General features: G+C 33.9%; 3 protein-coding genes across 3 annotated transcripts; 1 reads left to right on the plus strand and 2 right to left on the minus strand.

The window, feature by feature from the left end:
* Positions 1-8,360: 8,360 nt before the first annotated feature.
* On the minus strand, positions 8,361-8,783 carry LOC140874294 (uncharacterized). Its single transcript, XM_073277566.1, has one exon. It carries the CDS (start codon positions 8,781-8,783, stop codon positions 8,361-8,363), a length of 423 nt encoding a protein of 140 aa, XP_073133667.1.
* Positions 8,784-31,417: 22,634 nt separating this feature from the next.
* Positions 31,418-35,050, plus strand: LOC140883161 (exocyst complex component EXO84A). The gene is made up of 7 exons (XM_073289525.1): positions 31,418-31,747; positions 31,817-31,914; positions 32,041-33,088; positions 33,181-33,681; positions 33,788-33,976; positions 34,066-34,202; positions 34,652-35,050. Exons 1-7 carry the CDS (start codon positions 31,595-31,597, stop codon positions 34,812-34,814), a joined length of 2,289 nt encoding a protein of 762 aa, XP_073145626.1. The 5' UTR covers positions 31,418-31,594; the 3' UTR covers positions 34,815-35,050.
* Positions 35,051-35,165: 115 nt separating this feature from the next.
* Positions 35,166-38,304, minus strand: LOC140883168 (uncharacterized). Its single transcript, XM_073289534.1, has 9 exons — positions 37,739-38,304; positions 37,445-37,528; positions 36,951-37,334; positions 36,620-36,755; positions 36,311-36,473; positions 35,971-36,099; positions 35,632-35,826; positions 35,433-35,555; positions 35,166-35,341 (listed from the first exon to the last, which is right to left on the minus strand). The coding sequence occupies exons 1-9, from the start codon at positions 37,905-37,907 to the stop codon at positions 35,246-35,248; spliced, it is 1,479 nt and encodes a 492-aa protein (XP_073145635.1). The 5' UTR covers positions 37,908-38,304; the 3' UTR covers positions 35,166-35,245.
* Between the last annotated feature and the right edge of the window lie 33,785 nt (positions 38,305-72,089).

Consider the following 72,089-nt stretch of genomic DNA (forward strand, 5'->3'; position numbering starts at 1 on the left):
ATCCAATCAATTAATTACTTATTTTCTTATTATATAAATCGATATAGTCGGCGTGCATTAATATTATAAGCCATATTATAAAACAAAAGGTTTTAACATGATAGACATTCGTCTCTAATTTTTTTTTATTAAAAAACTCTTATGAAATAATTTCGTACGTTGATTTTGTGAATTTTGTTAGATGGATTTTCAGAACGACTCAACTCGTGAGAAAATATTAGTTTTTATGTCTAAAAAATTATTTTTTACTGCAGAAATAAATTAGACAGACCAATCTCACAGATAGAAATTCGTAAGATCATCTCATGACATATTTCATCTTAAATCTTAATTGCGATCTCAATGAAACAATAGATCAAATTCATTATTTTTTTTAAAAATAATATATACGTTTAAAAAAGTTATACCCTATATTATAAAATTAGGCGAAAATGATTTTTTTGTCCATTAACTTGTCCATTTTTCTTTGTTTTGGGTTATTAACTTTTCAAAGTTTGAATTTGGTAGACTGAGTTTTACTTTTTTGGCTATTTTAGTCCAATGACTAACGTGACAACTTGACATGTCAGTATATTTTGTGTCGCATCATCATTTTTCGGTGTCACATAAGCATTTTTTGATGTCACGTCAGCAATCGGATCAAAATAATCGAAAACTAAAAGTTAACTTATCAAAGCTTAACTTTGAAAAGTTAATATTATCGCTATCGGACAAAAACCAAAAATAGACAAATTAACGGAAAAAAACTATTTTTTATAAAATTAATATAAATTAATCGACACTTAAATCTACTTACTTAAAAAAAATAAATTCATTCAGTCATCATATTTTCAGAATTTTTTTCTCAAAACATAACCCATTAATATCCTCTATTAACATATAGAAAACATCAATATAATAAATTCTGGTAATTGCATAATATAATTATCAGTGAGATGAGATTGGTAAAGGCAAAAACAAGAAGATTAGAAAACATACGGCCGTATGTCGCATGATTACATCAATTGATTTTTTTTTTCTTTTTTTATCTATAATTTTTTTTTCCCCACTTAAGTTTGGCATCCCTAGACACCCATTGACGGCGGTTTGGGTTATGCATTTCTTTACGAAAAATGTTTGCTAAATATTTATAATTATATTTTACTAAATTTTTTTTATTATAGATTGAAAAAATTATACTCTCAGGGGGTCAAATATGCATTTTTAATATTTTATATGGGTATTTAGTGCAAAAAAATATCAAAATTTTTGTTCAGTCGCATGAAGGACGCGTGCGCAACAATTACTCATCTGAATGAGCGAATGTGCTAATTTTATAAAAGATCAAGATTAAAGATGTCTATTAAAATTTCACATTAGAGAAATGCATTTTCAATATTTCACATGAGTATTTGGTGCAAATAACTCTATTTATGAGACATTAACATCATGTACGGTGTACCTAACTTAAGAACAAAGGACAAAAGTCCTTACAATCTTGAGAATTATTTATGAAAAACCCATGAGAAGCTAAGAAGTGGGCAGTATTGTTTGCTGATCTCCGGCAGTGACGAATTGTCCAATTCTTAGCTAGGTTGCATTGATTAGTTAAATTAAAAAGATACGATCGGAGCCACATCAGCAAAAGTCGACGGATTTGTGATAGCCGAAACCACAACTAAGACATCGGATTCAAAAATAACATTAGACCATATTGAGATTGTATTGCCAGCAAGATACCTTCGCGAACTGCCAAAAGCTCCCCAACAATTTATTACCTCTAGCTCGCGTAATACAAGCACATGACTACGTGCTAGTCAATAATGTACGTGATGAAGCATTGATCATATCGAATGTATATATTTTTACGTTGAGAGTGTTATTTATATTTTAAAAAGTGTTAAACAGTTAATCACACTTCAAATTATATATTTTTATTTTATTAGTGTCTAGTTGACAAAATTACTTTTATTTATGACTTTCTAAATACATATAAAATCTTTATCGACCTTCCAAACATATATTTTGCATTTTTATTATAAAAATTTATATCTTTAAATCATTCATATTTTTATTTTAGATATAATCAAATAATAAAATTTTAACAATTCATGTGCAAAAATATTTATATATTTTATATTTTATCTCTAATTTTAAAAAATATTATTAAATTTTGATTAAATCAAATTAAATATTAACTATTATCTAAATTCGTATATACTTTGATTTGGTTATATTATGATTATCTTGATTATTAATTTTAAGAATATATATTATCTTATTTCAATCATTAAATATTTGAAAATTTGACCAGAAAATAAATTGAAGTTCTGGAAGATATTTTTTATTTTTATTTTTTTAAAAAAAGTATTCAAATGCCTTTACATCACGTTAGTTCTAGTACTGAAAGAATATATATATATATATATATATATATATATATATAATTAAAAGGGGCAAAATCCCGGTTTAGTCCTAAATGTTTGGACACATTCCCGGTTCAGTCCTAAATATTTGGACATTATCGGTTTCATCCCAAATGTTTCCCAAAAATTTCCGGTCCAGTCCTAAATGTTTTTACGTTCCCGGTTTGGTCCCAAATATTTTTCAAAAGTTCTCGGTTCAGTCCTAAATATTTTTACATTACCGATTTCGTCCCAGATATTTCCCAAAAGTTTCCGGTTTGATCCTTCCATGTACATCGTGTGTTAAAACTAACATCGCGTAATGTTTATCATTTATGATTGAGTTTTATATTATTTATTATATATTTAACATTAAACAACTTGTAAATAAAATAAAATTTTATTAGAGTTTTTATCCAAATTTAAATCAATTTTACACAATGTTCAAAATGATAATATTAAATTCATGATGCTACAAAATAAAAACTTAAATAAAATAAACGGAACTTGAGGAATTAAAATTTAATGATGTTATTTCACATTTCTATTAATTTTGTTATATTTTCATTCATGATGCTTGCACATTTAAGGAAAAATTTGGAGGTTGGAAAAAAATATCTTTTTAAAACTCTTTTTAAAAATTAAAAAATTAGGATATGAGAAAAATTTACTATTAAATAAAACTTAATTTCATCTCACTACTTCAACGGTGGTCAAATAATTCATTATATTTTATCAATTGTTAACCATAAGTATTTCTTCTCTTGAAAAGTTTGTTGAAAATTTTAAATATTTTGTGCAATAAGTAGTACTAATTATTTGCTAAAACATTTGTTTACTTCTTTGTGATTGATAATATTTTTAACTATAAGATTGCACGGTTCAATTATTGTTTTATTCTATAATTTTATTTTTCATAATTTAGATTATATTTTCATTTGAAAGACATTCTTGTTCATTATTATTATTATTATTATTATTATTATTATTATTATTATTATTATTATTATTATTATTATTATTATTATTATTATTATTATTATTATTATTATTATTATTATTATTATTATTATTATTATTATCAGCTTCTATTTTATTTAAATTTGTCTTTTTTTTGTAAGTTTTTTTTTTATCACGCTTTGTTTGTAGATGAAAGAGCCAAATCGAGAACTTTTGAAAAATATTTGGGACGAAATCTGGAACGTAAAACATTTAGGACTGAACTGGAAATTTTTTGAAAACATTTAGGACCAAACCGAGAACATAAAAACATTTGGGACCAAATCGAGAATTTTTGGGAAACATTTAGGATGAAACCGTTCCCGTCCAAACATTTAGGACTGAACCGGAAATGTGTCCAAATATTTAGGACTGAACCGGGATTTTTCCCCAATTAAAAGTGTAAATAATGATCAATTTACTAGACTAGAAGCGCAATCAGAAAAATTATAGGGTTGAAAATAAAAATGGAGTAAATTAGACGATCAAAATTTTAATTTGACAATATTCATTACTGAAATTTTTGAAAATAATATAACTAGTCATCATTAAAACATTTCTTTGATTATTTTTGTATTATCTTGCAATTGAATAGAAACAATTAACAATAACAACATGCAACCAACTAGCTCAACTAGAAACCAGTAGCATCCACACATGTAATGCGTATGTTGTTAAAACATGATTATTAATTTATTGTTATTGTTTTTGTTATATTTTTATTTCTAACATATTTAAATTAAAAATTTAAATAGAGGCACAAAAAATGAAGAAAATTATGGATACAATAAGTTTAAAATAGAAATAGATATTTTTTTTGTTACTTTATGTTTGTTTTTAATTTGAATAGTATTTTAGATATTTTGTTTTCGGCTTCACAAAATCAATTCTAATTCGGTTATTAAATGATGTTATGCTTTAATAATATAGTAATAAGATGTATCAAATCAAGTAGGGAAAATTGCTTTTTTCATCTAATAAGTTTTTTTTCGCGATTTTGGTCCTTTTTGTGGCTCTGATGTGGTACCTTTACAGCGCTGATGTGGAGCCAGGGGCGGAGCCATCCTTGGGCTAGGGTGGGCTCCAGCCCCACCCATTTAAAAAAAATAGTAGTTTAAAATTTTAAAAAAAAGTTCAACCCCATGTAAAAAAAATTAAAAATAGAACACTATATTACATTTTTTTGGTTGATTTACTGTCGTAGGTGTTGAAATTATGCGATTTTAAGATAAATTTGATAACTCTAAAATTTTATCGAATATTAATTAGTTGCGATAATATTGATTTAGGATACATATGACTTTTTATGTTTGAATTTTTCCCCTAAATACTATTGTTGCGATATTTAATTGGGAAAAATAATCAATTGGTTAAAAATTAAAATATTTGATCGAATTATTGACTTTGCAATTATTAATGAGCTTGTATTGCGATTTTTCTAGTTAGAATAGCTGAAAATTCAATAATTATGATATTTGAAAAATGACCGACGTTTGTTGTAAATTTTTGGAATGATTGAAATTTTCTAGTTAGTTATTCAAAAAATAAAGAAAATAAAATTTTAAAAGTTATTTTTAAACTGAAAGAGCATATATATCGACATATCAGGGGGCATACATCAATTACAGTCTAGAGTGAGCAGAAAATATCAATTTCAATCGAAATAACTTACCAAGTTGAATTCATGATCTGAAAAATCGGTTCAATTTATTCAGAAGTTAATTTTAAAAATATTGGTTAGGTCGCTTTGCTTTCGAATTTAATTAACATAATAGTTTTGTTTACTGAACATATAAAAAAAATTAATATTATTAAATTTCATATAAAATTTTATTGGACAATAGAACTAGACTTGAAAATATAGTTTTTAATAAATAATTTAAATTTATAGAATTCAGTTTTTAACTAAATTTTTGAACTAGAACTTGATTTTTTTTAAAAAAAATCTAAAAGATCGAGAATATAGTATAATTTGATTACTGATTAAAATAATAGATTCTTTTTTGTTTGATTTTTTTGGTCTTTATAGTAAAGTTCGATTGGTTCATTTTATTGAAAAAAAGTTAGGAAAAATTGTAAATTTAGTCTTGTATGTTTGTCACTTTGCGATGTTGGTCCTCTATGTTATCACATTTCAGTTTTAGTCCTGCATGTTCTGTTTTTTTGCAATTTCGGTCCTTTTTATTCGAAAATGCTTACGTGGCACTGTACACGTCAGCTCCACATCAGCACCGAATTGGTGCCACGTCAGCGCCACATCGGAAAAAGGACTAAAATTGACAAAAAAATAAAGATAGCGGACTAAAACTGAAATCTAAAAATATAAAGAACTGAAATCGCAAAGTGGCAAACATACAAGACCAAATTAAAAAAGCAATTTTCCTAAAAGTTAATTCGATTTTAGAAAATTTGGTTCGATTTTAACTGACTTTTCGTACATATATATTGTTTAACATGCATGGGACAGAGCCAGCCCCATATACTTTTCAATCGTGGCTCCGCCCCCGTGTGGAGCTGACGTGCATAGTATCACATCATCATTTTCGATTTAAAAAGACTAAAATTGTCAAATATCAAAACATATAGGGCTAAAATTAAAATGTAAAAATATAAAGAACCAAAATGATCACAAAATTATCAAACAAAAATTGCATTTTTCCCGATCAAATTACAAAAATACAAAAAATAACGTGATTGTGCCAAAATCGGCGCCAACCCGTAGCCCATGGCACATCACTCTTCCCACATTCAATGCCAGAATCCACAGTGAAGTCTCGTATATAAACAGGCATCTCCAACTAAATTAACCATATACCTCAAGCACTATAGAGACTTGCGAATATTTGAAATTCATAATAGTTATATATTGCATGATGTTGTTGACATTAAATTCATATGAATTTTACCTTTTTGTGTCTGTTTTTTTTTTTTTTTAGCAAACATGAATTTTACTCATCTAAACAAGACAAAAATTTTTAAAATTAATATATTTAAAATTCATCTAACTCAAATCAAATAATCATAAATATTAATTAATTAGTTCCGTTCACAATACGTTATAACTGTTTCGGCAACTTTTAACATACTAAGGACGGATTAGGATCGATCCCTAGTACTGTTGAGTCCTCCACAGACCACATGAGTAGGGTGCTGTCGAGTAAAAACGGTCCTTCCCCGTTTCTTTTCTTTATTTCTTTTTAATTTTTTTCCCGTTTAACTCAACAATACAGCCAGGTTTCTTCTTTTTTCTTTTTATAAAAAATTTGGCATAAAAAATGGTGAAAATTGGACAGGCAAAAGATCAAAAAAATCAAACCTTATATATTCGAACCACCCCCTCTATTGTAAATTTTATAAAACTTGAATTTAAAAAAAAAAAAAAAACAGACATGCATGTAGATATAGGGAGGAAAAAAGAAAGTGAGTAAAAATGAAACATAAAAAATATTTTACTCCTACAACAAAATATACAATTTTTTATATTTAGAAAAATCTGAAAAAAAAAATTTTAAGCGAAAAATTCGTGTATGTTAACTGAATTTTTTTTAAATTTTAATTATGAAAGATTAGTTATACAAAGCAAATCATATTTATTAAAAAAATTAAAGAATAAATTTATTTATGAAATTGTATTTTTTTCCGTTTATTAAAATGACCAAGATAGTTATAAACGAATAAACTATAAGAAGAAGAAAAATAATGGATGAAAAATTGAAAAGAGTACACAATCTTTTCTAAAAAGAAATAAAATTGAAAAAAATAGAAAATAAAAAAATCCAAAAACTTAAAAAAACCAAAAAAAAAAAAGAAAAAAAAAAAGAAGGGAAATGTGTTGGCATTAATACGAGACCGTTACTCCATAGGACCCCTACTGTGGAAGACTAAACAGTAGGGGATCCTAGTCCAATAAATGCAGTTTGGTACGCAAGATAAAATAGTCAAAAGATAGACATATTTTATATATAATATATATATAAATATATAATTTGAAATCAGGGTCAATCCTAATAATTTTTGGACCGATTCCATCTTAAAAAAAGGTCCTAATTCATAATGCATGTTAATATATATTTTAGTTACATAACAATTTTTCGAATTAAATTAATATATTAAAGACAATATAAAAAAATTAAACACGCGATATTCAAAATATTTCTATTGTAATTAAATAATAAGATCAAATATGTCCAAAATGATCACTAAAAATAAATTACTTATTGATATTCTCGGCATGACTTTGAATTAATTCTTCAATTTTTAGCTTTCTTTTTCTTCTTTTAAAACCCAGTCATGTACTTGAGAGACACGATTGACCTAAAATTCAACATTTTGACTTAAAATTAATTCTCCAAATAACATTATTAGATTTAACATTTGCCCCCTAATGATCTGTGTAGGTAAACTAAATGAAAATACTAAAAATAAGATAAGTAAAAATTACAAGCAAAAAATTCGGTAAAACCCAAATTAAGTTTGGAAATTGTAAGATACTTTTTTTTTTTTTACTAGTCATAATCGAGGTCTTGAGTTTAGTTTGAATAAGCATCACAAAAAAAAAAAGTTGAATAAATGCGTAAAGTTATCACCTATAGAATGACATCTAATAATGGAATCGACCACTAGAATGTAAAAATTAGCAAATCAAGAATGATAAAGAATAGTCAAATGATTATGAACTATTCTCATCCTATGAAATCAAAATCGACAAAATTTTACCTTGGCTATTACAATAATCAACAAACTCAATAGACAATAGAGACAAAACAAATACATGAAAATCACAATTAAAAAAATTCAAAACCATGAAGATAGCCAATACAACTCACGTGAATAACAAAAAAGTCATTAAAAAAATCATTATATCCATATCTATATACATGCACTGAGAGAAAAAGTAAATGCTTCAAAACAAATTTGTTTTTTTTGAAGGCAAACATCAATCACATAAAACACTGCAATAAGTCTGTAGTTACAACATCAGTAAACCAAGTTGGAAAAAGGACCTTCCAACCAAACAACTTTAGAAGTTAAAGACAGACCCATCCTAGCTAACAAATGAGCTACACCATTTGCATTTCTACTCATGTGGATCAAAGAGACAAAGTTTGTCGAAATGAGTAACGAGCAAATTTCCATCACCAAAGAGCCCAGAACACCAAGATTCTCATCCAGGTTGTTTACTGATCGAACTGCCTGTAGAGAATCCGAAAATATACAAATATTCAAGTACCCATTACGAATGCAAAAATCCATACCAGAACGAATAGCTATAAGTTCTGCTCCTAACACCGACCCAGGATTTCTAATTGATTCTGCCATAGCACCCAAAACTACACCTTGAGAATTTCGCACTACTACACCAACACTGGCTTTGTTCCTTCCCTCGTTCGTATCCGGCATCAACATCCAATCTTAACTGAAGTGATCCCGGAGGTTTCCAAACTCTGTCAGAGGTCGTGCTTTTCACTGAGCAAGAGAGGATTTCTAATTGATTCTGCCATAGCACCCAAAACGATAGATGTCCAACATAGATAAAGCCCACTGAATTTTAATGTCCGACCCAACTCTAGCAGCCGCATGAGTCTGTTTACATACTTCAATCCAAACTGCCCATATCATCATTGAAAAACATTTCAAACTACTCTTTCGAGATTCTCTTGACTAATGATAATCCACAATCTAGAAAGGTTGCCATCCGAAGCTTACAAAGTAAAAACCAGAATTTTGTATTTTTTCATACACCCCGAATTGCCGGACTAAAAAACAAGCAGTGGCTAGTGGTTGCAAGCTGAAATTTACACAAGGGACAGCAACCATTTATAGGAACATGTTTCCATTTAAGATTAGCCGCAGTAGGAATAATATCTTTGGATGCTCGCCACAAAAATATACGAACTTTAGGAGGTACCTTAAGACTCCAAATATGCTTCCACTGTTAGAATTTTGGGACACTTATATAATTAAGTGAATGTGTATGGTCATCAATTATAATAAGTTAAAATTATGTGATCTATTTTTGAAACAAGAAATTTGACTTAAGGACATAACTATCATGAATATTTATTATGGATACCATATGCAGAATTCTTAATTTGATGAGGGACCAAATTAGAAATAGGCAAAAGTTATTATAACTGTCTTTGTCAGTTATAAGGGGTTATGGTCCCCACATGTAGAGACACAACTTTTCACTGTATCCCCATCAACAGAGATTATCAAGAAATCTAAAAGAAACTCTACAGTGGAAGATCAAAACCATCATCAATATCACAACTATGGCCAAAGATCTGGGTACGCTTCCGCAATCCTTTGATTTAGAATCAGTTTTCTGAAAATTGAATAGGCTATTAAGTTTTTACCAACAATGGTATCAGAACACCTATTCAAATTTTAGAGAATTCGGAATTTTTTTTTTCCCTTCGGTTTCTTCTTCTATATATATTCAGTTTATTATGTGACTGTGATTCACAAATAAGATTCGGTCATATATATATATTTAATTGTCATGATTTTGTTTTGTTTTTTAAATGCGATTAATATTCAATTTTACTGAACCATTTTTCAATCGCAAATTTTGGTTGTCGTGGTGTGCTGGTATGGATTTCTTGTTTGCGGTAATCTATGGGCCATTCTGTGGTGGATATTATTATTATATTTTTTAATCGCATAAGAAATAAATTTTGGTTCTTGGCAGGGCCGTACAGCTTTCATGTTTGCATTAATCTATGGGTCTGTACATGAAAGGTTTTACTCATATAAGTTTATGATATTGTGGGTTGAAATCTTTGATACAATTATTTGTTTTACATGGTAAATTGATATTTTTTCCTTAAATAATTTATATCACCGTGAGGTTTCAATTTTAATTCAATGAATTGGCATACTATATAATAAAGTTATTATAGTTCATCATTCCGACTGAATAAATTGAAATAAGAAGTCGCCAAAGTGATCACTCTTATGTAGATTGTTCATGAAGAATTTTGAATGTTTGTAAGTGTGTATGTTCATGCAATTATTAATCGGCTCAAAAGAAGGTTAATATTTGGCCGAACTACATAATTACTTGTGATAGTAAACATGTATGTAACGATTGTCAAGATTTTACATACAAATAATGAATCAATCCAAAGAGAGGTTTGTTATTTGTCATGCATGATTGTTAGTGTTTGATTATTGCAACAAGAGTATCACTTGCAGTTAATTTTAATGTCCAAAGACTTGAAATTAATAGTGCGCTAGGTATCTTGAGATGGGATTGCCAGTTATTTTGAATTTTATTGATAATTATGATTGTGAGCATGATATTTATATTTCAGTTGTGTTTGTTTGTTTTTTTTTTTTTTTTCAGTGAATGTTGCAACTATTTCTGCTAACCTAAATTCTGTGCCGGTCCTTAATGGTACCAACTTTAAGGACTGGAAGGAGAACATTCTGATAGTTCTTGGGTGCATGGACATGGACCTTGCGATTCGGACAGAGAAACCCACTGTTCCTTCGGCAACTAGCTCCTCGGAAGAGAGAGCTATATTTGAGAAGTGGGATCGCTCCAACCGCATGAGTCTAATGATTATCAAGCGCGCCATTCCGGAGGTTTTTAGGGGTGCGGTGTCCGGGGACACCACCAATGCCAAGGAGTACCTTGCTGAGATCGAGAAGCGCTTTGCCAAAAGCGATAAGGCTGAAACAAGCACTATTCTGAAGAGCTTGATTTCAATGAAGTATAAAGGCAAGGGAAACATAAGGGAGTACATCATGGAGATGTCTCATCTTGCTTCGAAGTTGAAGGCACTCAAGCTTGATTTGCATGAGGATCTACTTGTGCATCTCATTCTGATTTCTCTTTCGGTTCAATTCAACCACTTTAAGGTCAGTTTTAACTGTCAGAAGGAAACGTGGAGTTTGAATGAATTGATTTCTCACTGTGTTCAAGAGGAAGAGAGATTGAAGCAAGAAAAGACAGAAAGTGCTCATTTGGCAAGCACCTCTAAGGACAAGGGAAAGAAAAGAAAGAATGAGGATGCTGCGGGTTCACGTGAGAAGAAACAAAATAAGGGTGGTGACCTTTGTTTCTTTTGCAAATGGCCCGAACACATAAAGAAGGACTGTGCCAAGTATCGCGCATGGCGTGAAAAGAAAGGTACATTTCTTAATTTGGTTTGTTCTGAAGTAAATTTAGCTTCAGTGCCTATAAATACTTGGTGGTTAGATTCTGGTGCTACTACTAACATCAGTATTTCAATGAAGGGTTGCCTGAGCTATCGAAAGACAAATGATGCTGAAAGACGTATCTACGTGGGCGATGGAAAGTCGGTAGATGTAGAAGCAATAGGGCACTTTAGGTTGTTATTAAGTACTGGTTTTTACTTGGATTTAAAGGATACTTTTATTGTACCGTCGTTTAGACGGAATTTGGTTTCTGTTTGTTATTTGGACAAATTTGGTTATACTTGTTCCTTTGAAAACAATCAGTTTATGTTATCTATTAATTCTAGTATTGTTGGAACTGGTTCGCTTATGCAATATGACAATCTATATTTGCTTGACATAAATGCTTCATATAATGAAACCCTAAATGTTGAATCAAAAGGTACAAAACGAAAGCTAAATAATGCTAATTCGGGTGCATTATGGCACAAGCGCTTAGGTCACATCTCTAGAAATAGAGTAGAACGACTTGTGTCGGATGGAATTCTAAATTCCATTGATTTTACGGATTTTAATGTCTATATTGAATGCATTAAAGGAAAACAAACCAAAGGGAAGAGATTAGGTGCATATAGAGCTACGAAAGTCTTAGAGTTGATACATACGGATGTCTGTGGGCCGTTTCCAACATCTTCTTGGAATGGTCAACGCTACTTTGTATCATTCATAGACGATTTTTCAAGATATGCATACATATTTCTTATTCATGAAAAGGCTCAAACATTGGACGTGTTCAAGTCATTTAAGGTTGAAGTTGAAAATCAACTCGACAAAAGGATAAAGAAAATACGATCCGATCGTGGTGGTGAATACTACGGTCGGAACGATGGTTCGGGTGAACAACGTCCAGGGCCTTTTGCCAAGTACCTAGAGGAGACAGGTATCGTCCCACAATACACCATGCCGGGATCTCCGAGCATGAATGGTGTAGCGGAAAGACGAAATCGGACTCTTAAGGATATGGTAAGGAGCATGATTAATCATTCATCATTACCAGAATTACTCTGGGGTGAGGCACTAAAGACGGCAGCATACATTCTGAATAGGGTGCCGACAAAAGCAGTTGCTAAAACACCTTTTGAGCTTTGGACCGGGCGAAAACCCAGTCTAAAGCATTTTCATGTTTGGGGATATCCAGCTGAGGCAAGGCCTTATAGGCCACATGAGAATAAATTGGACCCCAAGACTGTGAGCAGCTACTTTATTGGCTATTCCGAGCGATCAAGGGGCTATAAATTTTATGATCCCAAATCAAGATCAATTTTTGAGACGGGTACAGCTACATTCTTCGAGGATATTGAGTTTGGGGGGAAGAATAAAATAAAGGACTTTGTCTTTGAGGAAGAATCAACTTCTACTACGATTAATGAGGAGTTGATTCCTATTCCGATTGTTTTAGACAATGATCAAGATTCCACTCTAGTCATTGATCATATCGGAATTCCAGAAAATCAAGACATCGTTGCTCTCCTAGAGGTACAAACTCAACAACCTCTTGAAGAAGTAATTGAGGTACAAGTGCCATTGCGGAGGTCCATGAGAGAAAAGAGAAGTACTATTTCGGATGACTATGTAGTATTTCTCCAGGAACATGAGGATAATGTTGGCATGATGGAAGATGATCCTATCACCTTTCAGAAATCCATAGAAGGTTCGAATTCGGGAAAGTGGATCAAAGCAATGAATGAAGAGTATAAGTCAATGCAAGACAATAAAGTTTGGGAACTTGTCCCATTACCGGAAGGTGCAAAACCTGTTGGTTGTAAATGGATTTTTAAGACCAAAAGGGATTCAAACGGTAATGTAGAGAAGTATAAAGCTCGTCTTGTAGCAAAAGGCTTTACTCAAAAATACGGAATTGACTATAAAGAGACTTTTTCTCCGGTTTCAACTAAAGACTCTTTTAGGACAATCATGGCACTTGTCGCGCATTTCGATATGGAGCTACATCAGATGGATGTAAAGATTGCATTTCTCAATGGCGACATTGATGAAACAATATATATGGTGCAGCCAGAAAACTTTGTGTCGAGAGACCCAAAGAATATGGTTTGCAAATTAAAGAAATCCATCTATGGGCTTAAGCAAGCGTCTCGTCAGTGGTACCATAAATTTCATGAAATAATTCTCTCCTTTGGTTTTGAGGTGAATTTAGTCGATGATTGTGTGTATCTCAAGTTCAATGGGAGTAAGCACATATTTTTGGTTTTATATGTGGACGACATTTTGCTTGCCACAAACGATATAGGCTTATTGCACCAAACCAAGAGTTTTTTGTCAAGACATTTCGAGATGAAAGATCTTGGTGAAGCCTCATTTGTATTAGGAATCCAGATACATCGAGATCGTTCTCGAGGTATTCTTGGATTGTCGCAGAGGAGCTATATCGATAAAGTACTCAAGAGATTTGGCATGCAAGATTGTAAACCAGGAAACACCCCAGTCGCTAAAGGAGATAACTTTAGTCTCAAACAGTGCCCTAAAGGAAAGCTTGAAATTCAAGAAATGCAAAAGATTCCCTATGCTTCGGCGGTAGGAAGTCTTATGTATGCTCAAGTATGTACGCGTCCGGATATTGCATACATAGTAGGTGTGTTGGGCAGATATCTAAGCAACCCAGAAATGGATCACTGGAAAGCAGTCAAAAGAGTAATGAGATACCTGAAGAGAACTAAGAATTACATGCTCACGTATAAGAGGTCAGACAGTCTTGAGATCATTGGGTTTTCTGACTCCGATTTTGCGGGATGCCAAGACAATATGAGATCCACTTCGGGCTACATTTTTTTGCTAGCTGGTGGAGCCGTTTCTTGGAGAAGTGCCAAACAGACACTTACAGCTTCATCCACTATGGCGGCGGAATTTGTGGCTTGTTACGAGGCATCAAATCATGCAATATGGCTGAAGAACCTTGTCACTGGGATGCGTATTCTGGAAGGTATTGAAAGACCCCTTGGGTTATTTTGTGACAACAAATCAGCTGTATTGTATTCCAACAACAATAGGAGCTCGACGAAGTCAAAGCATATAGACATCAAGTTCCTTGTTGTGAAAGAAAGGGTACAAAATGGGCATATTTCTATAGAACACATAGGTACAAACTCCATGGTAGCAGATCCCTTGACAAAGGGTTTGCCTCCTAGTGTCTTTCATGAGCATACCGTATGGGTGTTGTAGAGATCGATGATTTCTAGTTTGAGTGGGAGTTTGTAGTTTGGTTATCTTTCAGTTTGATTGTTTTATAGACATTTATGTATTTTTTTATTATTCTGATCAGAAATAAAGTATTATTCAGTTCATTACACTTGTACAATTATGTTTAAAGTTTGATCTCACTAAAGTTAAGTAGGACCAGTTGAAAATTGACATGAACAGATCACCTTGCATGTAATTTTCATGCCACTAATTCATGATTGATCTATGTCATTTAGTTATTGTGGGGACCTCAGGTTGCTAATCTCATCTTAGGGCAATAAACGATTAATAAACAATTAATCATAGACTAAAATAATATTCAAACCAAGAGCTACAAATTTTTTTTTTTTTTTTTAAAAAAAGCCCCTCGCTCGATCGGTTAAACTTACCCGATCGAGCGAGCCAAAAATATCCTGCTCTCGGGTCTGAACATATTTGGCCTCGCTCGATCGGTAAACTTCACCCGATCGAGCGAGCCCAAAAGCTCGTTTCTCTGTTTTGATCAAACACAGGCCGCGCTCGATCCGTAGAATTTTCCCGATCGAGCGGGCTCCAAAATTATGGAAATTCTGCTGCAACATATAGCTGTCAATTGAGGAATAAAAAGACATATAGGCTTATACAAGCTACCAAATAAGATACATGCATTGACAAATAAATCCTAACTCATAAATACATCAATTCATGAATATAAACTAGGATTTACCAAATAACAACATGTACAAGATTCCTTGTTTTCTAACATGTTTGCATACAATATATTTCATCTGCTTAAAACCCGAGTCCTCACATGCTAAAACTCTTCTTGATGCTATCCAAGCCAACTCTAGCTTGATCATGCCCCCAACCTGATTCAATGCACACATACAAACAAAGCAACAGCCGGATAGCTCCAATGAGAATAAATCTCAGTATGAATAACATGCATATACATCATTTAAACATATAAACTAATTCACATCTTGAATATTATATACGAACAGAACATGCTAGTATTTATAAATGCATAATCTAAACCATAGAAGTCTCTAGGTTAATGCATAAATGCAATGCATGTGCCAAAGAATAGACTAGCAAAGCTGATATCAATAAAGCTTGGTTCTTTGGGATCCCGAGGAATAAAATAACTATCAAACCACCGACCCTCCCAATCGAGGCGGCATCCAGTATTTTAGTCCTCTGACTTTAGTGCAATTATAGAGAGTCTTCTGGCTCTGAAAGCGAAGGCTGCAATCCATGCCACTCAACTATAATTCACCAAACGTCATATGCACTCTAGGCTTTTAACCCTCTGTGCTTTTAAGGCTGGAGTTCAAGATGAATGCAACATAAGCTGTATGCATTAAAAGCTGCAAAACACCTTGAACACTTACTCAAATAAACCAACTAAGCAAAGCAAAGCATCTAATCACATAAGTATATCGATAAATCTGTAAGCATCTCATAACACATGTAAAACATATTCAATACAGAAAATACTACAAATAAACTTAAACAGGTAAACATTTACATAAATGTTCTGGGACTTCAAGAAAATAGCTATCTTGAATAATCTATCCCATTTATGTAAACGTAAACCATAACATATATAAAAATAGGCAAGTATGTGATTTTAGGAAACTCGATAAGCAAAACAATCTCGAGTTATTCTGCCCATCTTATTAATGTCTATTCATACCTGCATTTCTGATTCACATGGCTAACACTCTGTCAATTCTTGATCAACTACAAACTGTCCAAATCTGTCATCAAATTCTGCTTATTTCAATCAGTGCTACTTGAAGGTATTCTTGATTCAACTTCAAACACTTCAAGTCATTCGAACTCGAACTCGTCGATTCAATTTCGATAATCTTCAATTCAAATCTGAAATATATTATAACATATCTAAACATCAATTTCCAATCTGAATCGATGTTTTTTTAAAACTGATACAGTTCAAATCTAACTAACACAATCGGAATTCAAACTGACGTCACAACTATTCGAGTTCGATAAATCTTTCGATTCAAATATCATTATACCTTCATTCTAAATATAACCACATATTCAATTCATCCACTAAACACTTGAATATGAACTCTAGACATATAGAATGAATAACAATTCAAAATCTTGAACCGGCGGCGTAACGATACGATTTCGATCGTTCCAAAAGCTTAAACATCAATATTGTCATCTATACAATATATTATCATCACCAATTCCAACAACAAAGTCACGTGAATATAAACCCCAATATTCAGATTTTGAATAAATCTTTCAAAAATTGGAAACATGTTCAAACGACGATCTTTTCTCGATCCGTCTTAGATATGCTATTCGTATATGCGAGAACATATTTATACAATCAAATCTTAATTCTAACAACAAATTAAAATTCAAACATGGTAGAACTTCATAAAACTTACGTCAAAACGTAGCACTCGGAGCTGTAATCGCAAATATATGCTTAATCGAAAATTCTACCGGGCGGATTGAATTTAATCGGGGCTTGAAAGAGCAAAAATTGGCTTGGAACCCTTTTCTGCCCCCTTATCTCGTTCTTGCTGGAAATCTGATCACTTTGTCACGTTTTTATGGCCAAGTTGCAAGGAATTTGCAATTTGGTCCCTACACTTTGGCCTAATTGCAATTTAGTCCCCGGACAAGCCATTTAATTTAATTTTAATTCTAAATAATTTAAGAATATTAGAATTAAAGTCTAAACTCTAAATATTCTCAAATTAAATATTCTTGGATTAAAATTAAATCATTTCGGACATTATCGCATTTTAGTCCCTGAATTGCTCAATATTTGCAAATTGGCCATTTCTCGGATTTCATCCTTATATTAAATCCTTGATATTTATCCTCTTGGAATTCACATCTTAAATTCCATAAATAACAATTGCAAATATTTTTAATCTTTTAATTTAAGAATTCCGGATAATAAAATCTTAAAATCCGAAAATTCTCAAATTAAATATGTCTGACCCGAAATTGAAATTTTTAATTTCGTAACTTCTTCAAATAAATATTTTTTCATATTCGAAATTTAAATCTTAAATCCCGTCATTAAGAACTTAATATTTTCGGGCCTTATATTTCCTCCCCTCTAAGGAATGATTTCGTCCTCGAAATCGCATCGATCTTACTGCTGATTCTCGTAAGCTGTGTAGCTGACTGAAGTAATACTGATTTCAATTTTCTGAGCTTTCGATATCTATTCTGATATCTTCTCTTCTATCGTATCTTAATCTTTTTTCTGATTGCTTCTGCAATCCTATCAATTCGCATTAACATATAATCACTGAGTTAACTTATATCTAAGTTGCTCTTTCTCGTGATCTAACTCTGTATCAGTTAGTCTGTCTTGCTTACAATCTTCTCGACTTCTGTTGTATCTGAATTGAATGCACATACATGTTCTAGCTGATATTCTTCAGCCAATGCATGTGGATAACAATTCATCTATCTGAGTATTAATCAATAAGCTAGATCAAATACTCACAGGAATCAATTCTGAAATTTCTTTCTGAACCTAATGATGCTCGGAAAAAGAACTTCTTAATTGATCATTCTGTTCAGGCTTGAAAATCTATATCTGTTGCTCATTTGCTAATTCTGTCTATGCTGTTCTGTTCGTATTTTGTTCAAAGCAATCTTCACATTCTCTATCTTTTCTTGACTCATAACTGGTCTGATAGCTGAAAAGATCGTTCAATAGACAAACAATTCTGTATCTTTGATTAATCAATCATCAAAATACTATCTTGATCTTTATCTAATTGCTATCACAGGAATTATAGTACTCACGTGGCAAATAATCAATCAACTAGTATCGAATCTAGTACTATAATTCTGAGTATATCCTCGGAAATCTGGATAATCACATCTGATAGTCCACTAATCAGAGGATAATATACTGAAATCTCATACAACCAAACACTCAGAACATCTGACAATCAATGCCACAATCTAGAAAACAAATCTAAAGTCTCTATCTCGACAATAGATTTCACTAATTCCTGTAATCTGATCATCTTGCTAATGCATAACCAGTATCTTTTATGGTTGTATCATATCTAATACACCATACTCTTGAATCTGTCAACATCTACTACACTCTAAATCGCAAAATCATGACGATTCAAGTAAATTTGAACTAAAGTTGTTCGCAAAGTTGATCTTCTTTCAACTTTTATGTAACTAATCTGTTACATAAATCATTTGAGTTCTTCTTTTCTGCTTCTTTTACTAGAATTCTAATATTGGTAACGTCAATTCTGTCGTATCTGCTTTCATTTCTTTCACCAATACGAGTTTCCAAGTAATGACTACATGTAAATCATACATGTTTAGACAACTGAATGGATATTAAATCTGTTGTCATATACCTCTGTCAGAATCTGATATTCCATATCTAGAATATCTGGCATAAACAAACGATTAGTCACTGCAAAAATTCATCGGTTCTGCTCTGCTGTCTTATCTCATATCTTAATCTAGCATTCTCAATCAATATTCTATTGCTTGATCTAAGATCAATATTGCTTTTATCTTTCCAAACTAATTCAAGTTTAGCTTGGATCACAACAATTCTGATCGTTTACGTATCTGTCAAGCATAAATATTCAACAAGTACAGATCTGTACCCAATAAATCCATCACTTATCTACAACCCATAAATCTTGTTGATGGTCTGAATCTGAATTTCTATCAGTTACGAGCCAAATTCTTCAAGATACACTGAATAGACACATCAAATAATCAATAATTCTCAAATTTCAAATCAAAGGAACTCGCTCAAGTCAAGGTCACCCAAAATCAAATATTTTGAATGACAAAATCTGCAAAGTAAAAGCAACTCACTTGCATATCAAAACTTAAAGCGAGTAAAGAAAATTAGACTCTAGCAAAGGAATAAGAGTCCATCAAACTCGATCGAGGTCGAATGCAAAAACCTCAGAATCGATAGCAAGAAATTCAAGAATCATGATTTCTATGATGGAATAGCTTCAGCAAACTGGAAGAAAAAGCTCAACTGTAACTGATTTTTCTTATTCTCTATTGATATGAGTTCCTTTCTTAATTCTCAGCTGACAATAGTCGAATATAATCTTTTCGACGTAACTTATTGTCATAGAATTAATCATCATTTCGGTACTACATAATTCTTTTCTACTCAATCTGCTAGCTGTTTCTGAAATTCTTCAGTTCAAGTAATGCTCTTCTATATAAGTTGTCATAATACCATTGTACTAGAAACCACTCTATATAGAACTGCATGCATGTTGTAGAAAGGTCGAAGTATGTCATTGAACTATTTCTGTACATTCTAACCACTGACATAGCAGTCAATTCTAGGTTAATTCTGTACTAGTTCAATATATCAACTAGACTTCTGCTGACATTCTTTTACAATCATCGTGATATAACCAGTACCGAAATAACAAAATTTAATGTCTGAAACTCATATCATAAATTCTATTCATTCCTATTGCTTTAGCAATGCACAATTCAACAATGACTTTTAGCTTAATATCCCACATCTGATATCAGTACATTCAATCTTATTTCCTCAATTCTGTATTTTATCGTCTATGACTAATCTTGCAAATGCATCCCATCTACTTAAAGACAAAATCTCAGCAAATACGAGGAATAAAGGCTCGTCAGATACATATTATAGCATAACAAATCACTGATCTATGAATGTATGCTATGCTATCAATACATAAGTGGTTAACTAAAATTAACTCACTTACCTGTAATATTCTTATCTGACACAACTTGAGCCTCATTTTCTGTACTTGCTTAGCCTATGACATTATCTGTCATTCAACTGTTCTCTTGATCTGTTTTAGCTAGGGGACTTATGCTTATATTTCTTCATCTGCTGGTGTTTAAGCTGAATCGATTTTTACTGATATCTCTTGCTTCATAGCTATACTGCTATGGAAGTTGTAGTGAAGGTGATGATCATAATTGTGAGGCATGAATAAACATTCAACTCTGCCTCGTACTACCGGTTCATGATTTTGTTCTTCTCTGGCTTGAAATCAACTTATACTTCTATTCTGCAAAGTCTACTGTTCTATCTTCTTTAGCATATACAAAAAGAAGCAATTCTGTTTACTTACCTGCCAAACAATTTCAGTACTTTTTCTGGCTTCACCAACTTCTTGCTAAGTCCTGGAGTTGATATAAAATTAAGCTGATTCTATGTTCATCTGAATATGCTTCTCTTGAACAGCTGATCCAGCTCTTCAAATCAACCCCTTTCTAGACATAGCATATGCTATCTTTCTGAGTTGGTGATCAATAGCTTTGGAGTTGTTCAACTAACATACTCCTCAGTGTAATCGGCTCAAAAACTTATCTTAACACTGTTCTATTCTGTCTGCAATTCTGTTCTGTCTGAGATTCTTATGCTATCTGCACAACCTGTCTTATTTGATAACATAAGCAATATATATATAGTAGAGATTATAAAATACAATTGCAGTATAACATACATATAATCTCATGCTTCTGACTAGAACACATACTTGAAAATTCTCATGCTTTCAAATAATACATGCTTGCAACGAATTCATTTATGCTAATGAGTTCAAGAAATCAGGCATACATATCAGCATATAAGCATGTAATTCGTATCTCAATAAAGCAAGTAGTGTTCAATCAAGTAATCATAGTCGCATACAATTCTGTAAAGCAAGTAAAGCATACTCATGCAATACTATAAATGCAAGCGACTCAATCTACCCCGCTCAACTTCTATCTCAGTCCAAGACTTTATGCTCTGATATCACCTGTTGTGGGGACCTCAGGTTGCTAATCTCATCGTAGGGCAATAAACGATTAATAAACAATTAATCATAGACTAAAATAATATTCAAACCAAGAGCTACAATTTTATTTTTTTTTTTTAAAAAAGCCCCTCGCTCGATCGGTTAAACTTACCCGATCGAGCGAGCCAAAAATATCCTGCTCTCGGGTCTGAACATATTTGGCCTCGCTCGATCGGTGAACTTTACCCGATCGAGCGAGTCCAAAAGCTCGTTTCTCTGTTTTGATCAAACACAGGCCGCGCTCGATCCGTAGAATTTTCCCGATCGGGCGGGCTCCAAAATTATGGAAATTCTGCTGCAACATATAGCTGTCAATTGAGGAATAAAAAGACATATAGGCTTATACAAGCTACCAAATAAGATACATGCATTGACAAATAAATCCTAACTTATAAATACATCAATTCATGAATATAAACTAGGATTTACCAAATAACAACATGTACAAGATTCCTTGTTTTCTAACATGTTTGCATACAATATATTTCATCTGCTTAAAACCCGAGTCCTCACATGCTAAAACTCTTCTTGATGCTATCCAAGCCAACTCTAGCTTGATCATGCTCCCAACCTGATGCAATGCACACATACAAACAAAGCAACAGCCGGATAGCTCCAGTAAGAATAAATCTCAGTATGAATAACATGCATATACATCATTTAAACATATAAACTAATTCACATCTTGAATATTATATACGAATAGAACATGCTAGCATTTATAAAAGCATAATCTAAACAATAGAAGTCTCTAGGTTAATGCATAAATACAATGCATGTGCCAAAGAATAGACTAGCAAAGCTGATATCAATAAAGCTTGGTTCTTTGGGATCCCGAGGAATAAAATAACTATCAAACCACCGACCCTCCCAATCGAGGCGGCATCCAGTATTTTAGTCCTCTGACTTTAGTGCAATTATAGAGAGTCTTCTGGCTCTGAAAGCGAAGGCTGCAATCCATGCCACTCAACTATAATTCACCAAACGTCATATGCACTCTAGGCTTTTAACCCTCTGTGCTTTTAAGGCTGGAGTTCAAGATGAATGCAACATAAGCTGTATGCATTAAAAGCTGCAAAACACCTTGAACACTTACTCAAATAAACCAACTAAGCAAAGCAAAGCATCTAATCACATAAGTATATCGATAAATCTGTAAGCATCTCATAACACATGTAAAACATATTCAATACAGAAAATACTACAAATCAACTTAAACAGGTAAACATTTACATAAATGTTCTGGGACTTCAAGAAAATAGCTATCTTGAATAATCTATCCCATTTATGTAAACGTAAACCATAACATATATAAAAACAGGCAAGTATATGATTTTAGGCAACTCGATAAGCAAAACAATCTCGAGTTATTCTGCCCATCTTATTAATGTCTATTCATACCTGCATTTCTGATTCACATGGCTGACACTCTGTCAATTCTTGATCAACTACAAACTGTCCAAATCTGTCATCAAATTCTGCTTATTTCAATCAGTGCTACTTGAAGGTATTCTTGATTCAACTTCAAACACTTCAAGTCATTCGAACTCGAACTCGTCGATTCAATTTCGATAATCTTCAATTCAAATCTGAAATATATTATAACATATCTAAACATCAATTTCCAATCTGAATCGATGTTTCTTTAAAACTGATATAGTTCAAATCTAACTAACATAATCGGAATTCAAACCGACGTCACAACTATTCGAGTTCGATAAATCTTTCGATTCAAATATCATTATACCTTCATTCTAAATATAACCACATATTCAATTCATCCACTAAACACTTGAATATGAGCTCTAGACATATAAAATGAATAACAATTCAAAATCTTGAACCGGCGGCGTAACGATACGATTTCGATCGTTCCAAAAGCTTAAACATCAATATTGTCATCTATACAATATATTATTATCACCAATTCCAACAACAAAGTCACGTGAATATAAACCCCAATATTCAGATTTTGAATAAATCTTTCAAAAATCGGAAACATGTTCAAACGACGATCTTTTCTCGATCCGTCTTAGATATGCTATCGTCGTATATGCGAGAACATATTTATACAATCAAATCTTAATTCTAACAACAACTTAAAATTCAAACATGGTAGAACTTCATAAAACTTACGTCAAAACGTAGCACTCGGAGTTGTGATCGCAAATATATACTTAATCGAAAATTCTACCGGGCGGATTGAATTTAATCGGGGCTTGAAAGAGCAAAAATTGGCTTGGAACCCTTTTCTGCCCCCTTCTCTCGTTCTTGCTGGAAATATGATCACTTTGTCACGTTTTTATGGCCAAGTTGCAAGGAATTTGCAATTTGGTCCCTGCACTTTGGCCTAATTGCAATTTAGTCCCCGGACAAGCAATTTAATTCAATTTCAATCCTAAATAATTTAAAAATATTAGAATTCAAGTCTAAACTCTAAATATTCTCAAATTAAATATTCTTGGATTAAAATTAAATCATTTCGGACATTATCCCATTTTAGTCCCTGAATTGCTCAATATTTGCAAATTGGCCCTTTCTCGGATTTCATCCTTATATTAAATCCTTGATATTTATCCTCTTGGAATTCACATCTTAAATTCCATAAATAACAATTGAAAATATTTTTAATCTTTTAATTTAAGAATTCCGGATAATAAAATCTTAAAATCCGAAAATCCTCAAATTATATATGTCTGACCCGAAATTGAAATTTCTAATTTCGTAAATTCTTCAAATAAATATTTTTTCATATTAAAAATTTAAATCTTAAATCCCGTCATTAAGAACTTAATATTTTCGGGCCTTACAGTTATGTTGATGTACGTGACCATTGATGGGTTTAGTTGTGATTGATATAACGAAAACCACTTTGATCCCATGTCAATATGACTACTGGACGAGATTGTTCAGAATGTCCTCAGATTTTGATGACAAAAGATGTGCACACTAAGGATATCACATTCATTATGTTATATGTGTCCAGTGGGAGATTGTTAGAATTTTGGGACACTTATATAATTAAGTGAATGTGTATGGTCATCAATTATAATAAGTTAAAATTATGTGATCTATTTTTGAAACAAGAAATTTGACTTAAGGACATAACTATCATGAATATTTATTGTGGATACCATATGCAGAATTCTTAATTTGATGAGGGGACAAATTAGAAATAGGCAAAAGTTATTATAACTGTCTTTGTCAGTTATAAGGGGTTATGGTCCCCACATGTAGAGACACAATTTTTCTCTGTATCCCCATCAACAGAGATTATCAAGAAATCTAAAAGAAACTCTACAGTGGAAGATCAAAACCATCATCAATATCACAACTATGGCCAAAGATCTGGGTACTCTTTCGCAATCCTTTGATTTAGAATCAGTTTTCTGAAAATTGAATAGGCTATTAAGTTTTTACCAACATCCACCACTGCTGCAAAGAGTTCTTTGATTGTGAAGGGGGAGGGCCAAAACTGTCCATCTCAATGTGATAACCTGATTTAACCGAGTACAATCCATTGGAGCTGCCGAAGCAATATTACTTCTGTTTTGGAAAAAAGTTGATGTATAATAAATTTAAATTAAATACTAGTATATATATATATACAATGAATTTTTAAAAAATTATGAGCCCTCAAAATTTATGGGTCTGGGTCAATTGACTCTTTGGACTCCACATAAAAACGACCATGTTTGAAATATATATATGCTAAGTGTTAATTACATAATAAAAAATTATTTTATCATTTACACCAAACATGACATAATTATCAAGATATTACACAAATTCATGATCATGCATATATTCATCTTAAAAAAATGTTTAGTTATTGTTCTACGGTTTGTAAGCAAAATTTTGTAATATATATATAGAAATTTTTACCTGCCCAATCAATGATGTCCAACTCGTTCCCCGCCACTAAAACCTGGTACCGTGTTTTAATTATACGAAAAATAAAATAAAATAAAACTAAAACCCGATACCGAATTTTAATGGTCGAAGGACAGGTGAGAAAATATTGTTGGGCAATATATATATATATATATACATATATATATATATATATATATATATATATATATATACTAGGAAAGTGCACGTGCGATGCACGTGATAAACCTAAAATTATATGTATGTTTATTAATATATAATAAATATTAAAGATATCTGATCGACAATGGTCATAGACATTATTTTCAAACTAAACAAAATGATATAAAACCAATAACTGAAAAATCATAATGTTCATTATGGGTACTTTGTTAAGTTTCAAAATTAAATATAAGGGAAATAAACTCAAAAACTGAAGTACGAAAAATTTTCAATCTTATCCTTGTAACTTAGCATATTTTGGCTTTGAGTTATGTGGATTGTCAAAATATAGTTTATATCCGATAACTGCTAGTTTTTTTTCCTTTTTTCTATAGAATTTGTTTTTCTATAGAATATAATTTATTTGAAACCGGTGGTTTCCTACATTCCATGTGTGTTGAAATAAAGTTTACATTACACACATTAAAATTCATATAGGTAAAAAAAAAAAAAAAAAGGAGGAAATTAAAGAAAAATCATCATCAAAACATCAATATAGGGGTAAGTGATACCCTACCTATACAGACACTGTCTTGACATGCATCTAACGGTTGATATTATCAATAAATGTGGGGTCCATGATTTTTTAGTGGATCTCGCATATATTGATAAATTTTCACTCTTAGATCTATCATGGGGATAATGTCTGTATATGTAGGTTGAAATGATCCCAATATAGGAGGGAAAAAGTTTTTTTGTTTCCCTTATTTTTGTTTGGAAAATTGCTTTATAATCCCTAAAAAAGTCACTTCGTGATTTTGGCCTTCTATATTGTAAGATTTCAGTTTTAGTCTTCTGTTTTTTTTTTGTGTGTGTGGAAATTTTAGTCATTTTCTCGAATGTGACGCTAATGCATCATCAATGCCGCACTGATGTGGAGTTAGCATGTACAATGTAAAACCAACATTTTGAACGAAAATGGAATAAAATAGCTAAAAATTTCGTACAAGACTAAAACTAAAATATGAAAACATGGAGGACCAAAATCACAAAGTAACAAAATCAATGTACTCTAGGTAAATTTTTTTAATGTGTAACATAAACTTTATTTTTATCACGTTAGACACGTAAGAGAGCATCATTGTCAAATAAGCAATCTCTAGTGTATTTAGTGATTTCGGGTAACAAAAAAGTAAAAAAAAAAAACAATTTACAGGATAGAATCCAAACTTTAACAAGTTATATGAAAAAAAAAAACAAAATAACCCAATTTATAGGAAAATTACACTTCTCCCTAAAATATATTATGCTTATATCAGAAATATGTTGTATAATTATTTTTTTAAAAAAATATCACCTTTAGTCTAAAGTTCTTGCTCCATTTTAATTATATAGCATAGATAATGACATAATTTTCTATTTGAATGAAAAACACTCGCAAAAATGATGTAATTAAAATAAATGTACATAATAATTTAAAAATTATTTATATAATTACTTGACATAAATATTAAGTGAATCTAAATAACAATTCAAGAGCGGTTGATTAATAGATTAAAAAAAAACTATTGTGATAAAAGGAAGTAGATAGACATTATTTGAGAGGAGACAAAAATATTCAAAGAATTTATAATTGAGAAAGTTCAATAAAATAAGTTTAGTTTCTCCTTGAAAAAAAAAATTACTGTGTCACATAATAATCATTAGATGCACACGTAAATATTTCTAAAGTTAGTAAAAATTATCTTTTATATTTAAGTTAAAAAATTGTTGAATTCCTAACTTTTGGTGATAACAAAACAATATATCATTGTTATAGGATTGTCGTCATGTCGTTGTATTAACATGTATGTATATCAACCGCCAAATCATAAGCAACTCAACCAATATACAAATATCAACCGATGAGTATGTCAACCGATACACAAACATCAACTACTCTAAGAAACTCAAGAGATTTGAGTATATCAACCACTTTCAAGATATCAGACGATGTGATTACGTCAACCAGTCTTCAGATATCAACCGATCTAAAGTCTACATCTACCGATCTTACATCTATCAACTGTCCTCAGAGATGTCAACCGATTCTTAGATCCATATGCATTAATGAACGGATCTTTGACAAAACAATTTAAATAAAAAAGTACAAATCATTTAATGAGCCGCCCGATGCATTTAATGAGTCATATGAAGCATTTATGGTCATGAAGACAAGTTGAATGAACATATTGGAAACTTGAAGCACAAATATTCAAATTTCAGCCGCCATTGTTCTGTTTAAGAAGAAAAGTGTCTCGATTAAAGTATTTACCAGATGGGACCTATCATACAACATTGAAAATCAGATAGGACAGACACACTATTCGATAAAATAAAGACGTTGAAGACAAAGTCTTTATATGTATGAGAGAAGAGCTCAAAGAAAACATAGATCAACGAAGCATTATTGAAATAAAAATATCTCGAGCAACTCAAAACTCTTAGTACTCTTATTGCTCAACCTAACCCTAACAAAGCAGAAGAATATCTGATCAAGAGATCCTAAAAAGGTTACTCAAGTCCAGTTGTTGATTAAGGAGCACAAGTCAAGCACTACGGATTTGAGAATCTGAGTTTACGAGCTCAGCAACAAACTCTATTATTGAAAGAAGTTTGGTAAGAACTTAGAATCTTCTCTGTGAAAATCTAGGAGTTTCTTATTAGATATTGATAAGTCCTAATCTGGAGTGGGTGTATTGTAAGATGTTGTAATAATCAAACTCTTATAGTGCATTCCTTCCCAAGTAGAAGAAGGGGATGTAGAAGGATTGAGCCTTCGAACATCCATAAAATCTAGCTAGTGTCATTCGTACTCTTGCATGCATGCTTTATATTTTAATCTTTATCACCAACTTTGAGTGAGCTATTTTCCGCACTAAATTTAGTAGCTCATATTGAGTTAGGAAGCTACGAAAATTAGTTGAGTACTGAAGTAATATTTACTCAAAATTTAGAATTTAAGAAAAATATTTTTAGAGTGAGTATTCACTCTCCCTCTACACACACACTCGATCCCCCAACAAAAATAGTAAATACATGACAAAAGATGCATATACATTTACATAATTAAATAACTAATTAAGAATATATAAACACACAAAATATATGTATAGTTTTTTTAAAATATATATATATTAGAACAGAGAAAATGATTTTTTTGTCCATGAACTTATTCATTTTTTTGGTTTTGCTCTATTAAAGTTAAAATTTTGGTTTTGGTGCAGTAACTTAATTTTCGGTTGTTGATGTGACAACTTAACATATCAGCATTTTCCAGTCCCACGCCAACATTTTTTGATGCTACATCAGGATTTTCCGGTGCCACATCATCCGTTGGACCAAAATAAAGGCGAAATTTAAAATTTAGTATACCAAACAAAATTTTAAAAAGTTAATGGACCTAAACCAAAAAATAAATAAGTTAATGAACCAAAAAATTATTTTTTCTATTGGAACATGTATACGTTTAAAAATCAAAAATTATATTTCTCAATCCAGAGGAAATCAATAAAAGAAATTAACTTAAAAATAAAAAAATCGACCAATACACAAACCACCATAATAAATTCAAATAAAACACAAATAATGACAAACAATTATCAATTTAAATTATCTTATGTAACAAAAGTATCTTAGTAATGCAAAATAAAACCACAAAAAATATTCATTAAATTAAGCTCTTCTAGATTTTGGGTACCTTTCCTGGCTTTTCTTTATATAATTAAACATTATTGTTAGTTAATTTTATATCGAAATGGATATTTTGTAAATTAATATTCGATTTCATGTGAACACTAAAAAAATTTAATTTTAGTATGACATATCTTTGTTTTTTATGATACTTTTAGTCCTTTTTCCGACTTGGTACTGAAATTGAACAAATGCAGTGCTGGTAAAGTGTTGACGTGTACAATGTTACATTAATACTACCAATGAAATAGAGCGAAAATTGCCAAAAATAAAAATTTCAGGGCTAAAATTGAAATGTGATAATATAAATGACATAAATTACAAAAATGACATAATTATGGGATAAAACTTGCAGTTCCTCAAACATAACACGTGCATAAAATTTAATGTTAAGAGAAATATCGTGCTCTTCAATTTTGAAGTAAAAGTTAATAGAAGACAGTTCAAAATTGTTAATTAAAATTAAAATATATGTACGTAAAAATTTTTTAAATTAGTATAATTACTCTATATAAAAATTAATTAAGCAAAAATACATGACAATACAAAAAAAGTTAATAGAACACAAGCCCCTTGTAGCAAGTGATATGTAATGAGTTAAAATTTATTTTATATTAATATTTTTGTAATGAACATTAATTTAGTTAAAATTAGCATGATATGTAATGAGTTAAATTTCAAATAAATCCGGTATTGATATGATTTCATATATATTTTCAAAATCATTTATGCAATTCACGTTTCTTCCTACATAATTAATTATATATTAAACAATTTAAAAAAGAACAATTAGACATTATTTAATAATAATATTTAAATAATAGTAATAGTTATTATTAATAATTAAATCTAATTTGATTTGATAAAAATTGTTTAAACATATGTATTTTCGTAGTAGTAAATATAATAATAATAGTAATACTAAAACCATAATCAATGTAGCAACAATAAAGAATTAAATTAGTTTTATTAATTTGGTGAAAATGACATAAAATACCCCTTGACTTTTCACATTACAAATTAAACAACAATTAAGACAAGGACAATTGAGACTATTCACAATACAAACTATTCACAATACAAACTCACATATTTATATATATATATAGATAGATAGATAGATATATAAAATTTATGAGCATCTTTTCAAACTGTATAGATGATTTATATAAATGCTTTTTCTCACAAAATTGATCCTTAAAAATCTTTTTACAAAGAATTTTATCACAACATTTGTTTTGTTATAATCTAAAGCATCATAATTAAAAATATTTTAGGAAGGTTACATGGTGGCACCAAAACCAAAACCAGAAGTAGAAGCAGTGACATGCGACAAGCTACGGAAGCCGATCATCTTCCACGACGGCCGGCTGGTGCGGAAGCCGACCCCTTTGATGGCTCTACTCATCGTCCTCTGGATCCCAATGGGCTTCCTCCTGGCTTGCCTACGCATCTCATTGAATTACATACAACGTCTCATCGCCTCCACTCTCTCGTACCAGTGCACTAGTTTTACAAGGAAGGACAAGTATCAAGTGCTGGCCGGAAAGGATGGCAAGGAGGTCGAAAAACGTCGGATTAAGAAGGATTGCTTATAACTCATTGAAATGTAACGTGTAATCGCGCGTGTATAACTTTCTTTCCTAGTATATATATATAGCATGTCTCTATATTTGTGACCTGAAGGTGGGTTAGTATATGCTATACCACCGGAAGTGTTTCTCTCTCTGTTTCAATATCATTAGATATATCTTTATATTTTTATGAAAATTGACTTGTGTGTTGATGATCCAATGATTTATAATGGAGAGATAAGCACTCCTGGTGTAGCATATAATAATAGGTGAGGATAGGATAATTGAATAAAGATTGTAATACATATTGTAATCATAGGAATTATGTATCCTTTTATTCAGGATGTATAGATAGAAAGGAAATATTCTCCTATTTTTAGTGATTCCTTGCATGTATATTTTAGTATTTGAACTGGTCTTTCGGGCATAAACTCTTCCATTTTCAAATTCTGAATCAGGGAATTTTCGATAATGTGTGAAAATAGACAATAAAACAAGAACATCTCGTAGCAGAGAATAGTGTGGCGGCAAATTCTCCATTTCCAACTGACTACATTCATTTTCTTGATTTTGAGATCTTCATAGGTTATTAATCTGTAAAAGATCTGAGAAGTTGCAGAAAGGATTGAAAATGGAGAGTGGTTCCTTTTCTTCAAGTAAAGGATCGGACTCGGCCGATTTCGAGGTTGAATTAACACTGAGTGACAAGCTCAAAGTTTTCAAATCTTCCCAATTCGATCCTGATTCCTATGTCACCACACGATGCCGCGCCATGGGCGAAAAGGTCGATTTCCCTCTATTTTTTGCGATTAATGGTTCATTTTCTGGTGAAATTTTACATTTTTGTTTGCAGGAAATCAGGCACTTGTGCATTTACCTTATAGATTTAAAGAAGGCATCCGCAGAAGAAATGCGTACAAGTGTTTATGCCAATTATGCATCATTCATAAGGTAAATTTATCCATGTCTTGCCCCGTTGAGTTTATCATTGGCCAAAAAGATAGTTTTCATCGATTATAGCTACCCTTTAGAATTATTTTCCGTATTCGATGATCTTGCATTGTTCTTGTGTTTCAGAACTTCGAGAGAAATTTCTGATCTTGAAGGTGAGCTTGTTTCATTAAAAAATCTACTATCTTCACGGGCAAAATTCGTACACAGCATAGCTGATGGAGTCCGGATCGAATCGTTAAATGATGGAACGGATCATAGTTCAAGAACAGATGATTCTACTGATTTTGACGATAGGGAACCTACAAGTTTTGATAAGTGGCTGTCAGAATTTATCGAAACTCTTGAAATTTTGCTAGCCGAGAGACGAGTGGATGAGGCATTGGCAGCACTCGAAGAAGGAGAGAACGTTGTTGAGGAAGCCAAGAATCGTCCTACCTTGACTTCCTCAGCCTTGGTGTCATTGAAAAAAACTATCATGGAACAAAGGCAAAAGTTAGCAGATCAGCTAGCAGAAGCAGTGTGCCAGCCCTCGACTAGCGGTGTTGAGCTTCGCTCAGCTGTACAGGCCATGAAGCGACTTGGAGACGGCCCTCGTGCCCATACTTTGCTTCTCAAGTCTCACCAGCAGAAGTTGCAAAGAGACATGCAATGTCTTCTGCCATCGAATGCTTCATATGGAACAATCTACACTACTACTCTTTCGCATAATGTATTTTCGAAAATTGCACAAGCGGCAAGTGACTCGTTAGCTATATTCAATGATGAACCAGCTTTTACTTCTGAATTAGTTACTTGGGCTGTTAAGCAAACAGAGGCTTTTGCAGTACTTATCAAGAAAAATGTTGTAGCAATCCCCGCTGCATCTGGATGTCTGAGGATCGTAACTGAGTCCGTCCGGGTCTGCTTAGGGCATTGCATGGTGCTCGAAAGTCATGGGCTGTCCCTTTCTCCTACGTTATTTAAAATTTTTCGTCCTTGTTTGGAGCAGGCACTGAATGCTAATTTGAAAAGGATTGATCTATGTACTGCTGCCATTGCTGCTGCAGATGATTGGTCCCTTGCTTATTCACCCATAGGCAGCCGATCCCTTGCCACTGGCTCGGTTAGCAGCGTGGTGATGTCCCAGCCGAAGCTGTCCAGCAGTGCTCACAGATTCAACACAATGGTTCAGGTGAAATATAACTAAGAAAGTCTTCAGTTGATGTAGAAAAATGCCTAAATTCATAACATTTGATGATTACATTTTGAACTTTTTTGATGTAGGAGCTGTGTGAGGATATTGGCTCGCTCGATATCTTGCAGTATTCTGAGCAATCCTTGGAGGGAGTCTTGCAGTCATTTAATTCATACATCAACATGATGATAAATGCGTTTCCAGGTTCCATAGAAACAGAAAACTTGGAAGGATCTGGGAGAAGAATAGTTAAGATGGCAGAATCTGAAACACAACAGATCGCTTTACTCGCTAACGCTTTGTTATTAGCAGACGAGCTTCTCCCACGAGCAACCAGCAAGCTTTGGTCTTGTAATAAAAGCCAGGATCAATTGAGAATTTCAAACAAACAAGATCGTGCACCAGAACAACGGGAACTGAAACGAAGGCTCCAGCGATTTGTTGATCAGTTGAGAGATAGTTTCTGCCGCCAACACGCCCTTGAGCTCATATTTACAGAAGATGGAGGAGTTCGTCTGAGTGCAGACATGTACTTAAGTATGGATTCTAGCAGAGATGAGCCCGAATGGTTTCCATCCCCAATTTATCAGGTAACTCAAGTATTATACAAGAAAGCGTTTCTTGCATCCAGAAATCAAGATCTTGTTCCACGCAAGTATTTTCCAGTTGTAATTTATTATCTTTTAATCCCTTCAGGAACTTTTTGCAAAGTTGACTCGAATAGCCAACATTGCATCAGACATGTTTGTCGGAAGAGAAAGGTTTGCCACTATTTTGTTGATGAGACTTACAGAAACTGTCATTCTATGGCTTTCTGATGATCAAAACTTCTGGGAAGAGATCGAATGTGGGGAGAGACCTTTAGGTCCACTCGGCCTTCAACAGGTTCTTAGATTTCATTGTTCGAATATTAGAACAACTTCTTTTCAAGATTTTTTGAGATTACAGGTCATATGTACCGATCCTTTTGACAGTTCTACTTGGATATGGAGTTTGTCATACTTTTTTCGTCTCAAGGGCGTTACCTGTCACGTAATCTACATCAAGTGATCAAGAACATTATAAGCAGAGCTATTGAAGCAGTGCAGGCAACTAAAGTTGATCCATACAGGTATGACACTATAATTGAAAATAAGACACATTAATGTGCACCATGAACCTGTCATGAAACCTTAGACTCGAGGCGTGAGACCACATATTTCGATTAGTTTTATCAATGTTCATATATTCCTCCTCTTCATCGATAAGATATAGTTGGTCTTCTCTTAGTTGTCTTTTTTGTTGTCATTACTTTTCTTTTAAGAAGATGAATTTGAAGATCTAAAACCATAGAAGCTCCTCAAGTATTTTTGGTTAGTTTTAATTTCAATTATATACATTCTAAACCATGCCTGGTCTGCCTTACTTAGATAAGGTACACACTTAACCTTGCATCTTGCGCCTGAGGCTCCAAGATACCCATACACCTTGGTGCACTTTGCACTTAAATAACTATTAACAAGCAATTGAATCTTTGCATGAAAGCTGTCTGAAAATTGAAAAGTTCCCAATTTTTGGCAGCGAGTTACCGGAGGATGAATGGTTTGCTGATGTTGCTCAAATTGCGATAAAAATGTTATCTGGGAAAGCAAATTTCGGGAACACGGATCGTGATATGAGTAGTCCAACGGCCTCAGTATCAGCGAGATCGGTGTCCTCTGTTCATTCTCATGGAAGCATGTAACATGAGTTTGCAAGAAATTTAAGGTATTCGAAAAAAACTTTGGTGTTATTAAGCTCATTGTTTATTTCAAGGGATGCATGAAATCATGTGAAATGTACAAGTAAATTTATGACACCACCATTGCCTACATATCGATTTTCAACAGCCAAAGCACAGAAACTCCCTCTGTGGCACTGTAAACTTGAAGGCATATTGCCTGAAAACATTAGAAATGTATAACTAAATTTGAAGACACATGCAAACAAGTAAATGGTCCGAGTGTTTCTCCCCCACGGAAACCTAGGAAATCTTATAAAAGGTCTCAGAATATCAGATTTGACTTCAAATAGATGTTAACGAACCATAAATAGATGAGGGTCGAAAGGAAAAGAAACGCCAAAAATATCATTTTATCATCAATTTCTCCGATATTACAAGTATTTTTGGGTTCTTCATAAAAACCCGAGTTGCTGATAATTCAAATAATCAATTTCATTTAACCGCATACAACACAAGATTTGTTCCGGCAACTCTTCAGCTTTGTTACCCTGGCATGTATTCATAGGAAGCACATATTAACATTCATGTCTTCGGAGTATATTGTTTCCTTTGATTGTTAACAGGAAGATTTAAACTTGCCTGAATTGTTAATCCAAAATCCAAGACACACAGTTTGAGTCTATCTGTGAAAGTTTCAAATCCCTTCCTTGAAATGAAGCTGAAACGATGCATATCTAGATCGATTTCAAAGTAACTTTCACCCTAAAAAGAACAATGACAAACAACTTAAAGAATTTGAAATCTACTTAGGTTTGATTAATATGAGGCTCATACTTACCGAGTAGAATTCATGTTGAGGACGCGAAAGAACGGGTTTCTCGTTGTAGGCGTGCATGAGCTTCCTCTCTGCTGCACTTAGAGGAAGGTCGTCCACATTTGCTACACGACCCAATATCTTCAACCTTTCTCTGAAAGGTGTAATCGTGTCTCCTCGGAAGCCTTTAACTTTTTCTACTTCGTCATCAATTAGCCTCTGTGATCAGACATGCATATATTTATATACAAATGAAACACGCAATCCAACCCTATCCTTTTGAATTCATCTCGCATGTGACGAATGGTCATCCATGTTAAAACAGAGCACAAAACCATGGAATTAAATTCATCAATCTCTGACCTGAATATGTTCTTGAAAATGAGGTGGAATTTCCTTGGCAAATCTATCAGAAAGCTTAAAATATAATACAAAACTTATTCCTTCCCCATCTGTTTCGCCCTGAAAAATTGATGCGGGATATAACGGAATCTGAAAAACAAGAAAAACAATACGATATCAGTATAATAACGACGAAAAAACTAAACCAGCTGGTTTCTTCATCATACAGGAAAATAAAATAAGTGGTTGGAACCAACTGCAAGGTATCACATCATTTTCACATGGTCAAAACAAAAGCTGTTGCCTTATAATCTGCTACAGCAAATTGGCACCTTCCTTGTCTACTTTGTGTATTTGGTACCTGAACGTTTAAGATGAGGATGGGTGGAAGTTTTCCTGAAGAAGTAACAGCAGGAAGATCAACGAACCGAGCAATGTGATCGATTTTTCTCTGGGATAAAAATACATCGAGACCGAAAGGATAATATGCAGCACAATTTGAAGCAAGTTCCTTCTTTTTATCCCTACACAAAAAAGGGACATATGAATATGGATATAGAAGACGAAACCACATTCAGAAGTAGGATATAGACCAAAATCACAGAGGTGACATCACCCTTTAGAGATTCATGCTTTTACAACAGAGGTTAAGTGGAGTATAGTTTATTACTTGAAATAATTGACTCCCCGAATCTTGAAAGTCCCTGGATCAATATCCGACCAACTATCAGGCACCCTCTTCTCCAAGGGACAAAACGGCACTTGGGAACCAGCTATAGGCCGGCGTAGCAGCGCTTTCGAAGAGACTGCAATGCATAAACCAAAGTATATTCATGCCTCCATTTGCGATATGCGGTATTGGCCAGAATTCATGAAATTTAATAGCAAGTTTGTATACTATTTATTAACATGACACTTAAATGTAATGACCAAATTCCATTATCCAAATTTTAACAATTGTGCCATATCGACCAGCATCAAAAAGATTCATCTATGCTCACGTAAATTGGCGGCGAGACTTCCATCCTTCCATTTGAGTGAGAGTTTCATTGCAGACTTTTTCCTTGATGCGGGAGGTGGGCTAGAGCTTCGAGATCTTCTTTTTGCAACCGAGGGAACAGTTGAAGCTAGACAGGGCAAACAGTTTCCAGGAAGGATTCCACAATTATCCAACAAACTATCGTCCCCTCGAGCATTTTCTCCATCCAAGCATGATATTTCGTCAAGAAATACATGCTTCGAATCATTCACAGGCTCATCATTTTTCCCTCTGAAATCAGAATCAATTTGAGGAAGTGAAGTTTTAGCAGCTCCACTCTCCAAATTTCGAGCAGAATTTACCATAGATGAATCTGCATCATCATCGCCGCACAGAGATAGCGAATCTGTAAACAAAAAAGAAAAAAAAAGAATAGATTATAAATGATTAGCAAGATATAATTCATTGCAGTTGAAATAAAAAATAAAAAAATAAACCCAGAAAGATTAAAAATACCATCCAGAACACTCTGAAAATCTTCGTCACTCCAGTCCGATTCCAGTACTCCATGAGAATCAAACCATGTTTCCTCCACACTTCCTGGAATTGCCAAGAAAATTCATGAAAAAAAAATCTTAACCCGGAATCTAATTACCATTCGAAACTCAAGAAATCATTAAATCAAACCACATAACTAATCTTCTTCTGATCGAAAAAGAGTTTCAATTCACTAGAAATGATTCTCAAACATAAATTTGCCATTTTCTATCAAAGTTACACACACATGGTAATACAAGGAAAGAGCTGAACCATTAAAAGTGGAATCCACTGGTAAAGTTGGAATCTTTTCAACTCTATCTGACGATTCATCTCCTCCCCTCAAAGTTAAAGCCTTACTTCCCCTTCTACCATTCTTCTTTCTGGAGCCTCCAAATCCACCTCCCGCGCAATTCTCCTGCAGAGAAACGCATGCCCCCATCTCCCAAAGGGAGAGATTCCGAGATAATCAGCCTTCAAGAAACGAAACAGAAACAGAAACAGAGGCGGCTAGTTCGATCATAATACATTCATCTCTAGAGAGAGAAAAGAAAACATTTTAGAGAGAGGAAGCGTGAGAAAGAAGAGAAGCCCTTCAACCACACTCCACTCCTGCTCCTTATAACTCTTTGATACAAGATATTTGCCATTTATCTTTTCACAACACACAGAGATGCACGTCTGTGTAAAAGACTTGTGTGTGATTTTGCAGAGCTCAGGCGGCCGAAATATAAAATATTCAGAAAATAATTAAGTCAAATTCAATTGGATCCACCAGGAACTATATATGACGTCGAAATTAATTCATCAAGAAATGTATTATATTAGTATTATGTATAAAAGATGGCGAATCGATGAAGGCAGATGAATGAAAGCATCTTCCATGATGGGGCCTGACACGTGTCGGCAATCTGAGGCATCGAAGGATGCGAGTTGAGTTTTCACTTTCGCACGTCTGCTTCTGATTTCCAGATGATGAATTTAATGTTTTAAATCAAGAACAGGTTTTTTTTTTTTTTTTTTTTATGGTAAAAAATTTTTATCTCTATTTTTCATGCACATTGCATAATTTCTTAAACACAAAATATGTTAGTCACATAAATTGCATTAAACAAGTCATGCACAACGGGTTAATTAAAACAAATGTTGGTAGGAGAAATCGAACACCTGATAATTATCCAATTTTATCTAGTCCACCAATTTACTAAGAATAGGTTTTTGTTTGCCTGATTGATGGATTGATTATATTTTTATTTATGTATTATAAAAAAAACATTTTTATGATTTGGATCGAATAAATTATTTATTTTATAAAATTGATTCGTGAGACCATTTTATTAAATTTTTCTTGGGTAAAAATAATTTTGGTCTTGTCACACCAGCTTAGTGACTGTTGATGCAAAGCTTTCACCGACTAATGGAAATTGACATTATGATTCCATTCTAGTTGGAAATAATAAATCGAATTTTGTATATCTAATGTCCATTATTTATAATTAATGTATTTTTGTATTAATCATTCGGTAATCATATCTTTCGAACTAAGCATGTCATATTATCGTAAAACTCAATTTTGTCTCAGGATTTAAAAAAAAATCAATGACCTATGATCGATAAATTAATGTAATTGTAGTTGACTTCTAAAAACAAGAAAATTTAATTCTTGTTGTACGTGCATTGCCCTCTACGAATTTGGATAGTAGTAGGGAGGGGTCACTTAACTTGTGAAGTGGGTGATTGTAGTTTTAGTCCATTTTCCTAGAAAAAGGGTAAATTGTGGTGAGAAGATGAACTTTGATTAATATATTATCCAATTAGTTTGTGTGTGTTACACTACACGTCTTGAAGTTAGAGCGAAGAGACCAAATATAGACAAAGTCTTTCGAAACATTAATGAGTAATCAAAGAGATTTGACAATTTCCTCGCCTATTGGGCTTCCAAAGTCCTTCTCATATACAAAATACACCAACCAAATAACAATTTTTTTAAAAAAACAAAAACAAATCGAAATATACTGTTCAATATCTATATACTTTTAATTAAGTGCGACCGTGCGTGCGAGGATGAATAATAACTGAATTTTAATGACATTTTTTTAATATATATCAATAATGTATTTAGTTAGTGTTTTTTTAATTTTCCAAACTTGTTTTTTTACACATCTTCTTATTAATTTAATTACAAAATTTATGAATAAAAAATAAATTAAAACCAAAATCATGATTGTACGAACAATATACATTAGTTATAAATTAAACTGGAGGAGCTTGGACTAGAGGACGTAATTAACTTAATGAAAATATATTCACGTCTAAAGACACTCGAGTTCTTATCTCTCAAACATATGAAAAGAACGGCAAATAAAGTTGAACACCAAATGACTAGTTTTTATTGAGAAAGATTTCCCGACTTCAATAAAATAGGAATGCTAATGAATCAAATCATGACATTTCTTTCATTCTTAATATAACAGATCATTACAATTAAGGAATAATATTGAGACTCGATCGTGTCAAAATGGTAAAGAGCATTTATCTCCATCACTCAAGATATTTGACCGCACAGAGATTCTGGAATAATAGATTGTAATCTCATTTTTCTATTTATTGGATCATTCTTTATTGTAATATATGGTTTATATATATATATATATATATATATATATATAAATATATATATAGAAATATAATAAAACGTGCACTCTCTTCTCACGTTGAAAAGAAAATCATATGTACAAAATATTTTTTAGTTTTCATTTCTTCTTAATTTACACTTTCTCCTTTCTCATGTGGAGTACTGGATAGGAAATAGTTATCTGTCTTGGTTGCTTGATATTTTATCAAATGACTCTTGGATTTGTTTAATGTAATATTTTCCTTATAAAAAAAATTATATATTAAAATATCATATATGAGTTAAAATATCAAAAATCCAAACTACGATGAGAGAGTAAAAAGTGTTCTAATTCTCCGACCATATTCTGGACAACACTGAAATAACAGATCCAGCAATATAGATCACCAACATCTGGCCAAAGGAAATGAAGTTTCTCTATAGTGAAGTATATAAACCCCATAAAAGGATTTCCCAATAAATCAGATGGATTCACAACTGGCAATGATAGTCCCAAATAAGCTAGTATCCCTACATATATAGTACAAAAATGATCATTTAGAGGAACCATTAAAAGGCTTCTTTAGTTAGGCGATGTGCCACTCGATTTGCGGTTCTTCGCATAATTAGTTGAATGGACAGAAACTTTGTTAACATACCAGTGACATTAGTAGAATGGTGTAATTATGATGTACCTTATTGGTTGAACTATATTAATGTAAGCCACGTACGATTTGAAGTAGTAATCTACTGAGTTGATTTTCAAAAAAAAAAAAAATCATATTGGGATTGGGCCCTGAGTTATATTGTTGCATCAAAGAGTTATTTAGTTCAATAGTTAGTAATCGATGAATCCTCACTCGTTTGCAAGATCGCACGGATTCTCATTGAAAAGAATTTTATTCCTTGATATTTTTGTTCCTTAATAAATTGAATATTAAAGATTTTGCTTTCTAGACAAGTTAGGATATTTGGTAAATATATTGTGTATATCACGATTATGTTAAGTTATATATTTGCCAAGTTTAAATCATGTCTTGATAAGGTGATTAGTTGATATAATATAAACCGATATTATCTAGATTTGATTTATAAGATTTGATAGAGTTTATTTCTTACTAAAGTTTGTTTCCTTATTCATGTAGGACTCTATCTAAGAAAATCTTCAAGACTTGGATGCTTATCTATAAAAGAAGATTTTCACGCATAAAGAAAAGAGCTTCAGACGTATAATTCACAGCGCATACTCTGAAGAATTCTGTTGAAGAATTTAAAGAACTCTGAAGCAAGGTTTGCAACCTTCGTTGTTGCATGTCCCCGTGTTGCCGTTCGTGTTGAAGACATCAGAGACAATACTGTGGGAATAGTGTTGTTTGAAGATATTTTGTGTCTCTTCAAATTTAGGCCACGGGAGTTGCATCTATTGTTTTTACTCTGATTTATTTAGGATGCAAGTTTGATTTCTCAACTTGTTGAGAAATTTAGGATTTAATGACTTTTCGTAAAATTACTAGGATTGCTTTGTAAGACTGATCTTACGTTTACTAGTAATATTTAGCCCTAAAGCACCCGCACGAGTTTTTATACTCGTGCAAAATTATTTACTTGTGTTTTATTTTCGCTTTAAATATCCACTGCACTGTGTTGTCTTTGGTGTTACGATACGAAGTACAACACTGCCTTATTTTACATAACAACTACGTACACTGTTTCTTTCACGTGGAATCAGAGCCACCACTTGACTTTACTAAGTCAGTTCCTGGTTTGTGTTACAGGTTAGTTATGGATACTCCTTATACAAGTGCTATTCGTCCACCTATTTTGGATGGAACAAACTACGGCCCTTGAAAATTGAAGATGAGCATGTACATTCAATCCATTGAGTCCAGAGCTTGGCAACGTGTTCTTGACGGTTGGACACCACCTATGAGAGATGATGATGTACCAGGACCTAAGCCAAGATCACAATGGACAGCCGATGAGAATACTGCGGCTATTTATAATGCTAAAGCTCTTAATGCTATGTTCACTTCATTTGATATGAACATGTTTAATTTAATTGGTACTTGTACTTGTGCTAGGGATGCTTGAGAGAAACTACAAACCCACTGTGAAGGCTCGGCAAGTGTCAAGAAGACAAGGATGCGTCTCATAACTTCAAAATTTGAGAAAATAAGAATGGAGGAATCAGAGACCATCATGGAATATACTGGAAGATTGAAGAGCCTTGCAAATGGAGCATCTATTCTTGGTGATCCTATTTCAAACGAGAGACTTGTATCCAAAGTGCTTCGTTCTGTTCCCAAAAGATTTCGCACCAAGGTTTGTGCTATAGATGAATCCAAAGATACATCTATAATGGGTTTGGATAAGTTAATTAGTTTCCTTCGCACATATGAGATGAAGTTGGAAGCCGAAGATGACCCGAAAGGTAAGTCTATTGCTTTTCAAGTATCTAATGATGTTTACAATGATTTTGCTGAAGTTCAACAGGAAGTAAAGGATTCTGATCTTGAGGAAAATTCTATTGCCTTGATCTCGAAAAAATTCACTGATTATCTCAAGGTTATGAAAGAAAAGAAGGATGTGAAAGGTGCGCAACCTTCAAAATTTCCTAAATTGCCTACTCCAGAAAAACCTCAAAAACCTGCTGCTACTCGAGGACCTCGTCAAAGTTATGAAGGTAAGGTTCAGTCCTCAAGCAAAAATTTTGATAATGTTCAATGCAGGGAATGTAAGGGATATGGCCACTATTCTTATGAATGCGCAAATCGCCTTCGGAAAGGTATGAATGCTTCTCTAAGTGATGATGATTCTGAAGAAGAACAAGAAAAGGTAGAACAAGCAGATCTCATATCTTTTACTGCTTTGTTGGAGAGTAAGAAACATTTTCAGATTAATCTTCTTGGTGTTGGATCCGGTGTTGCAACACTTGGACACAACACTGTTCAAAAATCTGTTTGTTTTATTGCTACTAACCTTGATAATTTCAGTAATCATGAAGAACAGGTAGCTGATCCTTACACTCTGGAAGGTATTCAAAAACTCTATGAAGAGTTGTACTGTGATTGGAACAAGAGGAATCAGTTGAACACAACTCTTACTAAAGAGAATACTGAATTGAAAGCTTCTTTGGCTAGATTGGAAGTTCTCACGAGTAAGAAAAATCTGGAATTAGGGTTGATGAATTCAGAACTTGAAAGAGCAAAAACAACACTTGATAAATTTAATTCCAGTTCAAGCAAACTTCATTCTATTTTGACTATGGGTAAGACTGATAAGTTTGGACTTGGTTTTAAAGAAAGTATTTTTGAAACTGGTGAATCTTCCAAAACACCAGTGTTTGTGAAGGAAGGTAATGATTTTTTGAACCATCATCAACTGTTTCGAAAGGTAAGAAACCCATTGTTGAGAAAAATATTTCTGTCCCAAAGCCAAAACAATGAAAACGTCCTTTTGTGTGTCATTACTGCCTCAAACCTGGTCATATCAGGCCTTTTTTGTCGAAAGCTTAAAAATGACTATGTTTTGTGGGAAGCTAAGCAGGTGTTGCCTCCCGTGTTGTCCAACACCAAGAGCAACACTGGCAGAAAAGAATCCAATGCAAAGAAAGTTTGGAAACAAAAGTCTGGTGTTAAGTGTTTTGTTATTTACACTTCCTTGAAAGCTAACACTGCAGGTAATTGGTATTTTGATAGTGAAAGCTCTCGGCACATGACATGTTTGAAAGATCACCTCACGGAATACATTGAACAAAATGATGGTAGAGTGACCTATGGAGGTGGTGCAAAAGGAAGGATTGTTGGCAAAGAAACACTCAATGTGGAAGGGTTTCCAAAGCTTCATAACGTCTTACACGTTGAAGGACTTAATGCGAATTTAATTTCAATTAGTCAAATGTGTGATGATGATTTGCATGTGAAATTTGATAAGATTAATTATGAAGTGTTTGATAATGCTAATCGATGTGTTATGACAGGTACAAGATCAGTTGATAATTGCTACCAACTTGGTGAGGAATTGACATGTAGACACTCAAAGGTTGATGAGTTTAGTCTATGACACCAAAAGCTTGGACATGTGAACTTCAAGACTTTGAAGAATTTGTGTAAGTTTGAAGCTGTCAGAGGTCTCCCAAATTTAAAGTCTGGTGTTCCATATGTTTATGGTGCATGTCAAAAAGGTAAGCAAACCCGTGTGTCACACCCCGTGTTACAACACCGTGGGACAACACGATGTCTTGAACTTTTGCATATGGATTTGATGGGTCCTATGGAACTCGAAAGCTATGGAGATAAAAAATATTCTTTGGTATGTGTTGATGACTTTTCTCGCTTTACATGGGTAAGGTTTCTTAGAGAAAAATCAGATACTTTTGATTTTTTTAAGAAGTTGTTTACCAAGATTACTAACCTACATACTGTGACTGTAGCAAGGATCAGAACTGATCATGGAAAGGAATTTGAGAACTCATCTTTTTCTTCTTTGTGTGATAAGAAGGGCATCTCACATGAGTTCTCTGCCCCAAAAACTCCTCAACAAAATGAAATTACTGAAAGGAAGAATAGAACGTTGCAGGAGATGGCTAGGGTGATGATGAGCTCGAAAAATATCTCCAAGAGATTTTGGGCAGAAACATTAAACACAGCATGTCATATTTCCAATCGTGTGTATTTGAGAAGTGGTTATTCGATGAATTCCTATGAAATCATCATGGGAAAGAGGCCAAATCTCACTTATTTTCATATCTTTGGCTGTGTATGCTATGTTTTGAATGATAGAAATCACCTAGCAAAATTTGATTCCAAAAGTGATAAGTGTTTGTTCCTAGGTTATTTTACAAATAGTCGTGCATATAGGATGTATAACCTTAGGACCAGAACTATTATGGAATCTATTAATGTTGTTTTTGATGATGGTGCAGATCTCAAAGGAAAAACTGCTGAAGATGATATTGAAGGCTTGCTTGAAATTCCTCCCGAAGAACACAGTGTTGTCCCGGATGTTACAACACCAAACATAACACTGGTTCTTCTAGAAACTGTTCATGAGGAAAATTCCCAAAATAATGAGGAAGCTGAGATGATTACTGAAAAGGACATTCCGAGTAAGATACAGAAGAATCATCCTTCATCACAGATTATTGGAGATTCTCATGGAACAAGAAAAACCCGTGTTAAGGACAAAGTTGACTACCGCAAGATGGTTGGGTTAGTATGCATGAGTTCCGCGTACTCACAGGTAATGCATTCCTATTTTGTCTCTAATATTGAACCCAAGAATGTCAATGATGCTTTGAATGATGAATTTTGGGTAAATGCCATGCATGAAGAACTTGAGCAATTTGTCCGAAATGATGTTTGGTTTTTAGTTCCACCACATGATCATGGTAATGTCATTGGTACAAAATGGATTTTCAAAAATAAAACCGATGAATCAGGAAACATCATTAGGAACAAAGCAAGGTTGGTTGCTCAAGGGTATACGCAGGTTGAGGGGGTTGATTTTGATGAGACCTTCGCTCCTGTTGCCCACATTGAGTCAGTCCGACTATTGCTAGCTATTGCATGTCATATGGGTTTAAAACTTTACCAAATCGATGTGAAGAGTGCGTTTTTGAATGGTATTTTGAATGAGGAAGTGTATGTGAAGCAACCCAAAGGCTTTGAGGATCCACACCACTTGGATCATGTTTACAAGTTGAAGAAGACACTCTATGGCTTGAAGCAAGCTCCACGAGCATGGTATGGTAGGTTGACCGAGTATTTGCTCGAAATTGGCTTCAAACGAGGTGAGGTTGACAAAACCCTTTTTATTCAAAAGGCCAAAGGTGAAATCCTTATTTGTCAAGTTTATGTGGATGACATTATCTTTGGTGCTTCTTCTTAACAACATGTTGATAGTTTTGTTGAATGCATGTCTTCTACTTTTGAAATGAGCATGGTAGGAGAGTTAACTTTTTTCCTTGGACTGCAAGTTAAGCAATCAAATGATGGTATTTTTCTTTGTCAAAGTAAGTATGCAAAGAATTTGGTGAAAAAGTTTTGCAAAGAGAATGTTAAGAACATGAAAACTCCTATGAGCTCGAGTGAAAAATTAGGAAAAAATAGTGTTGCGGCTGGTGTTAACAACACCATGTATCGCAGCATGATAGGGAGTCTTTTTTATTTGACTGCTAGTCGTCCTGATATCATGTTCAGTGTGTGCTTATGTGCTAGGTACCAATCTGGTCCAAAGGTAACCCATTTAAAAGCTGTTATGAGAATTTTAAAATATGTTTCGGGTTCATTGGATTTGGGATTGTGGTATACGAGGGAAACCAACACTAACCTTGTAGGTTTTAGTGATGCTGATTGGGCTGGTGATGTGAATAATAGAAAGAGCACTACGGGTGGGTGTTTTTACCTTGGAAATAATTTGGTTTCATGGTATAGTCGTAAGAAAAATTGTGTGTCACTTTCGACTGTTGAATCTGAATATGTGGCAGCCGGAAGTTGTTGTTCACAACTTCTTTGGATGAACCAAATGATTGAAGACTATGGTTTTAAGAGTGAACCCCCCATTGTTTATTGTGATAATTCGAGTGCTATTGATATATCAAAAAATCCAGTTCAACACTCACGCACAAAACACATTGACATTCGTCATCACTTTATTCGAGATTTGATAGAAAAAGGTATGATTCGAATGGAGTTTGTTGGAACCAATAACCAACTGGCAGACATTTTTACTAAAACATTAGATCATGAGAGATTTTCAACTCTTCAGAGATCTCTCAGCATGTGTGCATTATAATCCTTTGCATGTGTTGTCTTCGGTGTTACAACACTACCGACAACAATGTTGTTTTTCTTGTCATGCATTTTTAGGATTTTAGGCATTCTGCACTCATTCTGTTTTGTGTAGTGCTTAAATCTCTGTTACATTAATTCAATCGATGCCAAGTTTTTCTGAAAAATATTTTTGGCACACTGACCCTCTTTTTGCTTTAGAATTCTGACTAAACCACCGAGTAGTTGAGGAATGTACGTGTATTCCATGTTCTTGTTCTATGTGAAAGGTGGTTTCGCACATTCAGTGTTATAATATTTTTGAAGTTTGTTGACCAATGTCATAAATACAAAATTTATCAAAATCGGAAGAAAATGGAAAAAGCTACCTAATCGAGTCCAATGAAGACTGTTCTATTAGTGTGCAGGCTATCACTTCTGAAATTTTATCTATCAAGGGTAATCAAGTGTGCAGAATTCAAATACTTTTGAAAAACTTTGGTGTTGTTGATGATGTTGTCAACACGAGAGACAACACTACACTTGTAAACATATCTCTTACATGTGATTGCATTTTTATTTTATGTTACACTCTATTTAGGCATAAAATAGGCCATGCATATGCATTTTTGCTAATAGGGTTCTGTTTTTGGGTAAGGTTCTAAATAGACGAATTTTGATGATTTACCCTATTTACTAAAAATTGAATTTTTGTGATTGATTTTTGGTTTAGTGGAGTTACGCTGATGTGGAGGTAATACTGGAAGATTTGGGCTGAAATATTTATCTCGGATTATTTCCTTATTTATGGGATTTTATCTCTTTAAATCTCGGCTTTTAATTCGTGTCCGTTAGGAAAGTTATCGTTAGAACATGAGGAAGATAAGGGGATCAGGGTAATTATGGGTTTGTTAGGATTTTATTACCGTTTGTAATAAGGGTTCTATATATATGATTTTTTGTGATTATCGGGCTTTATCATCTTCTCAAAATTCCTTGTTCCCCGATTGAGTTTTTTGCTAACCCTACCTTTCTCTCACTTTCCATTTAATCTTCAATGGCAGGCTTTGATCGACAAGACATTCGAAGCGAGATGGGTCATAAAGAACCCAATGTTGCTGCTGGTGTTACAACACTGGAAATTCCATCCACGGTGTCTTCTCTGCCGATTGTTCCAGTTCCCATGGAACCCGTTCCTCTCGCTGTTCTCATGCCTGGAGAACCTGGGAATGCGATTGATTTGGAGAATCCTCCTGATTTCTCCGTCTTGAATAGGGTTAATCCTCCTCCACCGATGGCACACCGATCAAAAAGGCAGGCATGTTACAACCCTGATTTCACCCAGTCTAAAAGGTTTTACAAGGGTCCTCGCATCTCCATGGCTGAAGAAGATCACAGCTCTGGTGACGATTTTGATTATGCCAACTTCGAATTTTTGGCGAGAAAGAAACCCTCTGGTTTTGCTGCTGCCTCTGTCTCCGCTCCTATTGTTGAGTCTGCATCGGAGAGTGATGATTCAAGCACCTCTGGTGATGCTGATCCTCCTAAGGACTCTCCCGCAGCTACTGTACCTCGAGAACTTATTGTTTCCAATGAAGATGCCACCTTGACACAAATTTTGGAAAGCCTTAAGCAAGACAAGGCTTCTTTATCTGTTCCTCCCACTGCTCATCTCTCCGATGCTGAGCTTGATGCTGAGATGATGGAGGAGTTTGCTGCAAATAAAGCCCATCAAGCTAATGATTCTTCCTCCTCTTCTTCCTCTACTGATTCTGCTGCTGACTCTTCTGATAAGAGTGCTGATATTGGAAAAGAAGAAGACTCTAAAGATATTCCCAGCATGGATGCTGATGAAGATGCTTTAGAGACTGAGGAAGTTTCTGATCCTGCTGCCAGTGTTGCTGTTGGTGTCGTCAACACCACGGACAAAACTGTTGATGAGGACTATGACATGGATGCTGCTCATTCCCTCATGTTTTATTCTGGTGATGCTGCTGCTGTCTGGCCTCTCTTCATTCATAAAGGTCTTCTGGATGAGAGGAACATAGATGTTCGCTCCTATGATAGGTACAATTTAATTGACTTTTTGAAGCTTCGACAGCTATATTCTACTGTTGTTGCTGTGATACCCTACTGTAAGAGGGTGATTCTGGAGTTCTACGCCAACTTGACTGCAAGCATTGAAGATCCAGAATCTGCAAAGTATGGATTGGTCCTTCGGGATAGGCTGTTCGAGTTCACTCCAGTCGTGATCAAATCTTTTTATTCCACCCCAGATGTTGATGAAGGAAATCCTACAGAGATCAACGAAGTGATTACTGTTCTCACTGGTGGTATGGTCAAAAAGTTCTCTGACCATTTTTCTGCAGCTAAGCTCACCTCCTTTTATTCTGTGCTGCATAAGATAGCTGTCAGGAATTGGACTCCTTCATCCAATTCAACAGTTATCACCAGACCACAGGCGGTCATTTTATATGCCATTGGGGACTGGGAGTCCTTTTAATTTTGGGAAGATGGTATTCAAGACTGTGCTCCAATTTGCTGATGGAGGACTCAAGTCTACAAAGCTCCCATTTTCCTCTTTGATCTACGGCATATTGGAATCTCAGGCTTTCATCTGCAATATTACAGAAGATCTCACTGATCAACCTGAGATTTTAAAGTTAGCAGCTGGTCTTCTAAAGGGAAATCGTGTACTGGATTTACCCTGGACTGCCACTCCTACTCCTGCTGCTGACATTGCTGGTGTTGCCCCCGATGTTGCCAACATGGGAGACAAAACTGAAGAAACTGTGCATACTCCTACCTCCCTGAAATTCACCATTGCCACTATTCAGCTGCTGATGACTCGTGCTGAAGAGAAAATTGCTCAAGCACAGGAAGATATTGCCTTCTACAGCATGGTCTTGGCTGATTGTTGGAAACACCTTGGCATTTCTGGCCAAACAGGGGGAGATAGTGCACAAGCTGAAGCTGGTCCATTTGGGACTAGAGATGATGAGGATGAAGCTACTGATCAAGAGGGATCCGATAGTGATCACATTTAGAATTTGCTTCTTCTCTTATCTTTAATTATTTGTTAATTTTGATTTCAATATAAGTGTTTTTTGGTTGTTCTAGTTATGTGCCTCAAATGCTCTTACATGCTTTAACTAGACTAACATCTTCTACCCCACTTATGCTCTAAATATATGAATTATAGAATCCCATGTGTTATTGTCTATGTTATCCACCGTGTTACGACACAAGGGACAACACTTCAGGGGGAGACTTAAAATTCAGGGGGAGAAGAATTTTTAAACTCAGGGGGAGTTTATGATTATTTCACACTTGTGCAATGTTTTGTCCAGAAAGCAAAAAAGGGGAGATTGAAAGGAATTTTATTCCTTGATATTTTCGATCCTTAATAAATTGAATATTAAAGATTTTGCTTTATAGACAAGGTAGGATATTTGGTAAATATATTGTGTATATCACGATTATGTTAAGTTATATATTTGCCAAGTTTAAATCATGTCTTGATAAGGTGATTAGTTAATATAATATAAACCGATATTATATAGATTTGATTTATAAGATTTGATAGAGTTTATTTCCTACTAAAGTTTGTTTCCTTATTCATGTAGGACTCTATCTGAAAAAATCTTCAAGACTTGGATGCTTATCTATAAAAGAAGATTTTCACGCACAAAGAAAAGAGCTTCAGACGTATAATTCATAGCGCATACTCTGAAGAATTCTGTTGAAGAATTTGAAGAACTCTGAAGCAAGGTTTGCAACCTTCGTTGTTGCATGTCCCTGTGTTGCCGTTCGTGTTGAAGAGATCAGAGACAACACTGTGGGAATAGTGTTGTTCGAAGATATTTTGTGTCTCTTCAAATTTAGGCCACGGGAGTTGCATCTATTGTTTTTACTCTGATTTATTTAGGATGCAAGTTTGATTTCTCAACTTGTTGAGAAATTTAGGATTTAATGACTTTTCGTAAAATTACTAGGATTGCTTTGTAAGACTGATCTTACGTTTACTAGTAATATTTAGCCCTAAGGCACCCGCACGAGTTTTTATACTCGTGCAAAATTATTTACTTGTGTTTTATTTTCGCTTTAAATTTTTGCTGCACTGTGTTGTCTTTGGTGTTACGACACGAAGTACAACACTGCCTTATTTTACATAACAACCACGTACACTGTTTCTTTCACTCATCGATCGCAAAATGGTGGAATTGTGGAGAGAAAATTGTTTGGGAGTAAGAATTGATAGTAAGAAAACGGTAGGGGACACAATGTTTTAATTATTGTACAATTTTAACATTTGAATTATATTTTTATTACCATTTGTAATAGGGCTATTTGCATCAACAATTAGCATGTTAAATCTCATGTTTTTTTTAAAAAAAATATGGGGCATTAAACATTTTATCAAATGAGGTAAATATGTCTGAATATTTATAACATAAGAGTAAAATGTGTCTGATTTTTGGAAAATGAGCTTCTTATGAGCAATAATTTTATAAGTGGTAAGTTAACTAAATAACTAGCTTAAGCTGTGATACATATGTGTGAGCTTCCTTTTCATTTTGTAGATGGATTAGGTCGATCTCTCTTTCGAGAGACATACTCTTATAATTATTGTTATGTTTATAACAATGTGTTTAATTTGTAATTTGGGATTCCGACAACCATTAAAGCCAAAAAATAAAAAAACAAAAAGAAAAAAGAAAAAGAAAAGAGGGACCTCCTCCTGGATATTTTGCCTGCAGTTTTGTCTTTCGGAATTAAAAATATAAAATTGATTATCTTCATTCAGTGTATGGACAACTCAGGTGCATCTGGACCCATTACTGGACTTTGAAAACCACCATCACATTTTCCTTTTTCTCTCCAAAAATTTAAACAATAATTAGCTGATGATGTAATTAAGTGGACTTCTGAGACATTAATTACGGCTTACACGTTTAAATGCACTTTTAAGTCGACCGTTTGATTCGTATTTATTTATAACATGTGGACGATAAACTCATATTTGTTTATATAATAATAATTTAATATAGTTTAAAACAGTGAATGAAATAATAATGTATGTCTTATTATTATTATTATTATTATTATTATTATTATTATTATTATTATTATTATTATTATTATTATTATTATTATTATTATTATTATTATTATTATTATTATTATTATTATTATTATTATTATTTCACGTTTATGCTCATGATTATTTATTTAATATTTACATATAGATTTATTTTAAAAATATTCATAAAAAATGAAATATTATGTTTAAAATATGATTAGTTAATTTTTTAAAATGTCATTAAGATCCTTGATTTTTTTTTTATTAGAAATTAACATTATTCTATTATTCATTTATGTTGTATGATTTATTATTTTTTATTCATATTATTAGGATTTTAAATTTATATAATAATAAAAAATTATACTTATTAAAATATTAAAAAAAATTACATTATATAATAAATTACTACCAGGTAGGGGCCTGATAAATTGAAAAGTAGGGGCCGCTTACTTTATTATACTTCTTAAAAATTATTATATGTGTATTTTGGTAAGTAAATAAATTTTTTAATATTATTTAAATAAATAAAAACCCTGAAAGAGACCCAATTTTTTATACTTCCAAACTAGGGTCTTGAAAAGTTCGGATGCAAGGCAGTTCGGAAGGTTCGAATTGAGTTCGGAAGCATAGTTGAAGTTCAGAGGCATAGGATCAGTTCGGAAGGTCCAAACTATGATTGAAACTTCCGATCCCTAACAGACAACCAAGCATGTGTATGAACGTTCGAATGCAAGACACGTGGCAGATCGGAACGTCTGAAGTCCCTATATGAGCTTCCGAAGTCAGCTATCCATGAGGTGTCCGAGCAGTGGTGACTCATCGGTTGCATGAAGAGTTCAGAACGTCCGAACGGGCGATTGAAAACATGTCATGCATGAAGAGTTCAGAAAGTTCGAACCCGAGGTCAGAGCGTCTGAACTTCGTCTAAAATAGGGGTCCAAGTCTTCATTTCAGAGGCACGAATTCACCGATTTCCTTCTCAATTCATTCTATATTGTAAGTTTGCAATACTAGTTAGTGTCGGACTAAACAAGGTGCTTCTTAAACAACAACTGAGTTGTGAGTAGAATCCATGGCTTTTGACATCAGCGGACTAACGACGAATGCAGATATTGTTCTAGAATCCTATAAGAAAATAAGAGTATCTACTAGCTTAGTTAAAACTTTTAGAACATGATTAGTGATATGGTAATCACTTGAATGTAAGCTTGGGCCCTAGACATTAATTGTACTCAACCTATCACGTAGAGGTACGTAGCACTGATTGAGATTTTCTGCTGATTATGTGTGCTTATATGTTGCGTTTATGCGTCATAATACATGTTTTACTGTTTTATGCACATGCTGCATGTGCACATACATCTTGAACCGTATATCCTTCGAGATAGTATTTTTAGTAGGGTCTCTCAGCCCTAAACCTATTTTATTGTCTGATATTGGGAGCTACCACAATGGTGGGGACTGATACTACTGATCTAGATGAGTGTGTGAGCTACCTAGCGCTCGAATTCTCATATGGTGCTACATACTCATTGGCACTTAGTCTGAGCAGGACTTGGTAGTTGGCCAGTCACCTCATGTTTCATGCACCGTATTAGTTTTGCATATTCATACTTTTGTGGTGCGCGATTGTCGCTCACGTTCTTGGTGTTATCATGGACACCCCATTCCACGGGATAAGTTTCTGTGTAACGTCTCACTATATCAAGACGAGTCTTTTCAGCGTGCTTATATCCTCACTCACACGCACCCTGAGAAACTTTTCATGGGGTCACCTGAAACGAACCAAAACTCAAAGGATTTTTTTTAAAAATATTGCATATATGCCCATAAATATATGCATCTATACTTAAAATAGATTTTCATAAAATTTAATGCATAATAAAAATCGATTGCATCTTAAAAGTTTAAAAACTTAAACATGTTAAAATTCATGCAAACGATTATAATCTCAAAAGTATACAAACTAATGAAAAATAGTAAACATGTGCGAAAAATAGCTCAATACAAAAAATATCTCTTCATAAACTAAATCAACTGAAACATGAGCTGGCGAAGGTTACAGGTGTGCTAGCTCACCACGGATGCTCAGAGGTCTTCACCACCAGTCGGGACCACAACCTCCTGAATAACATAAAACTCACCTGCACACCATTTAGATCTAGTGAGCCTAAAGGCCCAGCATGCTCTACCTTTAATAACGAGTACTACTAAATAAAACCACATGCAAGAACATAACGTATATAAAATAACCTGAGGATTCTAATGCATGCATGATCATAAAATCGTATGCATAAAATGCGTCATAATCTAAATCATAACATAATACGTATCATAATACGTAACATAAGCATTGGCATGTCATAAACATAAAAATTATTTTCTGTGGGTCATATCAGTGAAGTGTAACATAATTCAGATGATCAATCTAAATTCATCGTACATGGTGGCGGCCTGTGGGGTGTACCCCTAACGTCCTATGCCACTTCACCCAACCTTTGGGGATCCATAGGCTCATAATCGTAAGTGAAAAGTTCATCGGGCCCGGTATCCCGACCTCCAGTTTCGTGTTTGTCACAAATCACTTCAACTTCCCAAAAATATTTTCTTTACATGCCCGTTATCTTATCATAAAATACATGCATGAATCATGAACTTAGAAATATCATTTTCTTAAAATTTTACCCTTAAATATATATTTAATTCATTTTCCATAAAAATCATATTTATATCAAAATATACATATACATCTATTAAATATATATTTACGTACTATTTTGTTTGCCACTGTCTAGTTCGAGTTGTTGCCCCTTAACTAAAGCTCATAAACTTAAACTGGCTCGTTAACATTTATACTGGCCCAAAAATACTTAGACTAACTCCATCACACTTAAAATGACCCAGATCAAACTTATATTGGCCCAATAGTACCGAGCCTGACTTAGAATTTAGCTCAACCAAATAAATTAAATAACTTAGGCTCATTAACGAATTTAGCCCAATTAATAAATTAAGTCCAACTATCTTAAGCCCAATAAGATTGACTCAATAACTAAATCAATTCATTCAAGCCCAAATAACACTTTATCCCAATAAACAACTAAGCCCAATAAATAAATTAAATACAATAAAAATTTTAGACTCAATAACTAAATTAAGTCCAATGAACATCTTAGGCCCAATAACAAAATTGAACCAATGAATAAACTAAACATTTAGACTCTTAAATAAATTACCCGACCCAAAATAAAATAATCTGGGACCAAAACATAACATATGACCCTAATACACTTTACCCGACCTGGACAACCCAATCGCCCGAGCCCTGCCTGAACTGCCCGCTAGATAGACCATCCTTACAACCATCCAACTGTTCACCTAGCCGACGCTAGTTCAAGACATCTTAAACCAACACCCAAAGGGACCTAGTCCAACCATTAAATATTGAACAACAACTAAGACCTAGCCATGACAGAAAAATCATCCACAAAACATAAAAACGTGAATAATGCATGAGTTAAAATTTGAGCTATCATATCTACATACAAATGCAACAACACAATTTAATCATAAAAACAGTGAGTATACTAATCTAAACGGTGTGAGCAAGGAAGGGTATAACATGCCTTTGCGTTTAAAACGCACGAAAAACTACTACGGTTGCGGTTGCGCGTATCGGGACACCAAAATCTCTTAATTATCCAATTTTGGAAGCTCGAATCCCTAATCTGCTGATTTCTGCCTCTAATTATCCTCAACGGGCGTCTGATCTGCGAAAAATCACACAATGGTCAAAAGTCAACTCTAGTCAACTTTGGTCAAACTTTGACCAAAAATTACCGAACTTTATTGCGTTCTCACCGCTTCACGGTTTTGAATCTTGACTCCAAACTTGGATATTTGGATCCATCACGTCGAACCGATCAAAAATGGTTAACACGTCGGAGGTCGCCGGAAATTGGGGAAGACGGCGGCGGCGGCGGCGGCGGCAATGAGCAAAACAACTCCAAAAATTCTGAAATTTGGCAGGGTTGTAGAGCTCAACGAGACAATTCTAACGGACTAGGCCACGGTCGGAATGGACCACCGTGGCGGCTGTAAATCGCGAAATACAGAGGTGACGACGGCGAGATTCCCGAGCTCCAATCCGCACCATACGCGACGGAAAAAGCTACTACAAGCTTAGAAAATGTTCTACACATCACCTACTACCATCTAGCAACTCAAAAACCAACCAAATCGAGCAAAAATCCGATTAAAACATGCGAAGAAGACGATGAATAGTGTCGCCCCTTTCTCGAATTCGTGCTCGGCAAATCGGACACCAAAAATCACGATTCTTGGTATGGTTGTGACCGCCTCGACGAGAGATACAAGATGACATGCTCAATCGACGGCAAAAGGCGGCGGGCGGCGGTCGGCAACGGCGAGACGTGAATGGGGTTAGAGTTTTAGTGTGTGTTTTAGGTGTTTAGTACATGAGAGATAGTCTATCACTTAATATTATAAAATTTGGTCCTAAAATGACCCGGTCTGATCTATTTTAATTCTCTTGTGTTATTTTACTCTAATATGTAATTTAACACATTTTTACAATTATCTGAAATAGCGAACTTTGACCTGACAACTAGATCAGTTAATTCCTAATAAATAAATTGAGTCAATCTAAGGCTTTGACCAATCACCCAAACTGATTATTTTCTCCAATTTAAATTATCTGTCATCAATAATTATTTTTAATTTCATTATCTCAATAATTATCTCAAAATGTCAATATTATCAGATATTCAGAAATAGTTAAACTCATTGACTAATTGGCACGTGTATTTTGTAAATACACTCTATAACTCATTTGACAGTAATAATTATTTTTTCCAACTCAATAATTATTTTTAATTGCCAATTAATTCGGTAATAAATTTTGGGACATTACAACTCTCCCCTTCTTAAATGGAATTTCGTCCTTGAAATTGGAGTAAGTACCGATAAGCTCTGGACAATACGTCCGCATAACAACCTTGGCCTCCGAGAGAGCCTCCTCCTCTGACTGATTCTAACACCGAACCTTGACCAAGGGAAAAACTCGCGTTCTAAGTATCTGCTCCTCCCGTGCTAAGATATGCTCTAGTCGTTCCTCGAACGACAAGACTGATGCCAACTGCAGAGGCTCATATCCATAACGCATCACGCCCTTCATGGGCGCAATCCTCAAAAACACATGGTATCCAATAGCAAACTCGAGGTCTCATAGTTGTCGGTCAGCATAACTCTTCTGACGACTTTGTGTGGCCCTCATCTTGCCCCAAATCTGTAGTCTGCTGAACTAACTCGGAACCTAAGAAAATCCTCTCGCCAACAACGTTCCAATTCACGGAAGATCTACACCTTGTTTCGAAAAAATCTCGTATGGAGCCATACCTATGGACGCCTGACAACTGATGCTATAGGTGAACTCCACTAACGGTAGTCTTGACTCCTAAAATCCCTGAAATTCAATCACAATAGGATCTCAACAAAATCTCGATATCAACTGTCCCACGATTCTATCTGGTGCCCGCCAAAAACTAAATTCCAATGGTGCTAACAATCACTATCAATTACGAGCCAAAACAATGTCAAGACGACGTTCAGTATAACTCAGCTCAATAAATAACTTGATAGATCATAATCAAATCGAAATTGAAGTGACATAGTTCAGAACAATATCAAAACACAATAATTTGGAAAACAAATCTGCAAAAAGGAAACAACTCGTTTGCAGTCTAATACAAGGGGTGAGCAAATCAATTCAAGGCTCCATGAACAAAGGATAAGAGCCGATCAATCAATATCAAATCAGATGATCACCTTTCAACAGGTATGACATCATGTCCATCATCAATCAAAATCAAGGTTGTCAGCGTGGCTTACACATGAGGAAATCCACACGCACTCAACGAAAATGAAATAAAATCCCAAGGTGTAATCCGATGTCAACAAAATAAAATCGAGATCCCAATGGAATAGAATAACAATACTCACCCAAATCAATATCCATGTCCAGATTTAGAATTCAAGTTCTCCAAAAATATGAATTTCCGAAATTCATAACCGAAATATCATTCGAAGCCAAATTGACTGAATCTTCAATGAACAATGTCATGCGAATCAAGAAATGCATGAACTAAAAGAAGGATTCCAATATTTTTGGAAAGAATAGATAAAATGACTCACGTAACTGATTTTCCTCTATCCCAAAAGCACCTTCCCAATCCCTCACAAAATCAACTAAACGTCAATCAATACTTAATTACTCAATTATGACTATAACCAAATTCCCAAATTTCATATCTGCAACAAACTAATTCATCTTTCAGCAGTAGCCTTCACCCGAATCATTTGGCTCAACGATTCCTGAGAAAAATGAAATCTGAATTCCTCAATAGCAATCAATCAAATCTCTAAGATAATTCTCAAAACATTCTCTCCGACCCAACATTCGCATCTAACCTATAACAAACAATTACTAAAATTCTCAAAACTAATGAGAGATAAAAGAATGCGTAGCTCCAGAATCTAGAAACATAAACGTAACAATACCTCTAATGCTAATCTTTCTTGTACGCAAAAGATTTCCCAATAGATATAGAAAATTCTTCTAGAGCAACCAATTAACACCTAAAGTTCAATCCTAAACATGCTAATTTCACTAATTCCCAATTCTCATCCTACACATCCAGTTCTAAAACACAAGTACAATAGTTAGGCAATTTCCAATGCAAATATTAACTAATCATCCCAATAACTGAATTTAAGAACAAAAATTAAGATTATCCGAGAAAAGAAAAGTATCCTGATATGCATCCTCAGCCTACACCACAAACAAGCGCCCTATGGTCTGCTTCGCCCTGTGACAGTTCCTCGAAATCGTTCCGGATCCTCGCAATGGTAGCACCTGCTTGAGCCAACCAAACACTTTCCAGAATGAGGCCTCTGACGCTGTCTGTAGAAAGGTACCACTCTAGTGCTAGGAGCAACTGTCCCCTAATGTTGGTGGCCCTGCGGCCTCTGCTGCTGCTGCTGATGCAGTATAGGAGAATCTGATCCCTTAGACAACCCGAAATAAGACTTCTTCGCAGAAAAAATTGTCCTCTAGATGACTGCTGGAACTGCCTCTACTTTTGGAAGTCAGCCTGCATCTCCTTCCTCTCATACTTGGACTGGCATGCTCGACTAACCACTACCTTGTGCTTTGTCACGTCTGCCATAGAAACATAAGCTCGATGTTGGACCTCAAGTCATCAGTGAAATGTCGCAGCCTCTTGCCCTAAACTGTAGTAATCGTGGGCACGAAGTGACAACCCCGCTCAAACTTCCTCAAATACTCAGCCAGAGTCCTGTCTCCATGTCGGAGGCTCATGAAATCACAAGTCATCCGGCCTCGCACATCCTCTGTGAAGTACTTCTCAAAGAAATCCATCTTGAAATCCCTTTAAATCATCCTAGCCAGATCAAGACCAGTCACTGCACCTTCCCACTAGATAGCTGCATCATCCTTCATCATGAAGATTGAGCATCTGACCCAATCGGCATCCTGGGTTCCCATGTAGGCAAAGATCGTCTCCAATGCTAGAATCCACTCCTCAGCCACAAGTGGATCACGGGTCCACGCAAACTCCTTCGGTCCCTACTTGCAGAACCTCTCAGTGATGTCCTCGTCGTGTGCCCTTCTAAGCTGTCCCGCATGATTCTCAAGTAAACTCGTGATACCAGCTAGCACGCCCAAGCTGGCTCTCTCAAAATCTGCGAGTGGTAGGGCTGCAGGTAAAGGTAGAGGCGAAAGTGGATCCTGTTTACCCGCATCGCAAACTACGCAACTCGGAGACATACTGCAATTCCCAATAATCCCTCACGCAACCGTAGTGCATAGCTATGTATTTTAATTTAAAAGCCTTATAACATGAATTTCAGTGAAAACTAACTCATGGGTCACATTCGTAAAACATAATTAAAAGCATTTAAAACTCACAAACTGATAGTGCGACTTCTGAGCTCCACGTAGCAGGCTAGCCAATCCTCCAAGGACCTTGCTCTGATACCAAATTGAAACGAACCAAAACTCAAAAGATTTTTTTTAAATATTGCATATATGCCCATACATATATGCATCTATACCTAAAATAGATTTTCATAAAATTTAATGCATAATAAAAATAGATTGCATCTTAAAAGTTTAAAAACTTGAACATGTTAAAATCCATGCAAACGACTATAATCTCAAAAGTATACAAACTAATGAAAAATAGTAAACATGTGCGGAAAATAGCTCAATACAAAAAATATCTCGTCATAAACTAAATCAACTGAAACATGAGCTGGCGAAGGTCACGGGTGTGCTAGCTCGTCACGGATGCTCAGAGGTCTTCACCACCAGTTGGGACCACAACCTGCTGAATAACATAAAACTCACATGCACACCATTTAGATCTAGTGAGCCTAAAGGCCCAGCATGCTCTACCTTTAATAACGAGTACTACTAAATAAAACCACATGCAAGCACATAACATATATAAAATAACCTGAGGATTCTAATTCATGCATGATCGTAAAATCGTATGCATAAATTGCGTCGTAATTTAAATCATAACATAATATGTATCATAATACGTAACATAGGCATTGACATGTCATAAACATAAAAATAATTTTCTGTTGGTCATATCAGTGAAGTGTAACCTAATTCGATTGATCAATCTAAATCCATCGTACGTGGTGGCGGCCCGTGGGGTGTACCCCTAACGCCCTATGTCACTTCACCCAACCTTTGGGGATCCATAGGCTCATAATCGTAAGTGGAAAGGTCATCGGGCCCGGTATCCCGACCTTCAGTCCCGAGTTTGTCATAAATCACTTCAACTTCCCAAAAATATTTTCTTTACATGCCCGTTATCTCATCATAAAATACATGCATGAATCATGAACTTAGAAATATCATTTTCTTAAAATTTTGCCCGTAAATATATATTTAATTTATTTTCCATAAAAATCATATTTATATCAAAATATACATATACATCTATTAAATATATATTTACGGACTATTTTGTTTGCCACTGGCTAGTTCGAGTTGTTGCCCCTTAACTAAAGCTCATAAACTTAGACTGACTCGTTAACATTTATACTGGCCCAAAAATACTTAGACTAACTCCATCACACTTAAAATGACCCAGATCAAACTTAGATTGGCCCAATAGTACCGAACCTGACTTAGAATTTAGCTCAACTAAATAAATTAAACAACTTAGGCTCATTAACGAATTTAGCCCAATTAATAAATTAAGTCCCCAATAACTATCTTAAGCCCAATAAGATTGACTCAATAACTAAATCAATTCATTCAAGCCTAAATAACACTTTATCCCAAATAAACAAATAAGCCCAATAAATATTTTAGACTCAATAACTAATTTAAGTCCAATGAACATCTTAGGCCCAATAACAAAATTGACCCAATGAATAAACTAAACACTTAGACTCTTAAATAAATTTTCCGACCCAAAATAAAATAATCTGGGACCAAAACATAACATATGACCCTAATACACTTTACCCGACCCGGACAACCCAATCGCCCGAGCCCTGCCTGAACTGCCCGCTAGATAGACCATCCTTACAACCATCCAACTGTTCACCTAGCCGATGCTAGTTCAAGACATCTTAAACCAACACCCAAAGGGACCTAGTCCAACCATCAACCATTGAACAACAACTAAGACCTAGCCATGGCAGAAAAATCATCCACAAAACATAAAAACGTGAATAATGCATGAGTTAAAATTTGAGCTATCATATCCACATACAAATGCAACAACACAATTTAATCATAAAAAAGGTGAGTATACTGATCTAAACGGTGTGAGCAAGAAAGGGTATAACATGCCTTTGCGTTTAAAACGCATGAAAAAATACTACGGTTGCGGTTGCGCGTATCGGGACTCGAAAATCTCATAATTATCCAATTCTAGAAGCTCAAATCCCTAATCTGCTGATTTCTGCCTCTAATTATCCTCAACGGGCGTCTGATCTGCGAAAAATCACACAATGGTCAAAGGTCAACTCTGGTCAACTCTGGTCAAAATTTGACCAAAAATTACCGAACTTTATTGCGTTCTCACCGCTTCACGGTTTTGAATCTTGACTCAAAACTTGGATATTTGGATCCATCACGTCGAACCAGTCAAAAATGGTTAACACATCGGAGGTCGCCAAAAATTGGGAATGACGGCGGCGACGCGACGGTGATGAGCAAAACAACTCCAAAAATTCTGAAATTTGGCAGGTTGTAGAGCTCGACGAGACGATTCTAACGGACTGGGCCACGACCGGAATGGACCACTGTGGCGGCCGAAAATCGCGAAATACAGAGGCGGCGGCAGCGAGATTCCCGAGCTCCGATCTGCACCATACGTGACAAAAAAAGCTACTACAAGCTTAGAAAATGTTCTACACATCACCTACTACCATATAGCAACTCAAAAACCAACCCAATCGAGCAAAAATCCGATCAAAACATGCGAAGAAGACGATGAATAGTGTCGCCCCTTTCTCGACTTTGTGCTCGGCAAATCGGACACCAAAAATCACGATTGTTGGTATGGTTGTGACCGCCTCAACAAGAGCTACAAGATGACAAGCTCAATCGATGGCAAAAGGCGGCGGGCGGCGGGCGGCGACGGCGAGACGTGAATGGGGTTAGGGTTTTAGTGTTTTAGGTGTTTATTATATATATATATGTACAGATCTCATTCGAAATATATCATTCAATAAACTTTATTGCTCTCTTATTCTTTCTTTCTTTTTCATTTTCTCTCATTTTCTTTGTTTGTTTTTCATTTTTATATCCAATGAATTTTACTCTCAAATTGTCAACGAAATATTCCTTCATGGAAAATTCATCTTGACATGAAATTCAAGTGAATCTTTTTGATGATAATGCGCTGGAATTTATGATGCAATCTCCCAATATACGTATATTGCATTTGTACGTCAAAGCAAACCAAATTTTCCATCGCGTTGGTCATGTCAACCAAGAATCAGATATTTTACATGTTACTGAAGGAATGAACAACATGTAAATGCATCCTGAAAGTGGATCGTGGGAACAATATATCGCTGGCACATCCGAACCTGATCCTGCAAATTGGCCACAAACGACACGTGGCTGGTAACAAAATGATGGTGCAACAAATTGGAATTCAGAAAACCCAAATTTTGCGCCACGTGTTGATGATCCTAGTAGTGAAAACTGTTAGAACCTAATGGGGGGGGGGGGGGGGGGATTTAGGTTCTATTGGAAACTTTAGCAATTTAAAGCAATTATGCTAGTATGCAAGCGGAAGACTTAAAGCAATCAAATATAAGTGCGGTAAATAAATGCGTAATGTAAATAAAGCAGTAAAAGGGATAAGAGATGTTTATGGAAGTTCGACGATAAATTGTTTACGTCTCCCCTTCTTGGTTAAGATCGATTAACCAATGATCCACTAGCACTTTAACGTTTTGGCCTTGATGGCTCCAAGGATAGTCGTACAACCTAACACAATCACCGCGCCGATACAACTCGAATACTTGGCCTTAAGGGCTCCAAGGATAGCCTCAACAGAACACACTTGGCTTTACACTCAAGTGCTTACAATGATAGCACAGCACACTTGGCTTCACACTCAAGTGTTTACAATAATAGCACAACCAACTCACAAACTATTTTTACAAACACTCTCAAATACTTGAATATATCACACACACACTTTTATAGAGAGAAGATTGCTTGCAAAGTAGAGAAGAGATGAGTTGCGATGTCTCCAAATGACCTTGAAAGGCCTCTATTTATAGTTGGTAAGGATTTGAATTTGATTTTAGTGCATGGAGTGTGTGTTGGAAAGTCAAGGAGTGACAAAAAGTGTTCGGCGCCGCTGTCCCCTTCAAAAACAGCCCTGTGCGGATTTTGTGGAAAAATCATATATCTCAATCTAACTGTCGGATTGAGCTACAATTTTGACAGACACTTTCAGACATTCTAATATTCATTCTGAACGGTGTAGATAGGATTTAGAGGAAACAAACATGCCCAGTAAATTCCGGAAGTCGATTCATCATATTTTCGCTTCTTATTCTATGCAACACTTTTGAAAAATTCATATCGCACAATCCATCCGTTGGATTGATCTAAAATTTGGACATAAGGTTTATAACCTCCTGATATTGATTTTGATTGGTGGAGATTTGATTTGGATGTCTCAAACACGTCCAGTATTTTTCGGAAGTTGATTCTTCATCCTTCGCTTCATGTTCTGTAGAAATAGGTACTGCGCAGCTTTTGTGGAAAAATCATAAATCCATATCTAGCCGTTGGATTGACATGAAATTTTTATATAAGTTTGAAAACATCCTAATCTTGACTATGATTGGTAGAGATCGGAATGTTTCAAACGTTTCCAGTAAATTTTTGAAATTGCCTCTTCATGGTTTCGTTCCTTGCAAGAGTAGGTATTGTGCAGCATATTTGAAAAAATCATATCTCTCAATATGGCCGTTGGATTGCTCTAAAATTTGGATAGCTGGTTCAACACATCCTCAGCTAAATTATGATTGGTGAAGATCTGATTTAGAGTCATATAAAATTTCCAGTAATTTTCGGAAATTGTTGCTTCATACTTTTGGCTTTTTCTTGTCGTTTTCTTCATTTCCTCATAACAAGGTTTAATGGCATCCACATAACATTGTGTTAATTATATGAGTAATATGAGACTTCATAAATACATTGAAAGCTTCAAAATAACTTCCAATAATTTATTTGTCAATAAATCTAATCTACAAAATCTCACTTTAAATGGTTAGTAACAATTAACCGAGTTTTGTAATCATCAAAACATAATATTATGAGACTTGTTAATGAATTAAAAACATTAATCTCATAACACGAGATTTGTATGCGTTTAAGGCGTAACAATCTCCCCCTTTTTGATGATCACAAAACATGGTTAAATAGGAGAAATAAATGTACAATATTAAATAAATAAATTCAATTTGCACAATAAAATTGCATAAATAAAATTATGCAAAAACTCCCCCTCAATTAAATAGTTAGTTAAAAGAATTTGTTTATCAAATAACCAATTTTATTCTCCATGCATTTAACCGAACTAACTCTCCCCTTAGTTAAAGTATTTAACCAAACTAATTCTCTCCCATTTTTGTGATAATCAAAAAGACTGGAAGATTAAATGCAAAACAAGAGAATTGAAATATGATTTCTAAAACGCAACACATAAATTTCACATAAAATGTGAGCTTTATAACTTTGAATAAATACAATTAATTTGTATTATCCAATATTAAATTGCTCAAATTTAATATTAAGCTTCCCCTTAATATGACATTAAATTTAAACTTATGGTTACAAGCGATTACAACTCAATCATGCCAAGTTCACCACGCAAACGAATAAAAGTATTTTCATCTAGTGGTTTTGTAAAAATATCAGCAATTTGATTAGTAGTGTCAACATATTGAAGTTCAACTTCATTTTGTTCGATGTGATCACGAATAAAATGATGACGAATGTCAATATGTTTGGTGCGCGAATGTTGAATCGGATTCTTTGTAAGACATATGGCGCTTGTAATACCCGAAAAATCCAAAAATCTATTTATGATTTATTAAAAGAATTTTAAATGAATTTTAAGTTATTTTATTTGATTATTTAAGATTTAAACGTTATTCTTAGTTAAATATTTTATATGTTGTGTAAACGATTTAAAAGTGAATAATTCATGTTTTAAAAATATACATTTATTTATTGTGTTAAATGATTTTAATAGTTTGTGCACTTTAATTATGAAGTGTAAAGTTATGATTTACATTAATTGATGTTAGGTAAATGCCTAATATATTTTTATGTCTTGTTAAATAATTTAATTGTTTCATGATTGAATTAATCTTGAACTGAGAAAACGAGACTAGCCTACGCACGAGATCGTAGGAAATAATTCTACGAGTATTTTGAGTATAATATTGTTATGATTTTATTTTTAATCATCAGGAGGAAAAATCTTATTAGTCTTTAAAGCGTGCTAGACAGACTACATTTGATGTAGCATTCATAATCACCGTTCTTGTCACTATCTACTCCCTACCCCACCCATGATACCCATGTTTCCCCCAAATCAATCCTTTTGTCCCCTTCCTTCTCCATTCTTCACGTTGCATCATCTTCTTCTTTTCTTTTATTTTCTTCATTTCTTCTTTCCATCTCCATCTCTCAAACTCGTCACCCTATGAGCAGCTTTCGTATTATGGTCATAACTTCTTCATCTGATGTCCAAACTTCAATCCATTTAAAGGATTATCTTCCTTACATCCGTGCCTTTGATTTGAGCTATAAATCACTATTTTTGGTGGAAGTTTCAGCATAGATATAAGCCTTCTATTAAGATGTTTCTGCACAGATTTTCTATTCCGTTTCTTCTTAGATTTGGCCTTTGATTCTTGGTGTCTCCTCTCCATGTAAAAGTTTTATTTTGAGCTTAGGATCAAATGAACAAATTCCCAGATTTCATCTTCCTTTGGCTGCCTCTTTAGCATGTCTCGATTCCATTTGTGTATGGCTAGATCACTACCAAGGTCAAAGATAATCTCGTTCTTCAAAGATCAAAGGCAAGTGCAAATTTTAAAGGTTTTGAAACCACCATTCAAAATATATTTATTTTGATATGAAAAGATGTATGTTGAGATATGTATGCATGATTTTCAAGAATTTCAAGAGCATGATGTTTTGATATTTTAATGGTTTGAAGAACATGTTATGCGATGGTACGAAATCGTGAAGCATAAGTCGTTCTTGTCAAGTTATTGAGTTTGATTCAAGAGATACATGTTTATTTTAAAGTTTTGATGAGTTCCAGAGGTTCTAAGATATGTTTTAATTAAAGCATATAGATAGAGTAATAGAAAATATCATATTTTGAAGTATTGAGTTAGTTTTAGTTAAAGAATTGAAATGTTGCTTGTGCTCGATTGTCTTGGATTAGCAACACTCATTACGATTTTGAAGATAAATATTAGTGTACTTATTAAAATGACATGAGGCCAATTTTATTGGAAACATATCTTATTTATCTTCAACTTTCATGTTTTGAGTTTTGTCAAAATCATTTTGAAAGATTGGTCAAAATCACCCCAAAGTGTGTCGAGTGTTTTGATTTCCTGGCAGTGACACATCTGGGGAGAATGAGCATAACGTTTTACTGAGAAATCCAATTTAAGTGCGATTTTCGGCATTATAAATACAAGATCAAGAGCTACAACTTTCATGTTTACCACTTTTCCGAATTACGACTTCAAAATAGAGTTTAAGAACAAACAAGCAGACCCAACAGCAGAGCACGCGCGCCCGCGCCCGAAATGTGGCGCCCCCGCGCATGGCCTTCGGATTTACACTTTTATTTATGTTAATTTAGGGTCCTAAATTCATGGTTATGATATTTTAAGGCTTCTAAAATATATATAAGAGTTTCTATACAAAAAGTTTCAAGTTTTAAGCTAAGAACGAAAAGAACGACTTATGTGGATCGATTACGCTATGTGATGCATGTAAATGTCTAAGTTTCATTCATGAAACCTATGTTCAATATGAAAGTATGATTTTTATCATTTATGACATGCATGAAGTAATGGAGTAAAGTTTTATGTTCATGAAATGAAAGTTATGACGGAATTTACGATGAAACAATGATGTTTCATAATGAATGAAATGATATGATGAATGATGTTAAGATGAAGCATGATATGATATGTTGATGCATGAAAAGATTTTGATGTCTTATGTGTCTTTGTGGTGGCAAACACGGGATTGGTGCTCCGGTTTGGGCTCCGGAGAGGGCCTTTCCAAACATGGCTCATGAGACAAATAAGTACACGAGAGTGGTGCTCCGGGATGAGCTCCGGAGAGGGCCTTTCCAAAGAACGAATGTTATGAGGCTTAGTGCCATATGCGTTGATCAACAAGAAAAGATGAATGAGCCCATTATGAAGACTGCCACAATTTCACATAATTCATCACCCCAAAGTGATAAGTTTTTATGTTATGTTCATGGTTTATGTTCATGAATAATTGTATGATCAAATTGCATGATTTACATTAGATGTTATGTGTAAACGTTCATTTAAGAATGAAATGGTAAAGTTTTGAGAATATGCATGAGGTATACCTTCAAGATTTAAAGTTAAGTAAGTTGATGTCCAAGTTTAAGTTTCTTGCATCTTTTAAGAGTTTTGAAGTTCATGTTCAAGATTTTAAGTTTAAAGTTCCATGATGTTTATGTTAAAATTCTTCAAGTTCAAGGTATCATGTTAGGTATGTTCAAGTCATTTTAAGTTTAAATTATTTTGAAGCTATAATGACATCGATATGTATATTTTAATTTTGCTGAGTCCTTTAGACTCACTATACTTGAATGGTGCAGATGGTTTAGCAGTTTTGATTTAAAAAGCTTTGGTAGCACGACTGAAGAGTCCAAGAGGTGAAGACATTGCATGACACAATAGTTCAAAAGCTCTGATGTATTTAAAACAAAAAGATTTACTTATATTTATTTATGTTATGTTGTTACAATATTTTATGTGCGATGTTTAAAAGTAATGATTTAATTATTTTCATTGTCAGTCTTTTAAAGACGAGTTTTGAGGATTTCAAATGTTTCGTCTTTCAAATGTTTATTTCAGTTAATGTTGTTATGTGAGTTCTTTGATTATTTTCAAATGTATTTTATATACATAGTTAATTAATTGAACTCACTTTCCCCTATCCTCTTCAAATGTTATTAGTAGGTTTTGACGTGTCGTATCTTAGATGGATTTAAATGTAGGATTGCATCCGTGTTCCATATTTTGATTTGTTGATGTACTAGGGCGATGCACTCCCTGCATAGTTTAAAAAGTTTAGAAAAATTTTCTCACTCTTTTTCCGCAACTCTTTTATTAAATGTTTAAAATACGGGACGTCACAGTTGGTATCAGAGAAACTAGCTTTGGGAGATAGTTCGTGCATGCAATCTCGCCAAGGACTCGAATGCTCCTGCCTCCATGACTGTAAGTTCTATGTTTAAAAATTTCAATTGTGTTTTCTCTTACAGTTATGATCACCTGTGATTTTCAACAGAAAATTTTCCTATGTTGGATGGATTTTTGGATTTGAATTGTGATGAGTTTGACTTAACTAAGAGTATCTTGGGAAAATAATGATTTGTTGTTCCAAAATATCAATTGAGATTGGTATTACTTTTTCATTTGGGTTAATAGGAAGATTTTATTTTACTAAACTAAGTGATCATTTTTAGATTTAAGTCGGTATACTTGGGATACTATTGTTTGGATTAAAAGATTTCGTAGGGGCACATGATTTGTTGATGAAAATTTCTTCTTTGAACATTAAAGTTAAGATTATTTTCTGTTGGATGTTATACTTTTACTATGAGGAATGTAAGATGATAATTGATTTTTGTTGGTATACTCTTGTTGTATGAAATAGATTCGTTGACAAATAATGTTCCTCGGTGATTGTTTCTATGGACTATAAGAAGAATCATTAAGGATTAAGTTGTGACACAAAAGTTTGTTGAGAAGTGAAATTACTTTTGGAGTTGCAAGATTAAGTTTGTTGGAACAAGCTTATTTTCGAAATTTATACTTTGAATGCTAAGCTTTAACGGATGAAATTGAAAATTTGGTTGATCTTAGTAAATTTTTATCATTATGACAATACAATATAAGGGAAGAACAATGAGTATAAGCAAATTCAAGAATAGAGAGAAAACGTGGGGTGGATATTCACCGGTAAATACAAGGTACATGAGAAAGATAATCATGATGGTTTCAATGAATAACATTAAAAATGCCATCTTCTTCTTCTTCTTCGAGATCTTGGAGAAATACCTTGTGTGGAAAAGAGTAAGTTGAGTGTGATTGAAATTTATTTTGTGATCATATTTATAGGGCGAAAGAAGAATAAAACAAGTCATTTTGTTACCGTTTTCTTTGACCTTTAGCTAGAGTTTGAGTAGAAATCACGTGTCTGAAGATATTTTGGATTTTGGTGATCAGAATTAAGTCGTAAAGAAGATTTTTAGCCGATTCGAACAGATATGTTTTGATCCGATAAGACTAAAAATTGCAAATAAGAATGATGTAATATTTTGTTTATCAGAGTGCGCAGCGGATGTATGATTTATGAGACAATAAATTTGGGAAATTGAAATGTAAATGTGGGATTGTAGGGATTAACTTGAGGAAAACTTATGTTTTTAGAGACAGATTAGTCGAATTTCGAGGACGAAATTCTTTTTAAGAATGTAGATTGTAATATCCGATAAATTCAAAAATCTATTTATGATTTATTAAAAGAATTTTAAATGAATTTTAAGGTATTTTATTTGATTATTTAAGATTTAAACGTTATTCTTTATTAAATATTTTATATGTTGTGTAAACGATTTAAAAGTGAATAATTCATGTTTTAAAAATATACATTTATTTATTGTGTTAAATGATTTTAATAGTTTGTGCACTTTAATTATGAAGTGTAAAGTTATGATTTACATTAATTGATGTTATGTATATGCCTAATATATTTTTATGTCTTGTTAAATAATTTAATTGTTTCATGATTGAATTAACTTTGGACTGAGAAAACGAGACTAGCCTACGCACGAGATCGTAGGAAATAATTCTACGAGTATTTTGAGTATAGTATTGTTATGATTTTATTTTTAATCATCGGGAGGAAAAATCTTATTAGTCCAGTTTAAAGCGTGCTAGACAGACTACATTTATGTAGCATTCATAATCACCGTTCTTATCACTATCTACTCCCTACCCCACCCATGATACCCATGTTTCCCCCAAATCAATCCTTTTGTCCCCTTTCTTCTCCATTCTTCACGTTGCATCATCTTCTTCTTTTCTTTTATTTTCTTCATTTTTTCTTTCCATCTCCATCTCTCAAACTCGTCACCCTATGAGCAGCTTTCTTATTATGGTCATAACTTCTTCATCCGATGTCCAAACTTCAATCCGTTTGAAGGATTATCTTCCTTACATCCGTGCCTTTGATTTGAGCTATAAATCACTATTTTTGGTGGAAGTTTCAGCATAGATATAAGCCTTCTATTAAGATGTTTCTGCACAGATTTTCTATTCCGTTTCTTCTTAGATTTGGCCTTTGATTCTTGGTGTCTCCTCACCATGTAAAAGTTTTATTTTGAGCTTAGGATCAAATGAACAAATTCCCAGATTTCATCTTCCTTCGGCTTCCTCTTTAGCATGTCTCGATTCTATTTGTGTATGGCTAGATCACTACCAAGGTCAAAGATAATCTCGTTCTTCAAAGATCAAAGGCAAGTGCAAATTTTAAAGGTTTTGAAACCACCATTCAAAATATATTTATTTTTATATGAAAAGATGTATGTTGAGATATGTATGCATGATTTTCAAGAATTTCAAGAGCATGATGTTTTGATATTTTAATGGTTTGAAGAACATGTTATGTGATGGTACAAAATCGTGAAGCATAAGTCGTTCTTGTCAAGTTATTGAGTTTGATTCAAGAGATACATGTTTATTTTAAAGTTTTGATGAGTTCCAGAGGTTCTAAGATATGTTTTAATTAAAGTATATAGATAGAGTAATAGAAAATATCATATTTTGAAGTATTGAATTAGTTTTAGTTAAAGAATTGTAATGTTGCTTGTGCTCGATTGTCTCGGATTAGCGACACTCATTACAATTTTGAAGATAAATATTAGTGTACTTATACAAATGATATGAGGACAATTTTATTGGAAACATAGCTTATTTATCTACAACTTTCATGTTTTGAGTTTTGTCAAAATCATTTTGGAAGATTGGTCAAAATCACCCCAAAGTGTGTCGAGTGTTTTGATTTCCCGGCAATGACACATCTGGGGCGAATGAGCATAATTTTTTACTGAAAACACAAATTTAAGTGAGCTTTTCGGCATTAGAAATACAAGATCAAGATCTACAACTTTTATGTTTATCACTTTTCCGAATTCCGACTTCCAAATAGAGTTTAAGAACAAAAATGCAGACCCAACAGCA

This window comes from Henckelia pumila, chromosome 1 (assembly GCF_033568475.1).
Source record: "Henckelia pumila isolate YLH828 chromosome 1, ASM3356847v2, whole genome shotgun sequence".
Lineage (NCBI taxonomy): Eukaryota > Viridiplantae > Streptophyta > Magnoliopsida > Lamiales > Gesneriaceae > Henckelia > Henckelia pumila.

What these genes read in the sequence shown, in the direction of transcription:
- LOC140874294 (XM_073277566.1), bottom strand. Translation starts at nt 8,783, where the DNA reads ATGCCGGATACGAACGAGGGAAGGAACAAAGCCAGTGTTGGTGTAGTA.
- LOC140883161 (XM_073289525.1), top strand. Translation starts at nt 31,595, where the DNA reads ATGGAGAGTGGTTCCTTTTCTTCAAGTAAAGGATCGGACTCGGCCGAT. An exon ending in GATTCAACACAATGGTTCAG is followed by an intron (nt 33,089 to 33,180) that starts GTGAAATATAAC and finishes TTTTTGATGTAG; the next exon opens with GAGCTGTGTGAGGATATTGG. An exon ending in GTCCACTCGGCCTTCAACAG is followed by an intron (nt 33,977 to 34,065) that starts GTTCTTAGATTT and finishes TCCTTTTGACAG; the next exon opens with TTCTACTTGGATATGGAGTT.
- LOC140883168 (XM_073289534.1), bottom strand. Translation starts at nt 37,907, where the DNA reads ATGGGGGCATGCGTTTCTCTGCAGGAGAATTGCGCGGGAGGTGGATTT. An exon ending in AGTGGATTCCACTTTTAATG is followed by an intron (nt 37,529 to 37,738) that starts GTTCAGCTCTTT and finishes TGGCAATTCCAG; the next exon opens with GAAGTGTGGAGGAAACATGG. An exon ending in ATTTTGGATTAACAATTCAG is followed by an intron (nt 35,342 to 35,432) that starts GCAAGTTTAAAT and finishes AATACATGCCAG; the next exon opens with GGTAACAAAGCTGAAGAGTT.